Source organism: Branchiostoma belcheri, unplaced genomic scaffold (assembly GCF_001625305.1).
Source record: "Branchiostoma belcheri isolate BF01 breed outbred unplaced genomic scaffold, Haploidv18h27 scaffold64, whole genome shotgun sequence".
Taxonomy (NCBI): Eukaryota; Metazoa; Chordata; class Leptocardii; order Amphioxiformes; family Branchiostomatidae; genus Branchiostoma; species Branchiostoma belcheri.
The window spans coordinates 643,544-715,632 of NW_017804287.1; the positions used below are offsets into that span (position 1 = coordinate 643,544).

Sequence of the window (72,089 nt, forward strand, 5' to 3'; positions counted from 1 at the left end):
AGGCAACAACACCAAGACTATCTCTATCCTCCCACCATACAGTTAAGCCCACCTATTCATTTTCAACATTTACTAATAACTTTCAGGACAAGAAATCAATAGAAAAGTCAGTCAACTTTACACCGCGGGCCAATTTCCATTACACAAGTTCAACTGCAATTGGAAAGCGTTTTGTAAAGACACTGCTCCGGTCTTAAGTGGTGTGAGGGTAGGATTGGAAATCGTAGATGTCTACAATTTCCTTGGTAATATCAGCCTTTGGTGGACCAAATTAGGGGTGCTGTAGCGGAGGTAAATTGTTTCCATCGTTGAGGTGGCACGAATCAAGGTCTAAATGAAGCTGGTTATCGCTCAGTGGGATGGCTTGAAACCCTGGCCGCCCTGAGGCGGGATATAATGCCGTGGTCCGGAATAGCTAAGGCTGCGTTAGCACGGTTGCTTTGACCGGTGAGTCAACCGTAGAATTGAAAGTGCCCTAAACTTTGCCGAACATACTGGGGAAAGTAGTACCCAGGTTCGCTTTGCAGTTATACATGCACTATATATAAATGTATACGAGGGATCGGCATTGCGTCATGACCAGGGAGTGGTAGATAAAAAGCTGATTCGCCTACCGGCCACTAGTTAGCAGTGTCTTCAAATATATCTGTGTTGGTAGTTACATGTTTAAAGGTAAAAATTTTGTTCCAATTCAAAAGGGAAACGTTATCACCCACTACATTTTCCTTTTGTGTTTGAACGAAGGTTTTTCCTTGAAACATGTAACTACAAACACAGATGAAATCTTATGATACTATATAATCTGCATGTATATGATAACAAAAGAAAAAGAGATCACTCGTATATGCCAGGTTACATTTATTCTACCGAGAGATATCTCAATTGGAGTTTGTGCGTATGTATATTTTCCAACACGACAGGAGAACAAAGGAGAAAAACGATTTATAACTTTTGGAGTTATCATATTCAAAAGAAAACGTCAGTGAGATAAAAAGAAGAAGGAGAAAAGAAACACTTTTCGTCTTCTGAAAGCTATTAGGATTTTTGATTGATCGCCTTATGACAGCAGCCACATTCAATTTGATAACTGTAACAACATTTTGTAACAAGGTTGCAATTTTGAATTAATTCGACCTAAAAAAAGTCAGTGAGTTTAAAAAAAAAGAGAAAAGAAACACGCCGGAGGCAAAAGCCAGTTTCCTCTTTTAAAAGCTATTAGGACTTTGGAATGGGGTTGGGGAGACTGTAGGCTGCGGCAGGCAATACACGCGGGCAGCGGAGCGGGAAATTGGCCCGGCCCGGGCGGCGTGGTAATGAGGTGCAGAGACGGAGACAGCCGCACCGCGCAGGACAGGTTCATTCTTCAACATGGCAAGAAACGCTACTGACAGGTTACAACAAGTAGAAGACAGGGGAAAGAAGAAAGGATGGGAGAGAGAAGGGAGAAAGCATGGCAAAAGAACATAAAGATAGAATGGAATGATAGGGATGGGAGGAAGGAAGGAGAAGGAATGGAGGCGGGAAGGATGCAGAGAAAGGAGAAAGGAAGGATGGAAAAAGGGAGAAAGAGAGGGAATGAGGAGGAAAGGACGGAAGAAGGCAAAAATTGTTGGAAGGGGACAAACATGACAAAATATTAATACCCTTTCTGTGTAAAACAACGTCGAAGTCTGAAACCACAAAAAGGGTATGACCACTCCATGCATGGTTCCATGGAATGTGTTTCCTTCCGAGTCTGAGATTCGGATCCAGTAGAATTGGCACTGTGTGTTGTAAAGTTTTGTTTTAGAAACACTCAAGGGACTTGGTCAAAACTTGGAAAGCGGCCATGTTGGCGTGTTCCAACATCTGTATCTACAGGTACCTGTATCTGTATAGCCGGTATAACGGCCCCTCGGCCTAACACAACAGCTTCACAGGCACGGGGCGCGGCGGCAGCTGGCTACATTACACCTAACGACTTGTTACACCTACCTCTTGAACATCTAACTCTATACATTGTTTAAAGCTATCTAATGATAATGCCCCTAATGTACTTGGTGACAGCAAGTTCCAATCTGCGATAGATCCAGGAAAGAATGAGTTCTTGAACACCTCAATCCTTGGTTCATAACTCCAGTACTTGGAGGCATAACTATTTCTTGTTATTTTCTGGGCTGGTATTAGGTACTTAGTAGTTGGTACGTTCACCAGTTTATTAGTTATTTATTATCACTTAGGAAATACTTAGCGTTGTAGTATGACGTCAGTAATCCATGCATATCACGTGACAGCATACAGGCCCCTTAGAATCAGTGTGTCAATTTATCTGATGACAAACTAAATATCTCTAAAATATCTGGAACAAACCGAAGGGAACCAGGCTTGAGTTCAATCATCTAGAACATTGATTAACAGTTCTAATTTGATCACGATTGTCTAACTTCACCCCCTAATCGTTCTACCCCTGTTCCTACACCGTGATAAGTTCCTCACCGGTCAATGTTTCATTTTCTTGACTTCCTGCTCGGCTGGTCTCCGTAGCAGGCTTATAGAACTGTGGGTTTGGTGGTCTTCGGCTGTTTTCTGATTAGCCCTGTTCTAAAAACGGGGGTAATTCAACCAGGCCGGCTATGTTGTCTATATGCAATCAGAAAATAGTATATAAAAGATCCCAAAGACCCTGAAGACCCCCCCAAACCCCCCAGTTTTTGGCATGCTGTGGAGGCTAAGTCAGACGTTGTTGTTTTGGCACGCCCTATTGATCATCGCTGGGCCGGGAACTACTTTAATCAGCGGCGGTACCCGGATCGACCACTCCGACCTTTGGCTCGGGCCACCAAATTGTCCAACAACCTCTATCGATCAACGACCACAAGTAATAGTATCCCTCTCCCGTTATTTATCACATCTGACCTCCCTTCACTTCATGTCACAAGAGTTTTAAGGAAGTATAATTATATCCTGAGGATTAGGCTAACCTTTGGTACACGGAGAAAGAACCTTAAGTGATGGGGTTAACTCAACCTGTGGGTCTTGAATTGGAATGTTTACTTAAAGAAGATCGTGACCTTAAGACAGTTGAGGGCAGTTCGAAGATAACTTTTCTTGACCCACTTTATAACATTGCAGGAAGCTGAAATGTCACATGTGTATGAATCACATAGTTATTATAATCATCCAATGCGAGGTCAGAGCGGCAAATATTCTCGATAATTTTTCTGATTTTGGCATTTGCTGTCATTTCTTATGACATTTTCGTCCTCATTCGATACTTAAAGCTTTCAAAGAATATATATATCTTAACCACAAGTTACATGAGGACTTCCTTTTTGGTACCACCAATAAATAGCTAGAACCAACCTATACAACAGGAAACAGGTGGCCGTTTTCCGGTAGCCGACCTCGTATATTTGCCTCACATGTGCTATGGGAAGGGGTTGGCACAACTTACTACATTTTAAAGTAATGACACCAAAATTGACTTTGCGAATCCAGTTTTACAATCGCCTTGAGTGCCTGTAATATCTGCATTCTATTATGATTATTTTTTATAGGTGGTAACTTAAACTAGATTGAAGCAACATATTGGAGCCAGTTTAAAGTAGAACAGTCGTAAATTATGATTCTATAGACGCAGAGCATTCATCAAAAGTTTTTCTAGGTTAATTTTGAAAAGGCTGGAAGAGTTCTGGAACGAAAGGTGACACAGCGATCCGTCTTTTAAGATTATAGGACACTGTGCCAAGATTCGGGTCTTTCCTTCAGAGGCACATGAGCTTATATCAGAAACTTCACCATCACTCATACGTCTGTCCTTCCAATAACAACAAAATTGTGCCAACAATCACTCAGTTAAAGACAAAATAAACGTACTACTACTAGCAATAAGTTAGAACACAATTCTTCTTTTTTGTATAATCACCACGATTGTTCCAGTGGTTTAAGTATCATACAACCACTCATATTACTGTAGCATATCTGGAACATAAAATCATATATTGCAACGAATGCAGTATGAACAAAAAGGCTAAGACCAAATCTACCAAGTACACACTATTTACCAATGTGTCTTAGAAGTACCAAAAGCTATCTTAAGATATTGTATATTGCTGCGTAGTTTTATGCGAGATGAAGTTTCATGAGTATTATGTACTTTTGTTATCATATATGTATATATATATATATATATATATATATATATATATATATATATATATATATATATATATATATATACACTGACTGTGTTTTTACGAATCAATGAGGAATACAGAGCTTTTCAAGGCTAATCTAACGGATTTCTGGAAAAAACATCAAAAACCATGATATTGTTCTTCATTAAGGAGAGTCTTCGTATGAAATTCTGTGCATGTTTACAGAAGAATGACTGATGATTCATTCAGTCTTTCATTTTTCATCTTCAAACCCCTCCGGTGACCTGATTTTGTTTCTGGCTAAAGTGATCTTTTGGGTAAAAGGTTTGAGTCATTTACTGTTCATTTGCTCACTTATACAGCACACACATCGGACCATTGGTACACAATTGACGTCAAATATCAATACAACAATTCATATAAGAAGAAGAATAACAATAATACCCAAAGCAATCTAAGGAAATAATCCATTGCGTATTTTCAAGTTCAATAGTTAACGTGTCATTCTACTCGATGAAGCATATTCTCTTATCTTGCTTTGTTTCAATGGTTGGGAGTTCGAATCTCCGCTGGTGATACTCACATACTTTGTGTGTCCTTTTTGGGATGCAATTTGTCTAGTAGACAGGATAATATAGACGAATAAATGAAATGAACTTTTCATTTGTATCTGTATAGCCGGTATAACCACCCTTCGGCGCAACACACCAGCTTCACAGGCACGCGGCGCGGCGGCAGCTTGCTACAATATTACACCGAACGACTTGTCAGCCGCTATTTTCATGTCATATCTGTGGAAAGAATATCTTACCAGGTATCAAGAAAACAATAATGGCTCAAAGAAACTTTTCCATTTGCCTCTGTACACTGAATGTTTCTCCATTAGCTCTTAGCTGCCCCCGGAGGTTTTTGTCTAACCGGTGGCACTCACAGAAAATCCCTCAAAGAATTGTTTGCATAGCGAAAGGGCGTCTATGTGCCCCATATGATGTGACCCCAAAACATGTAATCCCTGAATGGATTGAACTATCTACTCATGCCTCCTTTAGACGTAAGAGTAATGACTTTGCAAACTAAAGGTGGTTTTGATTCGCCGCTGTGACCGACAAATGTCCCCCTGATCGTGTGACCTAAATTTCTCTTGGTCCCTGTTGGTGGTGAATTATAGTCCTACACCGTTACAGTGATTTCAATTAAGCTTTATTTATTTATGTCGAATTCAAAGAACATAATGGTAATGTCATGTCGCAAAACATCTTAACTAATAGATGCGTTCTGGAGAGGATATATGTTATTCGACTTAAAGAAAGTTGCTTCTATCAACCATAATTTGTACACAAGATCTTGATACCATCTTGTTATTTCTTAAGTTGTGTGTGTGTGTGTTTTCCTGGTTGACCCTCTTTGTCTCTTTGCGATGATCTAGAAACAAATTACAAACATGCAGACTGTCTTTAAACAAAAAATGCTCTTTTCTATATCATCCACTTCATTTACCTGTTCATCCAACAGTATTTTATAATAGCAAGTTGTTCTATGCTTTCGGGTACGGAGGTATTGTTTTGGGTGGTTGAGCTGCGTTTCTGTATCTGGAAAAATTGGGCTGATAGCACGTGGTTGGGGAGGATTGGCAGGAAAAATGGCAGAAGGTCAAAGGTTCCAGAATCTGACCAGGAGCCAGCAGGAATTTGAGGTGAACAAAGGAAGAATTCAGGAAGTCGAGGAGTGCAAACTGTCAGGATGCCTAAAGTATGATTTTTTGTTTGTTTTGAATTAGGTCTAGATCTAGTCCATGAATCTAAAATAACATTAGATATTTTGAACGATACAGAGCACGATGACCAAAACGTCGTTCGAAGCATGGTGTTTATTTTCCCCTGTAAGTTTTGCCACATGGTGGTAACATTACATGTCATACATCAAATCTGCCTCCACCAGAGCAACAGCCTGCCGGTACGTCTCCAGCCACAGATGCTTGTCCCCCCTAGCGTATTTGACCTGCTCTGCAGCGAAGCGGAGGTCGACAGGGCCCGGCTGAAGTCGAGCTGATCTAAGGGGACACTTACATCAGCCAGGTAGCTGTCGGGACGTGGATCAGGTGCAGCTGTAACAGCTGTTTGCGGTCCACCTGTAGCGAATAGAGGATGCAAATTATTAGAAATGTATGACGGAACGGCAAAAACTTTATATTTCAACACTAAGAAAATTGGGACTTGACCACATTTTCGGTCAACTCCGTTTTAGCCTATCTGTCATAATGTAAAACTATACAGATGAACCTTCATGTTAAGTTATCAGAAATTTGTGGTTTTTAAGTTCTTGTGTTTTGAGCATCTCTGTTCTGTATTTGTAAACACCTAGCTAAGATTGTCCGTCAGTGCGAATAGAGCTGAGTTTCCCATCAAATAAAATCTCGCGAGAATCCACGAAAACGGGGCTATGGTTAAATGTAGTAAATGTTATACTAATAAAATACATCACATATCTTCTTTCACTTATCTATTAATGTCTGATGAAAGGAACACTAACCTGGTTCCATCAGGTCCAGTTCTACCGGATAGTGGTCGCTGACAGCCAATGCCTGAAACCAAATCCAAAACCAATCACCAGTTGTAGATTATAAAATCGACACGTAAGGTGGAGTCTTTGCAATTTTATAAACCGTCGCATGCGGCGCTTTTAGCATAGAAATAACAATGACGATAGACAATGTTTCTTTTTTAACCCTAAACAGTACACCTGGGGTCCGCGCGGACCCCAGCACTATATATTCTGTAATATCTTTTTGTTTCTAAAGATTTTTTTCTGAAATTTTAAGTAATTGTTACCCACAAAGTTGTCTCTCAATACAGTGCAGAAAACTCCGTTTCTACCATTTATAAAAAAATTATATCTGATTTTCTTTTGGGGTCCGCGCGGACCCCAGCCGGCTTTCGATCATAATGGATACACTGGCGTTCTTATACATTACCTTATTTCCGTTTTTATATGTTTTTATGCACTCATCGTATGTCTACCAAGTTTTCAGAGAATGGTGTAGTAATAGAATCAAATTTTAATAACTTTGGTGTAATTATGACGTCATAGGACGTCAGAGCTAATAATATAGTCCGCCATGTTGGATTTTGACCAATGACGTCATCAAATTAGCATATTCTATGCATATTAAATGATTTAATTTATATTTAATTATGTAAGATGTTATTAATGTTGGAAAAGAAGTGTAGTTTAATATAAAACTCAGAAATATTTTATGTTTAAACCAAAATTACTTCTATTTTCAAAAAAATAGCCCGTTGCCATGGCAACACAAAAAAAACATCAACTTGCTAGTATTAAACTAATATGAACTTTTTTCCAGAGACATTTTAGGAAAGGTCTCCAAATTTGATACTTCTAGCGCAAGCCGTTTAGCCGCTATCTGAGATCAAAGTTTGGCCTCAAAAGCCCCTTCAGTCTGAAATGGGTTTAAAAATCGGGTATTTCTTCTTGTCTTCTTTTCTTCACCAAAAAATAGAAAAAGTTCAAAATGTATAATTTTTGTATGTAATGTGGACGCAGAGGTTCCCACATCAGTTTGCAAAACCATTGAGCTGGTAGCATGTTGATAATTTCTAAAAATTAGCAAAAAACTGTTCTGGGGTCCGCGCGGACCCCAGGTGTACAGATTAATCAGTCCGGGAAGGTGTACTGTTGAGGGTTAAGCAAAATCAGAGAGAAGTGAGACAAGGTCTGAGTCATAAACAGAGCAATCAAGATATGTATTAATCTGATGTTCTTGCAAATTACCATATATACAAGCATCGTGTTCAAAACATGTATGACGCCATATTTTATTTACCTCACAGGTGCAAAGCAAGCCTAGGTCCTTGGGAAAATCGTAGACGCCTGCACTGTTCAGGAGAACGCTTGCCCTTAGGGTCGGCCCAGACACTACAATCCTGTAAAAGATTACGGAAAACAATTTTCAACAAGACTTGTTTTTTTGGGAGGGGGGTGGGGTGGTCTAGTTCTGTCGTCTTGCTCTGGACACGTGACCGTCCAGTAGATCGTATTTCGCCTGCGTTTTCGTTCTGATGTCTGTTGAATTTGAATGTTTGGTAAACGTTGCATCGGAATGTTGTTCGTTGCATTAGATATCTTTTGTGACACAACATTTGAAACTTGGCAGACCTATATATAGCTACGCAAACCTACGCAATCAAGACCATGGGCGATATATGAAATTACAGTATTAAGTTATGTAAAAGTGCTATGCACAATACGTCCTGGATTTGGTACAGGCGTAGTGCGCGCACGCAACGTGCTGCATCAAATGAAAGTTGATTGGTAGTCTATGGTGGCCCAATTCGTCAAGTTGACTCGTACTAAGAATTTACATCCTCGGGTATCCTACAGAAGACCGCACCCACCTGTCATAGGCGCAGTCGGTCGACGTTATAGTCGTGTCGACGTCATCACCAATCAGCCAATCGTAGGTCCGATGCCTGGTCCAGAGGCTGATGCTGTCCCAGTGGATGGGACGCACGAAATCACAGTCACCGTTGAAGTCTCCCAAAATCATGATATCCTGGGGGAGGGGTAGGTCGTAGGTGGGCGATTGTTTGTGGACACATGATACCTCTTCTAGCATTGTACATGTTGTATATTTCTAATGAGCTTAGACAAACCCTCTATATTGAAATATATTTGTTCTTACTTTTTTGCCATTACTAAGAAACGAGAAGAAACCGAATTTACTTGATTGTAGCTACTTGACGATGTATATATGTAACGTTATCTATATTCCATCCTTTTTGTGACCTGTACTTTACCCAGTGGGTATGTGTGTACAATAAAGGTCTTCATTCCATATTGTGGTATCAGATGGAAATGTTGCAATATTATCATTAAGTTGGTATGAAAAGACTCATGCAGATGCAGTTTCATGTTATCATTAAAAGGACTCAAAGTTTGTGTGGCGTACTTCGCAAAGTAAGTATAGGACTGCATGGTACTAGTACTTAACGACATCATGCTTCCACCTCTGTATTACATCCACAACCAACTAGCAATCAAAATAACCCACACATACCGTGATTCTCCACTTCGAGACGATGCTCTCCCGGACAGTGTCTAACGATTGTAGCTCCTTGACAGCCTCGTGAGGGTCGGTGTGGATGGCCACCAGGACAAAGTCGTCAATAACTGGAGAGTTCACCCGATACGGGACGTTAGTTTTCAGGACTTTTTGTTGAAAACCGGACATTTTTGAAATGTAGAGACAACGGTGAAATGCTTTAAACAATATTGTTTCACAACGTCGGCACTATAATTGTACAACATATTTCTAAGCACACGTAGAACTATCGCAGCCAATTGAGCTGTAAAGAAGACATTTTCAAGTTGCACAAATTACTATCTAGCGTTAATAGATACGTTAATAGATACCAGATGACACAGCTATCTTTGAAGTTGCCATTTTCACTCATGGCTGGGACTTCATGCATTTGGATCTTTGTAAAATCCACTGTAACCGTATGACCTATCTGATACGTGTATATGGATAGACATTCACCCTCACCTGTTCGATCTGAGGAGAATCGGACGATAAACGGTTCCCGCTGGAACGTGTCGTTGCCCATGGATTCGTCCCCGTCGTCATAGTGATACGAGTTGGTCAGCGTCAGGCCGACATCCGTCCTGTATGGCGGGAAATTCTACATGTAAAAATGACAGTACAACTTTCAACCGATAGGGGTCACTTATTGCTTATTGCTTAACATTTGTCGTGTTCATGCATGCAGTACATTTGTACCAAGAAAAGGGAACACCTTAGCACAATGTCAGTAACACGCAGTAGTGCTAACGTAATCCGCTAGGTGTCGCTTGTATGAAAAACAGTTTGGGAAATAGGGATCACAGTTTTAGCCCGTTCCATTGAGCTATATACGCAAACCATAACTGTGTTTATGATAACTGGAACACGCCTCACCTGTAGAAGAAAGCGTACTGCTCCTTGCTTGCCGTTCTGCCCAGTCGGTCACTTATCGCCATGGCATAGTTTCCAGAACCAGCGCTGAATCGGTCAAGTACAGAAGGTTTATAATGATTTACAAATTTCTACACCAAAGACACTTTTAAACATTTGCATCATTAGTTATGGAGCAGCCTCCCAGAATAATATGTTTCAGTCAGGCATCTACATCTAAAGATAACCAATCCAAGTAAACAACAACAGTACAACAACAACGAAAAAAAACCCACAAAACATTCACCTGTTGACCCTGTTGAGTAAATCCAAAATGGCGGTCCCCTGGCTGTCACGTATCTCTTGAATCAGCAGAATGTCATACCGCAGGCAGATCTATGTAAACGGTTCAAAATATGTAAAGATGGGCATTGAAATGTTCCAAGAAAAAAGTCTGACTAGGTCTAATATTAGTAGACATAATCACTGACATAGCATCGTTTTTAGCAGTACGTATACAGCAATAAATGGAATATGGATAGAACTGTGTTAAAGGTTAGCGTCCTGGTGAGAGAGCACCATATGGCTGAATGACCCCGAGTCACCCAGCGATGTCGGGGACCCAAATATGGGCAAAAAAAAGAAATTTGTATGACTGCAGGGTATTTGCATATGGCGTCACAACATTGCCCTTGGGCCATGGCGGTCAAGGTTATAAACATGGCTACTGGTCATTAGATCGGGAGAACCATAATGTTTTCAGCAGATTGATGCTCCCTGAATTTACAAAATAAAATAATACATGAAACTTTCAGCTAAACTGAAGTCAAAATGATTAGGATATATCTTACTGCGATGCATCTTTGATCCATCAACAACGCGGACACTAACGTACGTCATATAGGCACTCATTATTTGCTATGAATGTTGATTTTTACTGCCAATCTCCCAGAAAAAGGAAGCACAGCTCCTCTTTTTGATATCTCTGTCAACAAACTATTTTCACGTACCCTGACAAGCAAGTCTGCCACCTCCGGAATCGCCATCTTGGTAGTCCCAAAAATCTGTATGTTGAATGCGCCAATCTTGAGAGCGTCAACAGTAGTTAAACTGCTAACGCTCAGGAACAGAGCAAGAAAGGCAGGAGACCGCATCTTGATTGTTGAGGCTGAAAGAAATGTGACAAATTATAGGGAGATTATAGTAGTAATTTTGTGGTATCAAAAAGGAATCTACAGTCAGTCGATACTTTTTTCAGTCCCAGTGGGCATAATTCGTAACACCATCGTCTTAGGGTTAGTATTACTGTTTGAGGCAAACGCTGTTGTTATACTATCTGGATTTCTAAAACTCCTTTCATGCTGAAGTATCTTATATTTATGGTTAAGATTACTCGAAAAGGTGGATATACATTTTCTGAGAGGCAGATATACAGCAAACAAACAGTACTTATGTTTTGTGCTTCAGTCAGACTGCAAAAAGAAGATAAAGCAGAACCAATTCAGAGATTTGAAGTGTGAGCACTTCATTTCAGAAGAGATACCATACCAAAATATTTACAATGTGTACTGAAGCCGATGACTTATAGTTTGGGAACAGAGATTTAGATAAAATAATCAGTTTTCTACCCAGCCCCCTCCGTTCAATATTCGAAATAACGAACAAAGGCTGCCATGTATTTCGGTAATACAAGCATCGAAATGTTACCATCCTCCTACATATTTTCTCAAATCTAAATTAATGACATAAGTATCAAAAGTTCTACTCCATAATTTAAATATAATCGAGTATTGCCATACCTGGGTGTCTTACGCCGTGGGTTCAATGACGCAGAATGAAGTGGAGCAACCCTCAACCTCCAGTAGACTGGGCTGAGGTGGAACAGTCCATTAACGTGTTTAAAAAGGGGCCAGGTCAAACAAGATTATTGACAGAAAACAAACATCCGCGGTCTGTTTATATTACAATTATAGTCTCCTGTCGCGGTGATACCAGCAACTCACAACCGGCGAGTCTACAACAGTCTTAGTTTAAAGCTTTAGTAAAACAAAACAAAGACACAAACTAATCTGAAGTTAAAGTTACCAAAGTCTTTCGAATTCTTCATATTCAATCAAATGAAATTTTGTTTTAAAATGCTGTTTTAAAATCGTTGCATTAGGAAATTTATAGAACGAAATGTGTACAGCAAAGGAAGAAAAAATGATAGAATTTCTAATGTTCTCCCCAACACAAGATTATTAGGCTAAACGACTTAACTGTACTGATCCCTTGATTTTCTTTCATATCTTGTTATAATCAAAGTCTGAAATGTGACCTCACTGAAGCACGTAGGTGACCTCAGATGTGGGTCAAAGGTAACCGGAATGTTAACCTCCAAAAAAATTGTTCAGTGACAAGTTTCACGAGTCATCCATTCAGAATTCCATTATACTTCATTATCATTTAATCTTTCCCTTTATTGACTGAAAAAAATTTCACAAAAAGTTTTTGTTAATCCGGTGCTTACGTGCTGCAAACAATGCCGCAACTGTTTACTATTGATAGCGTTATCGGTGAATGTAAATATGTGTTAGACGTTCTAAAAGTACAAAATCTAAACATAGGCAGTTAACAGATTAATTGTTCTGTCGTATACTCGTACTCGCTGCAAACTCTACAACAAAAGTTGTATGATGAACGTTTTGACTTAACATCAGTTTTTTTTTTCTTGGCTTGACGCTTTTGCGAAATGTGTGGACATTTCTTGAAAATCAAGCTCGAAGTTTGATAATGCATGGTATGCCTGATAGTTTGGCAAATTTTGGGACTTTATTTGCTAGTGGAAAATGTTGTCTACTTTTTAAAATTGTCTATTTTGAAAGATAAGGCAATACTATGAAAAGGTTTAAAAGTTTTGACACAATTAAATGCAGATTTGAAAAACAATACAATGATAACAGGCTATGGTAGTGTTTGTTTTGTTGATTAATTACTTTCACAGTTCACAAACTGTTTTGTTAAGTCGCAAACGTTGTCCGGAACTGTAAATACAAACGGATCTAATATTCATTAACATTTATCATATAGTTGAATACAAAATATGTATGTATATTTGTTATTAGTGGTGATTAGACATATAATGTATGTTGGCAAAGCTGGTACTGATACTGTCTTCATTTCATGAATTAACATTTTTATTCTTATGTTTGACAGATTTGTTATGCTGAAATGTGAAAATAGGTTTTACTCAATCAAGTTTTTGCAACAATAATTCACAGATCTGTTGAGGCAATACTTTGATCACAGATTAGTCCTATCGGTCATTTTAGCGAATAAACAGTGCAAGTTCTGATTTTCTTCTCTGTTACATCTTGAATATCTTCACAGAATTAGAGTCACAAACAGCCAAATGTCCGTCGTGAGTCAGCGTTAGTCCCTTTGGAAAGTCCAGTCCGTGTTCCTCCCGTGTCAGTACGTGCCTGATAAACCTGCCGTCCTGACTGAACAGGGAAACACGATGGTTCCTAAAGTCAGCCACGATGATGTTGTCCTCGCTGTCCGTGATGACACAGCGGGGCCCAACCAGCTGACCAGGTCCCGAGCCACATGACCCGCACGTGAAGAGATGACGACCGGTGGGGTCGAATATCTTCAGGTTGTCGTTGCCAAAGTCACTGATGATGATTTGGTTGCTGCTGTTGACGGTCACACGGATGCCGGAACGCAACTTCTGCTGACTTTGACCTTTGACCCTGAACTTTAGCATAACGTCACCACTGGGACTGAGTACAAACACTTGGTACCCGATAGTGACGATGATACGTCCCAAACCGTCAACAGCGATGCCTCGTGTAGTTTCATCTTTCTCTTCAGCACCCGTCACCTGGATGACACGTGACTTCCTCCCCTGTCTGTCCAGTACGTGAATCCTGTGTCCGTCTCCTGTCACCAACAGATCACCGTTTGGCAGAACCGCCACACACCATGGCGAGAACCTTAAATCTGCCTTCTTTTTGAAGAAGCCATCTTTGTCAAGAAATTGCAGATGTTTGTTATAACGATCAGTCACTACAATGTCTCCCTCTGCAGTGACAGCGAGTGATGTTGGGTGGTTAAACTGTCCATCTCCACTGCCTTCCTCTCCAACGGTTTTCCTCAGTTTAGGTGTCCCGCTGTAAGTACCGATCGACAAGTTAGTCCGAACTGGTGACAGTGTGTTTGACAAGGACACAGTTGTTTGTTTTATCCCACCCAACAGTTTTGAAACTTCCTGCTCTAGGGCAACAGACGGTGTATCAAAGGTCAGGTTCATGAAATCCTTGGTCAGTTCAGCCCTCTCTGTGACCTTCTTGTCTGCGGTTTGCTCCATCCGTGCGATCAGTTCTCCGGCCACCGACATGACCTCCGCCGGACTCCCGTACTCCAACACATTGTCCGTGAACTGGACACAGCTCCTGGCTGAGGCCAGGTCCATCTCAGCTGCCTCCATGGCGGCGTCCATCTGTTTCTCCCGAGCAGCATTCATGGCGCGAAGCTGGCGGATTTTGTCGTTTTTCACCTTCTGAACGGCCTCCATGATTGCCTCTGCCTGTTTTTCCAGCTGTTCTTCTGTACGCTGTACCTGTAAGGGCCAGTCGTCCTTTACTGACTGCAGCTCTTCTATCCACTTCTCATGCAGGCCTGCTGTGGTCTGGACTGTTGGCAGTTTGTCCTTGAACTTTGCTCTCTCCCTCTCGGCCGCCTTCTCTATCTCCACATACTGGTGATCTTTGTGCGCCGTTACCACACAGTGCAGACAGATGACCCGATGACAGGTGTCACAGTAGAACTTGTTCAGTTCATTGTGAGCCTCACACTTGGAGGTCTCCCTTGCCCGGAGCTCGGCGGCAAGTCGGCCAGATTGCAGGTCTTGAATGGTTACAGCTTTGTGTGACCTGGTGACCTTGAGCCCACGGTGCGTGTCGTTACATACGTGACACAGGTAGTCGGTACACTCCATACAGTAGAACTCGGCAGGGCCGTACAGGGGACTCCCTCCTCCCGTGGCTCCGATGTTTCCCCTTTTCCTTTCGGCTGTTTCTGCAGAATGTCGTGCAGTTTGCCGACGAGGAAGTTGGACTTGAGTCCTTGGACGCCATTTTGTGGGAGGGGCACGTCCTGTCGGCAGGTCGGACAGGAGAGTTTTCCCACTCTGGCCAGGAGCCTCTCCAAACACGGCTGGCAGAAGGTGTGAAGACACGGCAGCACCTTAGGCTGCTTGAAGTCCTCCAAACAGATCTGACAGACGAGAAATTCCTCGGTAATCTCGCTGAATGCGTTGGTCGCCATTTCTACACGTACACGGAAGTGTTTGCACCCACCGAAACCGAGAGAACAAAAGATCTACCTGCGTCATTGGGGCGTTCCATTAAGGGCGTAGAGGGGGATGGTCAAATAATATATTTTTTTTAACTAGATGCAGATATTTGCTGCTCGGTGAAAAATATTTAATGTACGATGTATGTTCAATACTTCCCTATAACTACTATGTATTGATTATGATTGCTTTTGACTGTGATGTTTTTTAATAGATTTTAGAACAAATGACATGACAAAGCAAATACAAACAACACTTATACGTACGATTGTAATTCCAGACATAGAAACACGCACAATAAAGAACTAGCAAAACAAAATACGGGATAGGTTTGTAGTCAAGGTCACCCATCTGTACACTAGATATTTTAACTAAGCTACAACGTCTCCTGTCGATTACTTTGAAAACTGCAATGACAGTAACTTGTGATATTATTGTTATACTTTGTTTTATAGAGGCGCGAACAAATTCAGAAATATAATGTTGGGCAGTGAACAGTACAGAATAAATTGACATACAGATTTTCAGGAATATACTAGTAGCAAAGACGACAATATATTACTAACTGGATTGTTGTAAAATGTAACATTAATTGATATGTATGTTTTGTACAGTATCGATGCTCACACAAAGAGCTTACTACAATGTACAGTGTTGTAAAATTGGGAAGTACTCTTTCAAGATTTGTCACATAACACATACGTCTCACAATAGTTGATGTTATATTTTTCTGGCCCACAATGAAGATAAAGTTATTATATACACATACCCATTTAAACATGAAACTTGGACCTCCTATACACATCTAACATTATGTATACAATCCACGTAATACTATCTAAATATTCATATGATATCTCTTATTTCGTTAATACTATGTTATCACCATTTTCAACTTATTCATATAATATTATATTATCTATTGGTGCAAGAATAGCTAACGTTACCTGTTCACGTTTACGTTATGTCATAAAGACCACCCAAATAATTTTCTTTGCCTTTGTTTAATTGTAAAAGTAACATACATGTACATCGAATGTACATCAACCCAGTAAATACATATCTTTTTTTGTTGTTTGGATCTTTTAAATGATTGTACAGTGATACTATGAATGAGGTCTTCATTAAGGTCGCAGACTGGCTAATATATATCTATTTTTGTTTGATGTTTTGCTTTCATTGACCTAATATTTTGTCCCAACTCATGCATTGTGCTATTCAAAATAAGTTCCACCCCAAAACAAGCAAAAACCATCATGTACAGCAGATTGGCTTACACGTAGAATCCGGGATGCTACACTGCAACACGGAGAGTGAACTAAGATATCTAATTTACGATTTATCAGTAGTTGTACAATGCTGCTTGTTATCTGAATGATACAATCCCTTTTAGTCACCGTTCCTGTTTCAAGTAACTGGGCATCTTACAAAAATGTTGCTTATCAGTGTAGAGACTCCGATCTGGTAGAATCGGCCGTTCCACGAGTAGAGATCCCGTTCGGAGTCTGTCGGTCTTTGCGAACAAGAGTCATAGTTCAGGTGAAGATGATAAGAAAGTGGAATTTTGTGAAAATAAGACTCCCAAAGGATGAAGTCTTCGAAGACGTCTTCAAAGTAATCTTCGAAAGTGTGCATGCGTCTTCTGGAGGTCTTCTTGTAACGTGTGCTCGGATGCTTGGTTAACTATTTCCGGATATCTGAAGAAAGAAGACGCACAAGCAGAACTTTTACAAAAGGCTTGAAATATAATTAAAAGACATTTTGCATCAATTCATTTGTATCGTATTGGTCAGATTTAAGATCATCATGGATTACATAGGCACATTAATGTACGAAATACAACATTGTTATTTCAACATAGTACATTGACAAAAAAACGTTACGACAATGTACAATTTGATAAACAGTGATAAGATTTCATTAAATTATGATTACAACTGAGACTATTTGGATGAAAATTGTTACTTACGCTGACGTCACAATAGTACCCGGCGTCCTGGTGGTACAAGCATCTGAGTGGAGGGGTGCAGTAATTGTCGCCGTAGCAAGGGGGCGGTTTTCTGCAGTCGTGGTACAGGCACAGCCTCCCTCTGCCGCAGTCGCTGTCACGCTGGCAGTACAGCGGACCCTAAAACAAACAAATAAATCAACCAACAAACAATGAAAAGAACAAACAAACACTCGTACGAGTTATTTGATACAGTCCTTTGTTCAAAGAGACAGGAGTGGGATTACAGGTTTCTGGACTCAATTTTAGTTCAACATTTTGTGTCTCATTTTCTCTTTGAAAGTCTTCTTGCAAAGTTTATTTTTCAATGAAAAAGAAATGCTCCGCCCCTGGGGCGTCAGCAAAAACGCCTACCCTGCAGAAGGAGAACTTGTAGTCGCTGTGGTAGACACACTTCTGCCCAGTCCCGCAGTCGTCCGTACTGAGGCAGGGTGGCGGGCGGAACATCTGCTCCAGCCAGCTCACGGCACTGCGCACCACCGGCACCGGCCCAACGGGCTGCTCGTGGGGCTTGGCCGGATCTATGCCGATGGTGTTCAAATCCTTCTGTATAAAATTGAATAAAAAAATCAACATATATAGTAATATAGTAAAATATAGTGAAGACGCCGCCATGTTGGTGGCTTATGGCGTAGGAGGGATCAAAGATGAATGCTTCACTTGGAACGATATCAATTATACAGTAAAATGATACCATCAATTTGAAATTTAAATGCTTATGTTGTTGTCAAATAAAACAGTTATTTATTCATGCGTAATGGTAGGAGAGAAGCAGGTTTAAGAGATGGTGAGATACCAATTGTTTAGAGCGATTTCCACACGAAATGCGTCTTCGAAACGTCCGCCATATTGAAGGGTTGACTATGTAAATGTCACGTGGGTGCAAGCAGCTAATAGGGCCATGCCTTCTATCCTGGCAACGCTAGAGGAGAAATTACACTACGTCGCTTGGTAAATCAAAATGCTTGACACAAAAACGTTTTAAAGAAACATCAAAAGATGTGATTTCGCTTTGATTATTCTTTTTCGTCCTCCTCTTCTTCGGAGCAGTAGTTTGCAATGCTAGACCACGTGAAGGTAAACAATGTGCATTAGCTTTGCAGATGTTACCTTTAAGTTTGATAAACTTACCAGTCTGTCGCAGTAGTATCCCCCCTCCATGTGGAACACACACTGGTCCGGCTTGTCACAGTCCCGGTCTGACCTGCAGGGTGTGGGCTGTACGCACTGGTTACACATACACCGCATGCAGCCGCTACACTGGTAGTCATACTCACACCAGTCTGTGTCCTGCAGAAATACACAGTGGGCATTTTCAAACGTTAAAATAGTACCTTGTATTAAGTAAAGAGACTCTTTTTACACAACCAAGTCTTTTATTCAGCTGACGTTTCTGTGACCGTCTGTCACCTTCCTCAGAGCCTTTCTGACTGGTTCACTTTGCACAGCACAGGTGTACATATGTCGTGTGTAGAAAGAGTCTATTTACTCAGTGTCTTACCAACCTGATGAAACTATTCACGGATCGATGAAGTACCTTGTATTATTTGAAAATATTGCGAAGACTGGAGGCATAAAAGGGGAAAATGGTAAGCTCTTATGTGATCGTTACGGCATGACTTATAGAGTTTGGCATCTCAATACACGGGAAATATGCCAAAGAAAGTAGTTGGTAAAAAGTTTTCATCTGCCATCTACCTATCAGTGAGTTTTACACCATGAAAAACAGATCAGACATTGGCAGGATACTACTTAAAACCTCTAAAAGCTCAATTTAGTCCATAACTAGAAAATTGTGTACGGCAGAAAGTATCGTGGATATGATCCAGAAATACACAAGTGACCTCTGACCTCTCAAGACCACATTCAGACCTATATGTAAATTAACGAACCGGACAACCCAAACATGGATAAAAAGTCTCACTTTTTAAAGAAAAATTTAACACCCTGTAAAATAACATTTCCAAACAAAAATAGTTCCGTATATCTCAAAAGCTAGCCCCACTGCGCTTGCGCGGATTACTCCTTTTTGCCCAGCAGGCTCCTGTGTCGGCCAAAACTTCAGTTATCGCCTTTTTCCTTCTTTGTATCAAAATTTAAAGTCCCGCCAAGTTGCGAAGATATTATTCAACTTGCTTTATCTTTACATCACATCATAGTTGAAGTAGCGCCAAGTAAGCAGAAACTCGCTGCATACGTTAGCGCGTGCTTTATCGGAAAACTGCACACTAACTGATTCGGGTTCGAAATTGGACGTTTCATCAACTTCACTGTATCCGTTCCCCAGTGGGCATACGCAATGTCTTTCCTAACAGGTTTCTGGTGCAAGTTCTCCATCATGATATGGTTAAAGTTTCTTCGTAAATATCTTATAGCCTTCCTCCTCCAGTGTCAATTTCGGCAATTAAGTCGATACCATTTTTTTTTACAGCAATGGCATTTTATTTGAAGTTCCTAAACGCTAGAATTTGTGAAATTGATCAAATGCATAAAGCATGAAAAGTTTTAAGCTAAAAAGAAAAGATTTTTGCATAGAAAATGAATTAGGGTAGTAGAATACATTTAATACATACCAGTACTTACTGGTCTATCCAATCCAGAAAACATCAAACCAGTAAACACGGTTACAAACATTTGCTCAATTATCATTTTAGGTAAAAAAAAACACGTCTAATATAAACTTGATTAAAACAAACGACTGAAAACGACGTTACAATGTGTACAAATGCCATCTGGAATGCATATAAAGAACTGGAGATGTGATGGGTTCATCTCTTGATAAATGACGCCTGTCTCATTGTACCTAAAACTTATAAATCCGGTGCCAGAGTTGATTGTAATTGATGTGGCGAGGCGCCCGGTGGTCGCACCAAGCCAGCTGTGATACGGGCAACGGAAATACCACATAATCTGGTGTATCAGACTAAGGCCGAGCTGATTTCATTTTATGGAAGACAAGTGCGGGCATTGATTTTCGCCTGTTCTCAAAAAATAAAGAAAAAAAAATCACCCCCTTCGAGGCTCTGGCCTGGGTGCCATTCTCCATAGTCCCTAGTAGCTGCTGCAGGGGAATGGCACCCATGTTTTTTTTCTTTCCTGAGACCAGGCCAAAATCAATGCCGAAGCTCCACGAAACTCAAGAACTCAGCACAGTGCCGACTCATAAATGTCCAAAAGGCCAGCACGATACCAGCTTTATATTCCTGTGGTTTGCTGTATTTTTTTTCAGCTGGGATCTTTTATTCGCCCGCGCACTAGTTTGGGGATCTTCTGAGGATGCCATCCATAAAATTAAGTAAAATTGATATTAAAGACTGGCAGTGCATACGGGCACGCGTCAGCGACAAATCCCTCAGATGACTATAATCATCAGACGAAAGTGTCAAGGGGATATTGTCGCATATAACAACTGAGAGGCCAGGTGTCATAGATACAACGATAACGGTTTGCCAAATTTTACTGCAATCTTACAATGGTCGGTAATATTACATGCAGATATGATGTAAAGTTTTTTTTTTTCTAATCGAAAAGTACAAGCAGTGCCAAAGTAATAGTAGGAAATAAGTATAAGTTAGAATATGAAAAACAATGGACGACAAGAGGATTTCTGTCTACCTTTGTATATCTGTTAGAAAAACATTTTTAACAGTTCCAAAATTTTAGTTTTTGTAGTACGTATCAAAGGCTTAGCTACTAAACCCGTCCGGTATAACCAATTGAAAGGGATTTCTTGTACACTAATATTACCAATTACAGAAAGGAAAATCCGCAATTACTGTCAGTGCCAACAAAGGGAGGTACAGAGATTTAGCCAGATTTCCTTTCAAATGAGAAAAACACACCAGCATGTATGTAATACAAGAGTGGGACAAAACAGGCTGTTAGAGTAATACCAGCAACCTGTACAGATAACCTCATCTATGAGAGACTCGATCAGGCCATAGCAAGAAGCATGCCAAGAAACATGGGCAATACATCTCGACTTAAACGTGGAAACGTCTGTTCCAGTACTGAAAAAATTGGGTCGGAAGGTTGAAATTATCTTACCGAGAACGCCAACAAAGGAGGCTATCTACAGACCTTTCTCTACCCCTTATAAAAGTTTTTTGTTGGTACTTTTCTAGGTCTTCTCAGTCTGTCTCAGACGTATAAGGGGACGAGGGGGATACAGACACTAGTCACGTGTGGGGCGGACGGCGTCCTTGACAAAGCGCCACCTTGCGCCAACATAATCCAATGACAACAAATAGCATTTTACACTTTTTTATAAACCGATGCGTTCTTCAAACAGCATCGATGTATGTAGATAAAGGTTGAACCTTACCATACAGAAGGAGTATCCGCAGGTACTGTGGTATTTGCACCTCATTCCTGGGACACATTCCTCGGTCGAACGGCATGCTGGCAGACCTGGGTACAAGATGAAAAAAATCCGGGTATAAGATGAAAAAAAAAACACAAAGTGTTATGTTGTATATGTAGACATAAAAGGAAGACCATAGTTTATACTTTTGCACCTTCAAAGCCATAAATATGCATGGCAAAAGTTGTTTTGGACAACGATTTATATTTGTTTGTTTGGTTTCTTAATATTATTTTATGTAATTATTAACTATCTACTTTCTTGAGTTACTGTATATTCCTTTGACATGACCTCCAATTATCATGTGTATCACAAGACATGATTTACTTATGATTTACCTATCTATGTTACTTTGATTTATGTTATCATTTGTTATTTATTATTTGTATTCTTCTGGGCTCCCATGGATTCCCGTCTAAATACTAATGAGACAACCCACTTGTTCCTAAGAAGAAGAAGAAGAAATAAATTGAATATATAAAAAAGCATATAATGATAAAAGCAAACCTTGAACAGATGATATCTTTACAAATCGTACAAAGCAAAATATTGACGTTAAAGTTACGCCAATCAATGTCTGCCTAATGTTCCTGCGTCTATATTTTCAGTAACGACATTTCCCGTCCGTTAATGTGATTTCTGGCTGGATGTAATGTTATCTGACAGCAGCTGATACCGTTTGATTTAACCCACAGGATGATGGGAGCTTTCAAATGTCTCCGGAAATTGTCAACGACAAAGTTACACAACTTCGTTTTAACGACCGCACGGTGAACAGTACCGGTTATTTGGATGATTGCCCACAAAGCTAACGGAAATAATTCAATCTTTATCCATCCCCGAGGTCACGTAACTACGCCAGTGCAGTATTTTGCAGCCTAATTGCACTATTTTGTCTCCCATGCGCTCGGTTAATTGTAAATTACATACCCATGCGGAGACGAGTAATCGCGGACATTTGAGCTTGAAGAATGGAAAAACATTTCGTCCTTGTCAATGTCAGTACAAGGACGTTACATTAGCAGTGTCTTACAGAGCTCGAGGATATTTCAACTTGTAAATAATCGACGTTCTAAAACAAGTACAGCTTTGCCCTCAAACCATGGCCCTAGCTATTGGCCCCCATTCCTTGTTCTTTAGTACACCCCAGGCTATTTCATCGCAATTCCCAAAGAAGACATTGTCAGCAAAATTATACAAGACTATAACATCAATCACTTTTAAATAATCGACATTCTAAAAAAAAGTACAGTGTTTTGCCTCCCCAAAACGATATCCTCCTTTCTGCCCCCTCCCCCTTTCTACGCACTCATTTCATTAAATTCACAAAGAGGACGTTCAGTTTATATGTGTAAAATGTATTAAAGACTGTTATAACGTTATACCAATCACGTGCAAATAATCGACACTCTACAAAAAGCACTACTTTACCTCACTAAAACAACATTTCGTCCTGCCCCCCTCCCCGTAACTTAACCTTGGTGCACTCCGGCATATTTCATTACAATTTCCCAAGAACATATTCAGCCTATATGTGTCCAATGTATTCAAGACTGCTACGGTGTTATATCAATCACTTGTAAATAATCGACATTCTAACACAAGTACTGCTTTGCCTCACCAAAACGATTGCCCTCCCTCTTGCCCCCCTCCCCCTTTCTTAACCTCGGTGCACTCCGGGCTATTTCATCACAATTCCCAAAGAAGACGTAGTGAGATGGGATTGCTGCCCAAGCGCCCGTTGTGATCAGCCTGTATCCATCAATCCCTTTCATACTAGAGGGTGCATTTATTTGCCCTGTCCAGACGTGGCCGTTAAAGCCAATCAATACCGTCGGTACTCCCTGCCAGTTCAGCATTAAATCCCCATCACTGTTCTGCCGTGCAGACGTCTGGATGTACGTGCCGGGACGTGATAGTCCCCGGTTAACATTCACAAGTTTGGAAAACCGAGAGAAGAATATTGACCGCGAAACGTGACTGTGAATACAATGCATTGTTCTGTATGGGAGAAAATATCAATGTCTCTCTTTCTTACCATTGTTACGTTTGCCTAATCACAGAGGGAACTGGTACTGTAGCAGACACCATGTGGTGTTGGGTTACATTATGTAGCAGGACAGATTTGGAAGGGCTGGTCACCATATATATACAAGGTGATCAACCCCGCCAAATATATGGATGTGTTTGAGCAGCACAAAACAGGGCAGTAGTGCAAAACCTGGGGGAGGTGGGTCAATGATTCAACTTAATTAGTTAAAATGACTAGATTTTAGGATCATAGTGAGTTATTATCGTTATATAAATAGCTGCACATTCGACAACCTCGTGTGTTGTAAAGATTAATATACGCTTTGAGGAAAATGGAACCTTGTTTATCGTTTTATATTTACATTTAACAAATCGTAAGTTATTGTTTTACTTACTGGTAAATAAATGCTTGGTAAAATGTTTATGAAACCAGCCTGTCTGAGTGTGTGTGTGTTTTTTTTTCAAATCTCTTCCAACTATCATATAGTTATATATATATACATGTATCACCAGATTATTCATTTACTTGCAGGAGAAGATATATCTATAAGCTGACATTGTTATACATATATCCCGATTCGTAACATCGATTTTGTCTGCCTTTATAGCTTTCATAGCTACATATCAAATCTCATATCAGCCTAGAGGTGACATGCCAAGTTCAGACATCGATAAACACTCTTCCGTTGTTCTATAAGAAGTCAGACTGATGGAAACATCGCCTCGTCACGGCCTGTGGCCGCCATCTTGTTAAAAGATAGCCACGGTCTATATTAAGAGTTATAACTCCACAACATTCATTGAATTTGACGGAAACACATTGACTTATTGGGTGGAAAAGGGAGGAAAGGCCAAAACAGAACTTTGTTAAAGGGCAGGGAAGGGATTAATGTTGCCGTTTGTGACCCCTGACGACCTGAGGTGTTAGTCTGCAGGCTCTTGCCAGGTTTCCGGCCACCATAGTCATCCATTTCTGTGCCTTTGGGCCTTTCTAAAGTGCGGTATTACGGCATTAACACGAGGAATGATTGCGCTAATGTATATAAAGGTTAGAAAGCGAAAGTGAAGGACACAGGCAAACTATGAAGGGACCACCATAGTTCTAAAAAAATAACTGGAAAGATTTATTAAAATATGTTTTTCTAATTTGCATCATTTTTGTAACTTTTAAAACTAAGATTTTCCGGGCTACGAGGTTTAAACAGTTTATTGTAACCTTTACTTAAGGGCACGGAAGTATTGTTTAGGGTGGCTCAGGTCGGACCGAGTAGGTTGACAGCATGTGGATGGGGACAGACAGGCAGAGTGGCAGAAGGTCAAAAGGTCGGGCACAGGAAATGTTTCTGGCCGGAAGGCAGCAGGAAATAGGGGTCGACATGGGGGAATTCAGGAAGCCGAAGATTGCAAGAGGGGCCCTTCAATACACTCCGGAAGTCTGAAAAGTTCGGTGTCTTGTTTTACATGGACCAACTTTGCTGTTGCACGACTTGAACCAAATATATGTGTACCCACGTATTGAGGATATCACTAAATTTCCTTAAGGGGTTACAGGCGAAGTCAATGCATACCGATTTTCTCAGTAAGGAAAGCCTGTTCAAAGATTTACCCCTGTTCAACACATTAAAGCACAAGGTCAAATAGAGAAAATTATTGGAGTTTGCCCTTCAATATTTCCTGTACGTAAGTAAAGCTTTTAAGAATAAGACCTCCAGCAAAATGACCCATCTTTGGCAATTACTCGGTGGGTGCATTTCCTGTAACCGGGTCCGTAATGTAAAACGTTTCCTCTTGTTTCCGCCGAAAGGCGGGTTCAAATGGCTGAAAAGCGCCGCTATCCTGTAACTAAAGACTGCTATAGATAAAAGGGACCCACGTGGCTTGAAAGGTTAAAACGAACAACATTATGCCTGCAGAGAAGATTTCAAAATAACGGACAACAGCAGACCATAATTTAACTAAATGCTGGGCCCACGACAATAATATGAAGTTTGTACTATAGAACGCATAAGAGTAAGGATGTATAATTCGCTACATTTCTTGAGCTACGAAAACAGTGAATAGATAATAAAAGTAATATTGAAATATGACAAATGTTCATAATCCAATTGCCCGAAATGACCGTAGACGACCCATTTATGGCTAAGTTTTATGCCGCCCTCTGCCTCCAACCACTTTCCTAATGCCATGCCATTCGACATCATTATCCAATCCGTATTTTATCCTTAGGTATAGCGGTAAGCTATATAAATAAATATACGATGAAACACTTGGCTCAGACCTTTCGGAGCCGTTTCGGTAGAAAGACTTACTCAATGTCATAACATAATGCAAATGCAGCCGTCCTTTGAGTGACCTTTATGATTTCAAAGTGTAATATCATAAGAGCACCGCAAATATGTAGGGGATGCCAAGACCAATATGTCGACCAGGCAATTGGACCGCCACCCAGTCGTCAAATGGATATTAGCCTTACCTATATGTATCAGCTGTCATACTTGAAAAGTGAAGATGGGGGGGGGGGGGCACTATACATTGCCATCATAGGATGCTACATATATACAACGTACTTTTTCCGTAGCCTTTGATGTTGATTTTTAACCTCCTTAATTGGTCTCTTGATGTTTAAATGCCAATTGGAATATGCGAATATGGAATAACTTTTCTACGTTAATCTTTTTTAAGAAAAATATATCAACTAATGCGTGCATACTCTACACATACATCGCAAATGTTACAAAAATATGACACTCTGTGTCGTTTAGATTTAGGTCTTGCTTTCATTTTAGTCTGAAAATAGCAACGATTTCCTCCCCTCATGGCGCATAAGGACGCAGCAGACAGACAGAATGGATACAGTACCTCGGATGGCGCCGGTAATGACGACAGAGGCCAGCAGAACTGCCACGGAAAGGGCAACACGATTCCTCATCTTGTTCTCAGGATCTTCCGGGACCGTCTGTCAATACCTGGGGACGAGAGGTAATTAAGTGACCTCTTGTACTCAAGGACGGTTGTTACAGCAGTATAGTTGCAAGAACGACGGAACTAATATAGAAAAGTGTCAATTAAAGACGAAAGAAGACGAATGTGCTAATAAAAAGCAATTTGTAAAACACACGTATTAGCGATAACAACGCAATTACATACAGCAATGGGTGACATACAGCATTATATTTTGTGAATGGACGTCATTAAAACTTTCCTACTATATTTTTATATATAATTTATTCACAATAAAACTGTTCCAAAACTTTGAAAAATGGACCGAGACGGTGGTTGATACCGACTTCCTGTAACCTTTGACCCAATGGTTGCGTCACGTGTTATGAACAATTGGCCGGCTAAGAACGCTGAAAAGGACTGATTTATAACTCCGATGAGTCCAATATTTCAGTTGAAGAACGGATTAATTTTTCCATAATGCCATTTACCAATAAACCTAACTCCGATATATGGTAATATATAATTCACATTGTTCATTATCTACTGAATACAGCATTTATCTATATTTGACGTTCAGTCTACCTGACGTCTGGAGATTATGAAATATGATTCTTTGCTGCGTTTTGACAGTCAATAAGTACGGATTGCCGCGCGTTTATTAAACCTGTCTCGTCAAAACAGACTCGTGATAGGGACTACTTTTACTAGCCAGAGTGTTCTCTTTTTAGAACCTATTGAATACACATCCACGTGTTGGTGACTGTTGTCATCTATCAATTTCACACGTGCACTTAAGATTGAAGCACTTTGCGTCAGTCCTACTACTATCTATCTTATCTCCTATTCTTATCAATAATAACCCGACTGCGCACGAGACAGGGGGACTTTCAGGCGACAGCGCCACAATTGGAAAAGCTCTTAAGAAGCTTTGATCGAGGCGATGTCTTGTCGTGTGAGATCCCTCTTCTTCAGTCCTTCTAAAGGCGCTAAGATTAACCGAAAATTGGCGCCTTATACCTACTACAAAGTTCGCGCATGACATGACTAGAAGCTAATACTTTAGTGGGAGGGTAGGGAGGGTTGTTTACGATTTGTCATTACATGGTAACGGTTAGCGGCGATGGCCAATGAAAGAATTTTATAGCAGCCCAGGGTATTCCGGATCATGGCGGGTTGAGATTGGATTTTCCCATGAACAAATGGGAAAAAAGTAACTAGTCTACTCTCGTAACTTTCTTCCTATTTTCGTTCTTCCTTCCTTTCGTTCGCTCGTTCTTTCTTCCTTCCTTCCTTTCTTTTTCTCTTTATCATTTCTCTTTCTTCCTTTCCTTTCCTTTCTTCCTTCTTTCTTTTCTTTTTTCTTTCTCTGTTCCTTCCTTTCTTCTTTCTTTATAATACAATTATTCTATACGTGAACATGATGCATACATTGTTGTGCAACTCATTTTACTTCATCCTCTCTTCAGTTTAATAAATAACGCATAGTCATATTTCCAACACGTTTCTCGTCTTCACCATTCATACCACGTACCAGGAAATAGGTTTTACAATCGCAAACGGTAGATATAATGAGGGAATCGACGAGGTCTAGAATTCCAATAAAACGGTTGCTGGTTTAACGACCAGACAATATCAAGAAAGGAAAGGTACTTTGCCAGCTTACTAAAAAGTTCGCGGCCTCATTTGCTTCCAAGTAGCAACTTGTTGGACCCATTGAACTGGAAATAAAAGGTACAGGAAAATCGATACTTGTATTTACGAGCAATGGCTTCCGCTCAATACTGTACAAAATAAGTCATCTAAAGGGTTACGAAATGTTTGCTAGGTTTAGATACCTCACGTTTTCTTTTATTATTTTGTCATAACAAAATCTTCCGTCTTTCAAAAGCGAGGTATTTAGAATGTATAATGCATAATAATCTATAAAAAAATAAGAAAATTCAGACTTCCGGGGAGTAGTTTTATGACCTTCAAGTTCAGCCCAATTTCCTGTGCCTGACCTTTGATCTCCTGTCACTCTGTCTGTCAAGCTTCCTCACCCACGTGCCGTCAACCTTCTTGTCGTGACAGACGCACAACCCACACCCCATGTACCCAAAACAGCGCTTTCTTGCCCGTGAGTAATGAATAAAAAGAAAATTTGAAAAAGTCCCAAACACTCTCTCTTTATTTATATTCCACAGAGATGAAATCTAAGAGTCATCGAATATTGAGATCTAAAAGTGTTGTCTCACAAACAACTGTCTTGTTGTCAATTCTGTGCAGCAATACAATCATGCTCCCTGTGCTGTGAATTTTCGTCCATTTTGATAAAAATTATATATTATTTTAAAAAGAGTCAAACTTTCCCAGCATGGGTTTAACACAACGCTGGTGACATGAATTTGCTTCCTAACAATAGTTGGTAGCAGCAGGACAAGGATTCTAAGATTGATATTGAATTTCTAAATCCTCTGCTTCCCTTCGACCAGCGCATCTTAACTTGATCTGCCACAGTTCCACTGCGGTTGCGCGAGCATAAACTCGTTAGATACACATAATTGCCGGCGTGCCTCCATGAAATGAGTTCATGAAATTCCGCAGTAACAAAATGATTGTCAATGTAACTCATCCCCAGTCGATAAAAGATAACGACCCGTGTGTATAATAACATTTCACCACAGACCTGTCGGCGATGAACATTAAATCATCAACAGTTTCATCGCGCGCATTTGGATTATGAGTTAGGTTTCTGCGATGATTTTTAATCAGTAAAATCAATGTAAAGAGGCACCAGAGAGTTGGAAAACATAATTATGGACATATAATGTTCATCTGTAACCATAATCCAACGCGATGATGTATGGGTTTTATATAGTCAATATTTGAGATATAATCATAAGTTATATTTGTAATGAATAGCTATAGGAATACCTACTATGTGCATTTACTATATACTTGCTCGGTTTTACGAACTAAAACTGATTATCACACCCAGGAAGTAATCTAAACATTATTACTTTAACCGCAGCTAAACTTGATATACATGTGTCCGGGTATGTCCAACTAGCATGGGGCTATCGTAAAGTCGTATGTATACATGTACGCTGTAGATTACTTCAGTGTCAGAAATGGCTGACTGGTTGGATGTAGTGTTACTAGTGCAAACTTACATCCGAATATTGCAATGCAGTGCAAGTGCAATGTTTGTATATCACTTAACTGACACTTTCGAATCAAGGCAAAGGAGGATATCTTAATCTTTCTTAAAAATATTACCTCCTTAATCATACGCCTATTGGGATCGGGTGACTTTTACATGAACTCCTTTTCGTGCTACACTTATGGGTGATAATACCACTAGGCTATCTGTTGTATTACTTGAATGTCTTTTCTGTGTACATCTTGTCTGTAGTCTTTTAATATGTATTCTTTTATAGGTTCATATCTCTTAAATGAAGAATAGATGATTTAATTATTTAATTGCGGAAAGTCAAAACTCTTCAAGTCTACGCCTGTATTTTAGACAAACTGGCCAGAACCGACCAAGAAGAAAGATCTATTGAGACATTGGCCACAAAATGGTCCTGTTGTCCTTGAATCCGCTTGTTGTTACTTCTATAGCCCAAACTGGATTACACCTGTATAGCCCTGGAGCACGCAGAATGGCCGTGGTTTATCTGTTATTGATGTACACTGTAGATGCTGAAAGCACTGTCAGAAAATGCTGGCAACGCAATTATCAAGAAGATATAGGAGATTTTAGACTTTCTGGAAGTATTTTTGGTTGCCGTGATCTTTAAATTCACAGACTTTCGGGAAATTTGTGTTTTTGTAAACTGTATTGGAACTGTGAAATGGGTTTGATTGGGTAACATCACTTCCTATAAATCCCTCCACATACCGCCCACTTGCTCCCACCCCGTGCGTGCTGGGTAATCTTCAGGCGTGACCACAATATCTATCAACTGTCAAAATCATCTCCCACCACTAGCCATTCTAGCGAAGTTATTAGGACAAGCAGAGGCACAAGGTAACAACTCGGCCACCCAAAAACAATACTTCCATGCCTAGTAGTAATAATATAACAATTGTCTACCCTGCTCATTTCAGAGTTCACTACTTATCAATCAAACTTCTGTTATCTTCTTTGTGCGTGCCTATATGACCATTATGTAGCAATAATAATAACAAGAATAAGAATCCAAAGTAGTAAAGAAAAAATTACTTCCATACTACATGTACTTACATACTACATGTACTTACATAGTAGGAAAATGATCAAAGTAACTGAAGAGGAAAATGAACATAGTTTCTAACCCGCCCAAGTCCACGTACTACATGTAAGTTTTCCCAATACACATGACCCTACATGTACGTACATTGACGTCTGCGCACACTGCATTTTACATCCTGGTCGTATAATCGTCTCAACTTGATTGAACCCAGCTCATAAGCTTTCCCAGTAAGAAGACTTTCATCAAGAAGAAAATTGTTGTCATATAAATGATAGGCAGGGACCGGCGCCCGTAACTATGGCAGACCGCCCTATAACTGCTGACTAGCATTTGCAGCCGCAAAAGCTATACCTAACTTCCGCCGCGTGTTATAATGAGAGGGATACGTGCTATGTTTATCACTCTGAAAATGCTGCGGTGTAAGTAACTTTTCTGGGACGATTTTTATCTCACAGAGTGCCAGCCGACAGTATATGACAATTACAATCATCTTTATTCGCACGTTCATGTCGACTAAATGCAGCACATTATAGTTTTACATGAGACAGTCACAGAAACACTACACCTATAAAGAAGTGCTCCACGTCTATTGTGACTAGTCTCACTGAGTCAGTCGACTGAGTCGTTGAGTTGGATCAAATGTCTTAACATGTAACTACCAACATAGATAAACTTTCTTGATAATAAAAAATGATTTACGATACGCTTGGAGACTTGGAGTCACAAAGTATCACCCGTACTGGTGGGTGGGGGCTGGTGGGCAGATCTGACGGCCATGACTTTTCTGCTGACCCGAAAACGATCCTAGATCTCGAGGGAGATATTTCTCGCCACATCCTATTTTCCAGCCGCCACCCTTCATGGCTAGACTGTCAATAAAACCTGCATGATGCGGGACAGTGTCCCGACATCTGACTTCCAGGGAGCCATATCAACATGCCGCCAACCCCGTGCTATTACCATAAATATCGACCGCTCGGTTCCCAGTATTCCGGACAGCAAAGAGTTTAAGACACGGCGGATGTTTGGGGCGACCACCGGCATGGTGAGAGATAATAAAGAAAGCGATGTGATAGGGAAAACCTGGTTGGGCTGATCAAGTAATTGGTACTGAGGATCAACTGGGAGGTTTGCACCGTTTGCTAATAAAGACGTGCTTTTTGTTTTATTGCAATAATTATTTTATCTCCATAGCTATCGACCATCACCAGTAGATCACACTTTTAGGTCTGTGTCCTGTTTTTCACGTGTTCTTGGGTACATAAAAAGAACGCATACCTACATACATACTCAAGCAATGAAACAAATTAATTACTTTGACATAAGAAAAAAATAACGCAAAGCATATATTGGGTACGTATACATACACGGAAGAAAGAAAAAAATGTAAACGTTCCCGTCCTGGGAATTCTACATAGATAGAACTTTTTTTTTGTTTTTCTTTGGAGAATTTTTTGGCCGCCATCTTTGTTTTCCCACAAAGCGTTCCCGTCATGCACCGTTCTCTAATAGTGTTCTTCAAAAACTAAACACGCCATAAAGGTCAAGGGTATAATAATAAATGCATTTACTGAATGTACGGTATTCAAGTCATGTAAAGACACGGTTAAGAGGAAGCTTTCTTGCCGCCACAACGTCTAAGCACAAACGTAGCGTTCACAAAAGGGTTTAGTCGGGGATTCGAACTCAATATCTACGCGAAGCAGCATTTCCAAAGATGACTTTGGGTGGCCTTAGAAAGAGTCTCTCCAAATCCCATTGCTCTTGTAGGTTGACTGAACTTCGAGGTCACACGCAAGGTGGCTTATGGAGTTATACTGGAAGTCAGCTCAACTCAAGCGTGAATGTTAATCGTGCTATAGGAAAGCATGTATCTCGCTGTTGTGTAGCATGACATGTGGACATGTATTGCATCATATACTACAGCTAGTACAGTATGGTAGATGGATTACAGTTCACATATAGGGAATGATTCTATTGCTTCTTCAATGTTGTACAGGACAAGCCCCTCCTCAAGGCATAACGTCAGGGTAAGAAGGGCAATACCCTAGTGCGACCGATAGTGGCTGTGCAAACATTACAACAAGGTTTATAGTCTAATATACATGGTTTATATATATAAGTAACTAATGTTATGTCGTCAACTTTCAACTTACACTTGACCCTCTGTAAGTCTTTTATGTTTGACTAAGTGCAATTTTAATGCGTTGGTTTTTATAGAATAGCATTTTGTACACGTAACGCACATATACTGCCTTGTCGTAGGGCACACATTTGAATATGTCAAATGAATGGTAAATGACCTATCGTAAAGTGTAACTTTATCTGTATCGGTAAATCTTAAATCTGCATGAAGTGTAACGAATCTCGCATGTAGTGATGGGTAGGTCGAGCTAGAACGAACCACATTAAACTTTGCGTGACTGAGGTCTGTAGAAAATAATGGCTTTCGCAAATAATGATGGGGTTCACATTCCGCTTCCAATACATAATGTATAACAGTCTTCATCTGATATCACCTTTACCTGCCTTACGCTGCCTGATGTCAATCACTCAACATACAGCTATCGATTTTTGAAGGGGCAAGTTTAAAACAAGAGCTTTTGAAAAAGCTATCGTTTGCCGATGTGGTGTACTAATCTATGAGGCATTTTGTGCAAGCAACCAAATCACATGCAACAAATGTACTATAAAATTAATAGGGAATAAAACCATTCAAACTAAACAAAGAAAATAGCAGCAACTTAAGAATAAAAGCATGAGTAAAGGGATAATAAATTCATGGTGTACAAAGAAATTCCCATTTTCCAAAAGCGTTTTTATGAATGATTAATAATGTGATCATACATGTAATATTTTTGTACTTTTATTAAAATCTACCTACCCCGTACTGCATACCTTGTGAGTGTTTGTGAGATGGTATGAATGGATTTTCACTATTAACATGTAGATAGCTTAGGAAAAGATCACCAGAACCATAAGCAGCTACGTATACATGTATAGTATTTTTCTCTAGTAAAGAAAATACTTTTTGGACATTTCAACTCTCATGTGGGAGCTTAAATTAAGTCAAAGCCAAAGTCCTGGTGAGAAAAATCGGGACACAAGCCAACCAATGGGCGGCAAGATAAATCTGGAAACCATTGCAATGCTTTATCATCAGTACTTTATAATGAACCATTAAAAACTGACACATTAATGATTTTGTCGTAAAACACGGAGCAAGCAAAAGTCCAATCAAAATCGCATTTATGGTGTAGTGGAAGACCTATGTCTTAATGGTACATTCAGTAATAAAAGCTCTTTAGAATTTTACGACGTTATGTGCTGAAGGTCACTACAGTTATACCGACACGTGCACTTTTTATTGTTATTTTACGCACAGCACTTAAATCTATATTCTATCCGATTTTTAGTCAGCATGATCATCAGTTCGCACAATGCCAGCTTTACGCGTTCCCCAATGCTCGTTAATTTCTTAGCCCCTTCTAAATCTATAATAATAGGACTCTACTAGCTTAATAGAGATTTTACGTTTGGCATTCAATGTGCTAACACGAGTTATACAGATGTGAATATATTGATTTGTAACTACAGCATTGGTCATGAACCTTTGATAATAGGGGTGCCTAGTTCCTTCTAAATTGTGATATTAGGACCATGCAAGCTAAAGCTTTTCACGTTTAGCGTTCATGGTGTTAAATGCTCTTTACACCTGTTATAAAGATGTAAATATCTCGATTTATACCTGTAATATTAGTCATAAACGTTCTATAATAAACGGGCTACAAGTCAAGTAGAGCAATTTCACGACTAGTATTTTAATATGGCGTAATATTTATGGTGTAGAATTTATGTCTATTGTGTTTTTTTACACACTAAAGCTCTTAAATATTGTATCTTTTAAGAAAAGTATGATTAGTCATGTAATAAGGTAGATATCATTATCTTTTGTCAACGTAATTGTAATCTGGACCATTTTACTTACGACTCTTTTAAAAAAGAATAAGTCTTGGCAAAATATTAACGATCTCCCCAAAATATGTGAGCTCCGGATTCTTTATCACCATAAAAATCAGTCAATAGGAGCTCAGAATTCTCTGTCAGTAAGAAAACAATTCATTGCGGCCTCCAACACGTACTATGGTTATAGAAAATGTTGACTATGACAATGATAAACATATTTCCAAAGTCTACTGACTTAGCCCGAGGTGTTGGCCATCTAGCTTCTAGTGGTCTGACCAGCGGAAGGGCTGCTAGAGGCATGATATAGGAAGGGTAAGCTTAAAGGTGGTCTGTGTATGCATGATACAGAACAAAGCAGCCGCCGTGCTTACTGTGGGTTCTTCCTCGTTACGCGAGCTTGAAGATATCTTCTCGTCTCAAACACACCGCGCTGCCGTAAGGCTATGCTATCTTATCGTCTTACCTGTACTCACTCAGATAGCAAAGTCAGGGATGACGTCAAACCACCGTATTCTCATCCGAAGAAAGTTAATTTTCCACAGAGTGATGAACAGAAAAAAAGAGTTATTCGCGATTATTAGCGTTTAAGCAAACTAAAACATTACGATACACGGTGATAGGCGCATACTGGTAACAGGATGCCGCAATGGGACACTTCGTCAAATTACCGCAAAACGAGGTAACGTGTAATTGTCGTAAAACTGTCAAACCTGAGTGACAGTGTCGTAAACGAGCCAGGTGAAATGACACGCTAGGACCATAAAGTATTTTGTCAAATCGAGATGAAGTGGCGTTCTAGCGTGATACAACCCAGCTGTTAGTCTGTCACACTGTTTTAATGTATAATTTATCAATTATATAACACTATACAAAAAGGTTATCAAAAATGGCTGTTCAAACAATAATCAACATTCTTCAATGTTGCACGTGTGGATCAATTTCTTAACAAAATAATTCAATAATCGTACCAGAAAGCATAGTAATAAAAAGCTATTTTTAAAGTAAGTCGTCATTTACAAAGTATCAAAAATCCATCGATAGTGATAAAACTGGACGTGAATATATTTCGACTGCGTTTCGAGAATTTTTGGTCGTTTTCTACGGCCGATTCAAGCTGAGGCGAAGTGATATCTAGATCGTGTGATATGATAAATAAACATCACCCTTCTGTGGGGTTGTAAGCCATAAAGACAGTCTGAACGTATACAAATGTGTGTGCAATTTAGAACTGTTCATTTTTTTAAGCAGCTAAGAGTATTGAAGTATAGCCTTCGGTTACAAAACCCAAGGTTTAGATAAAAACATATAGCCTAAACACTGTTGATAACACTGTTCTCCCAATCTCCAAGCAGATCTTTTGGTGGGTACAAGACAGTATCAACAGGCCAGTATCCAGTACGCCACAGGGCTTTCGAAAAAAAGATGCCGGTACAAAAGAGAGAATTAGGACTAAAAGCATCTAAAAACACGTCAAAATTAAGCCAAAGTCTACATGCAAACCTCTGCGTCAACGTTATAATAGACCTTCGTTGGAGAGTAAGCTACGACCTTTTTATCAAATTATTTCTCTTCAATAAGTACATGTATAGTAACACAGTTATACTGTGGTTCTGAAATGTATCGTAAAAATCTAAGTCCGGATGATAGTTTTTGTTCCTAGAGATATGGAAAAACAGAAACAGTTGGTTTGTAGATACAGATACAGAACGCAAGGGAGCTACGATAGTAAGTACTACGTTAGGAATTACTACAGAACTTTGTAAAACCGGCTCCAACAAACGTACTACATGTATCACAGAGAACACAATATAGAAAGCAATATGCTTCGGGCATCGGATGACACTTCAATTGTGTTAATCAATAGCAAAACGTCCCGAATATCGGTCACTTGGTTATCTGATTTATTCTCCCAATATTTGACCATCTGCGACGAAAATTGCCCTGCGGCTACTTTCAATTGACCGCCACCTCTTTGACCCCGTTTTGCCGAGTTGATAACACTTGCCAACCGATTTCCCATCCAGGCATATGCCCAAATCAATTACTAGTTTAAAAATTGCCCCAAAAGGCCAGTACAGTGTTGTAACAATCGTTTTTCTTTCTGTCCTACTTTTCTATTAGATACCTAATACGTTTTGTGAAGATTTCGCCCTTTCTTAAGGCTAATTATGATGCTAAAACAACTGGTGCACTTCATGAAGCTGGGTGTCACTGCTTCGCTGTGCAGTGAAGCTAGGTGTTACTGCTAACAACATAGTCCCAAAGGTTAAGTAAATTTGACATACATATATATATATCGTTACAACAATAGTGAGAGGTTGGGAAATTTCCTTCGTGTAGCCTCACCCTTTTCACGAAATTGCCAAGATGATGTAGCCTCTACCAGGCTTCGTGAGGCGGCTGCCAAACCTCACTCTCTAGTTGACCAACTCCTCCGGCTAGTTATCTCTCTATTTTGCCAATTTTCAACTCTTTTCTGCTGCCACGAAGCCTGATAGAGGTTAAAGATACTGTTACATACTATTAGAAAGATAGGGAACATTTATATCACTTTTTCTTCACGCACTTCTGACTGATTTGTCCTTGCTTGAAAGCCCGGCTGGAGAGATCGGCTGGCCGGGTGTAATGAGGCAAGATAACACGAGACGGGATTAATATCGCTCCTGGATGAAGATCAATGTCACAAATGAGGGATCAAGGGCAGGTAGACAAGGGGAGATCACCCCCGGACTGGGATTTGGAACAGCGAGCATTCGTCATAAGTGCAAGCCCTAAGAAAATTAAAAACGGTTAGGTTGGTTACCATGTGATTTTTTTTTAAATTCTGGCTAAACTGATACAACAAACACAGTTTTGAAATGTAGAACCAAAATTCATCATGTCCAGGGCTGTCTCCAGGACCCGGCCGTCAGGTTGATTTCTTGTGTATGTAAGGAAGGGACAAAAGTTTCACCCTATTTGCAAAGAAAAAAAAACAGCATGAAATAACGTCGGAGAGGGTTTAAAATTAAAATGTCAGACCAATACTTTTCTTGCATTGTCAGCTGTTGACCCTAAACAGGGAAGGGTCGCGATCGGCTTTTTTTCTAGGGTCGGTCGAGAAACCAGAAACACAATATTTGTTTTTCCTTGACCCAACAAATGAGTGGTAATTTTGACGTAGATGGCACTAACTATGCCTTGCGTCTCGTTAAAGATTTACCGGGTAGAGTTACGGTAGCGCCTTCAAAATATTGAAGTCAGACAGGGGTCGCAACACGCAATATTACCGGAGATAATAACAAATGGTGGAGAAGGCAACACTCGCCTTGTCCAATTTAGGTAGAGAACGTAGATCTTTTACAAAGATCCGTATCCAGTTACTTACCCCTACATTGCTACATGTCCATATCATACCACTCCCCACTGTGACTCTACTGTATTTAAATAACTACGGAAAAGCAGACAAACATACACGAAAGCAGTCTCCGTAAAAAGTGTTAAAATGTCAGTCAAAGAGTAGGGCATATGACGACTACTAACTTCTAACCTCTTCTGGTCTACAGCCTATAGCCTCTATACAGGTCTCCTGGCAGGACTTTCTCCAAGTGCCTCCAAAAAGCCTGCTATGTAGGCTACTACAAGCGCCTTGCTTGATTATTCATGTAATTATTTTCTTACTTATTATTTTACGTAATTATTTACTAATCATTTCATTAACAATTACTAAATATTCCTCAGACATGATCCCCAATAATCACTTTGTTTTATTTTTATTATTTGTGATCATTATTTGTTTTTTTGTGGGCTCCCATGGAAACCAGTTTAAATACTGGTGGGACAACCCACTTGTTCCTAAGACGAATAGATAAAAGAGTCGCTTTTAATAATTGAACCCCATCAAAGGCAACTCGTGAATTTCAATACCTTCAGCAAAGGGGGTCAAAAAGAGCAACAGTCTACATTGATTATACATAAGGAATCCTATAGCTATAGGGACCCAGTAAGCAGGATGTGTTGTTACGGGACGGCTGTTTAGTTGTGGGTCATACAGAAGTCTCACTGTTGTTTTATCGATGTCGATAAAGTTCTTTTATAGTTATGGATTTTACGAACGGATTGAGTAATTTTCAAGCAGACTATGCATCCTTTTTGTTCTTAAACACGTCTTTTAGGTGCGCATGTGTAAACGGTTTAACGTGAATTGTTTTTTTCATTTTTGGGAATGATATATTTTTTCGTTGCAAGTATAGTTCTTTTTTATCATCTTCATAGCATACTTGCCCACCCTCCAAACAAATAAACGCAAACCCCTCCACCGCACTCTTTGACTGCAAACGTGTCCAACATCGTCCAACGGACAGTCCCCTTTCTGTGTGGTCTGGTTAAAATATAGGGCATCACAATACAGCATATCTCATTGGTCATCTGATGACCCAGCTGCTGATGTCATTACGTTACAGGATCTATCATTGGCTAGTTATGAAAGATAACATGGCTGACAGTTTGCCGTTTCCCGCCTGACGTTGACATGTAACCTCCGGCACGTAGCTATCAAACTTTCATGTGGAATTCTCGGCCCCAGGCCAGGGGAGAATGGAGTTGCCAAGTCGATAAGGTTTTCACACTGATTTTCTTGGTGGGTAGCAGTTTATCATTTTATGTACTTGAAGTACTAGGATAGCCCGGAGGCAGTTTATATTGTTGGCATTAATTTTGATAAGATATGGACAGACAGTCTTTTTGTGAAGTCTACTATGGGTCTACGTCTTCATTTTCTTGCACTTCAAAAGTTTCATTTTACTATTTTTAAAGAAAACAAGGGGTTGACCAGAGCAAACTCCAACAACAGCTAAAACGGTAAAAAGAACTCCTACTTTTGATCTGATTTTCTCACGTATCCATCCGCTCTGGGTAGGCAAGACCTCATCACTCATCATTAGGCCCACTAAAATGGTTAAAGAAACAAAACTTATGACCAAGATAGAAAATTTAAGATCCTATCTGTTCCGTCTAGCGCAAAAGTATCCAAACTGGACCAAACGTTTAGAGAGAGAAAAAAAAAGATTTCCAAAGGTACTACATAGGGACTACTTGGACAGTACACTGCAACGCAATAGTGGCGTCGGCCATGAACCACCTTATTGCAAGCACCTTCAAACTATGCCTGCTTACCGCTACCTCCCTACAGATACAGCTCAGGCGATTTTTCCCTCCATTTCCTTCAAGCCTAATACTTACGCCCTATCTCTCTCTACACCAGATTACACATTATGGAATTCTATCACCATTCCCATTCCCCTATAGGGGAGCACATTTCCCATATGGAACGTGAATTGACCGAAACTCGAAGCTCCAAACGCGGGAATAGAACTTCGCAGAGTACCTAATGGAAACATCCATCACTGAAATAACTTGCACGTATCGATTTTTCTCTAGGAAAGAAATCTCGCGCACACTTTGCTCAGAGTGCAGAGGGAATACGCTGTGAGTAAGAAATACTTGCAGATGGTGGCTTGGACGTAAAGATGGTTTATAGACACATTCGTTTTACTTCTGTCACGTTCACAAGTTTAATATTGAAGTTGCTATACATTTATTTTGATTCACCCCCCAGCCCCATTTCGTTATAAAGTTAGATATTGGTACACACAAAATCTACTCACAAATTCCTTCTATCGTACGTATATATACATTTTAAGCCGTTGGACTTAAATGAAATCAGATCCCTTGCAATTCAACACATACAACAGCCAGTAACATTTGAGCAGCATTTTTGAGAGATATCTTATATATTTACTACTATATCCTTATAATGTGAATGATTGTCATAAAGTTTTAATTGCAAAGCTATGAGTTGTAATCTTTAATGGTAAGTCTTTTAGTAATGTAACACATAAATCCACGTAATACAGGTTTCAGTTTCAGGAAATCACTTAATAAATCTTTTCTTTCTTTTCATATATTAGTATCAGTTCTGTTAATGAATTGTCAACGGGCATCTCCACCCAAAACCTTTAACATTAACCCAGCATCGGTGACCTAAATTCCTACCCTTTCCCTGACGAAAACCAGAGAGTTGTCATTTCTGACCTGTTCTCGGTCCGGTCATTTCTCTCTGTCGCTACACCTCTAATGTTACAGCGCGGGTTCTGTTACAAACGTATTTCATGTCAGCTGTGATGTTGACAAACACATCACAGGCCAGTAATGGGGACTCTTATCAGGCTTTGAACATTTTCGGCGGAGGTGTTGAAGTATTTTCTCTCAAGCGTTAAGAAAATGGCACAAGATTGCCTAAGGCTTCAAACGAGTTTGTTAAACATTAGCTCCCGTACCTACGACGGCCTAAGATGAAAACCCAAGTGTTTTTGTTATTTATTTACTTGTTTGTTTGTTTGATTTTTATAGATCGAGGCTATTACAGAACCAAACGCCGAATGATGTATACGACAATCCACTGAACAACCGCAAAGTAAAGATGAAAGATTTAACTTTACTACTTAAACTTAACATATACCACTTAGACCGGGTAATTTATTAAACACAGGGCATCAGATAAAGTTAATGGCTATGCACAGAAGTATATGGTTTGCCGCATTCTTGTGTAAATGTCTCCTTGTTACCGAAGGCTTTCAATTTCCGTCTCTTTTAACGCGCGGAGAAAACTCTTCATGACAGAAAAGTCCTCCGTAACCCAGCTAAACACCCCTTTGACAGACAATCAAGATAAAGAGCATTTCCCTGCATGGGGGATTAGGGAATGAATACCCCCCTCTAAGCACATATCAACCTTCGATCTGCCGACTCAACCATTAATATCCCAGGGGGAACAGGGTTATTATACATGCGCGACCACGTAGCAGGGTTCATCAGATATTTCTACACTCCAATGGCCAGAATACGTTAAATTCAAACTACATGAGGACTTTTTTTGAAACCATGGTTCACAAGATATGTAGGAAGCGCACACGAACTAGTAAAATCACGTCATAAAAACACTCCATTTGTAATGAAATTCAAACCATAAATCACAATGAATTATGTGATCTGTAGTAAATATTAGAGAATCACATAAGTGTAAAATTGGATCCCATTGCGCACCATTTGTTAAAGACTTGTCCCTCCTACAAATTAGGAAGGTTTGGCTGTAATCATGTGCGTGCTAGACAAAATCTATTCCAACAACACTTCTTCTATGTACAAGTATTTGTACTTTTAACACATACGAATGATTTTGATGATAACTTCAATATCACATTTAAATTGTAACTTTTTTAGAATTATTGATATGTACATTAGACATATACTTGTTGTTTTATCATTAAAAAGGCATAGTTTAGGTACTTGTCTGCCAACCGTACCTTAAATAAACTTAATGTACTGAATACTCATTAAAGTCAGGTAGCCACAACTACGTATGATCACTTATGGTGTCTTTCTACTCGTCTACTTTGTTCGTAAAAATAAATTTTAAAAGTTTGTGTTAAAACGAAAGACAAAAGATTCCTTTTTATCCTCTTCGACTGATACATGTATAACAGACTCCGAAATTCCACCAGCCTCACAGCTAACACGCAAGAAAAGTCACTCTTGTTAACGTCGGCAGATTACAGCCCAGTGAACCGAGTCTGAAGTCTCTTCTGTCTGATTACCGTTCTCGTCATAGGTGTTACTGTCACGTATAATACATGACGGCCTCTGCAGACAATGTGTTGGTTCTTGCCAAAGGAAGCGTAAGGGAACACAACATACATCGACACGATATAAACGCAACACTACACGTGTAAGATACAGTGCCGTTCGACAACACGACACGAGACAAACTAAACGCGACGCTTGCACGATACAACACGAATGCAACACGACAAAATCGCAACGCGACGAGCATGATACGACCCAATGCACCATGGCATGACAGAAACGCAACGTGACATGACAATGACAATGCATCACAGCACAAACCGTAACTCAGAGCGACACGGCACTTGTACGATCACGATACAATACAATACAACAAGGCACGACATGTACACGTCGCGCTGAGATATGTGCACGACATGACACAAACGCAACTTGACAAAACCACGACATGACAACATACACATCACAACACGATATAGTGACTGACACTTCCCCACAAGTCAAATGAATGATGCTGTTTCACAAACCATGGAGTATCCTGACACCATATATTTATCTATCCATTTATCTATTTATTTACATAACACCATTATCGCCTTTCTAAACTTGTTCACACGAAAACAAAAATTGAACCATGTAAATCCGAATCAGCGATGCGTTCAAAACCAATAATTTTTGGCGGGTGAAAATGCCTTCCTTAAGCCTTCTGTAAGCTTAAAATGACGCGTCACAGCTGAGTCTTTCCGTTTTAGAAACGCCCAAGGTGAGTCAGACAGTTAATTGGACCGACTGTCGCTGTGCAGACTTGGAATTGGCCTGTAATTTTCTACCACGGTCTCCATGATCTTAGAGCTGTTAGAATGTTAGAAGGAGGAGGGGGTCGGTCAGAAAAAAAGGGCAGTTAGAAATATTTTGATGGTTGGTTCTGTGACTTCTATCACTGTCTGCTTGATAATTCCGCTGGGTTAAATGCATTTCAGGGTGGCAAAATAGAAATATTCTGGATGAGGAAATGTCAGTTATTGACATTTACTGTCACTTCTTAGCCATTTTCTTCATCATTTTACACTGTAAGCATTTGAAATAGCCACGCAACAAGCTACGCGAGGAATCCCTTGTTTGCGTACCACCCATGAACAGCTAGAACCAGCCTACGATACAAAACTAGCAACCGTTTTCCGTCAGCGACATCGCATTTTTGACTCACAGATATCGGTAAGCTATGAGATAGGATTTATCAGATTACTTGATGAAGAAAGACTAAATAATTAACTGTGAAAATCCCTCTAAAATTGCAATGGATGCTTTTAAGTACTAGCAAACCACGAGAAGTCTGAAATAGACAAAATGTTGACACAGAAAACTAGGTCAGTCTTATTATACGTTTTATGCAGATATCGAAAGATATCGAAAGAGACAATGGTAATCTTTTAAATCCCTTAAGTCGGAGCATGAATGAGCACTTTTCCACCCACTGTGCTATTATTGTGCCATCTGGACACACACGACTGAAATGCCTTCAGACGGTTCTCATGAATTATGTGAAAGAAGTACAGAAATTCATTCAGTAAAGTTGATGCATAACGGCGTGGTCACATTCGTCATAGGTCGTCGTACAATTTTTGGTATCGTAGAATTTTCAAGCAGACCGCGACAGGACCAATCGCCGACAAGCTAGGATCTATATAAGACAGCATTTTCAATAGCAAGACAGCTGGATTTTGTGTCCATGTACGGCACAAAGACGACTGTCGCGATAAGGTCCTTCGTACCAATCGCGCGACAATCGTACGTCGTTTGTGACCAAGTCGTAGGTGTGACGGTCTTTCTACCTCACTAGTAGTTACAGATATTTGCGAACCTTTCGTAACTTAAGGATTATTTCAAATCAATTATAAGCATCGTTTCTCGTAGTGGCAACCTTTTCTTCTACTTATTTTGAATTTATTTTTTTTTACGGTAAGTAGAAACAATGTGTAGAGCGGTACAGGGCGAAAAGAAGGTCACAGAGTCACGCCCAACAGAGGGGATATTTACTGGTTAACGATGACAATAACGCTAACAATGGGCGGACAGACAGGATGTCCCCGTACGTGTTGTCTGGATCATTGTTTTTGTCCCAGATGTGCCGTCAGGTGTGGTCTCATCTTATCAGGCACATACCGACCCACCTAGGTCATCATCGCCACCGCTGTTAGCAGTGATATCACATGTCCTAGCCTCCTTAGCAGACTTGGGTAGCCTCCTGTGCAGGCCTCCGAGCGGCTGGGAGTTTTGATACTGTGGTAAACGCGTCGTTTTGCCAGACAACGTTATACCGTCACGGCAAAATGGCGTAACTTTCTCTGGCGGTTGAACGTTCTTTGGCACAGTATCGAAACTCCCACCCGCTCTGGAGCCTGCACAGGAGGCTACTCGTGCCGGCCGGCTATTTTTTTTTTTTGGGGGGGGGGGGGGGATAAACGCTATCCACTGATGGATACTAGCCTCTACCAGGCTTCGGGAGGCAGCTGGAAGGACTTGGAAATTGGCTAGAAAGATAAATAACATACCAGGGGACTGGAAGCTGGAATGCACCAGAAACCAATTTTTTGGGACGTATTTTCATACAGCAACTTTCCCTGATCTTATTTGATACGTACTAAATTTTAACTCAATTCAAAAGGCCGACTTTTAAAACATAGCCGTCAGGAATTTCACTACAGTGGTCAAGCAGAAAATCGTATAAACAATTGCCCATTAAAATGCCCTTCGCAAAGCCTGATACTGAGACTAAAGTGTTTAAAAAGGTCTTTTGCAAAGTATATTGTGTTATATTCTAGACCACTTTGTTTGTAAATACTAGTATGCGACAGAGTTCCACCAATCTATATATTCTGTTACCCCAACACGTACACGTACCTTACGGACGTAAAATACTAAATGCCACTAAGCTTAATTGTCCTAGTCTCAATAGAACGTCATTCAATTAGAAAACCATTTTGTCTCGCGTTGACTAAAATTTGTTGCCCTGTGTGGCACTAAGACACGCTCCTTATACTTCAATTACCGGTAAAGACGTATTTGTGAACGTCCTGTGGGAAAGAGCGTCTATTCGGGTGGTGTAATTGAGTTTTAGTAATAATTACTGTTAGCGCGTTGTTATTCTCCTGTCGTTGTTTGGTATGTCAATGGTACGTGACAGAATGCCATGTTTGGGAGGGGTGCACGTGAGGGTGTGGAAGTTATAGTGAGGGAGGGGGGACAGAAAGAGGGGTCTCTCATAAAGTACTTCACTTAAAGTGGGCTCTAACAGTCTAATTCGAACGTCTAGATTTCGTACAGAAAGAATTAAACAGGTTGGTACAAGCAAGGAGCCTAGGAATAAGGGGGAACACGGAGAAAGGGGATCATCCATAAGTTTACACTGTCACACTGTCACGTGAAATGGGCTCGAACAGTCTAATTCTAACGTCTAGATTACTTAGAGAAAGGTAGAAGCAAGGCGCCTTGTAAGAGAAGGGAGAGAACACAGAGAGGGGGTCGTCCATAAACATATCACATGTATCACGTAAAATTTGCTCTTACAGTTCAATTCTAACGTCTAGATTACGTAGAAAAAGGCAAACCATGTTGGTAGAAGCAAGGCGCCTTGGCATAAGACGCTACGGTCTACTTTAAGACACTGGGTACGCCCTGTATTCAAAGACGACAGACTGAGAGACAGAGCGAGCCCAGGGGAGAGAGTTTCGTACCGTAATTGAGATCTCCTTAACTCAATCACTTTCTCATCGATTTTTCTTGCCCAAACGCCGAACGATCTATGTGTGCCCTGAAAGCGCCTGCATTTCGCTAAGTGCTTTATCTTTTGTTGCGTTTTATACTCCAATACCTAATAATATCCTTTCCTCAAAACACAGCTAGACCTGGCAATCGCAGTAAGATAAAAACAAATCGAAATTGTTGTACCGGTTGTAAGAAGAAGTATGTTGTTCTCCCTAAGCCGTCACGCCGCCAGATATTTTGTGTAAACTACCGAGAGGGCAAGAGTGCATATCCGTGTAAGCCTGGGCGAGAGTGTAACAGTATTATGCATACCACCCTCTACCCTCGTTCCACTTACCTGCGCTTAAAGAAAGCCAACCGGTCGGCGCGTTTGGGACCCCCGCTTGTAAAACGACGTTGTCAACTCTTGCTTAGTCCTCGTTGTACGTTCTTGAGACAATCTGTTCCTTAAGATTTCCCTTTCTTGAGAGTACACAGGCTAAGAAAGTTTCCAACTCAGTCCTAATTTTACCAGACGTACCAAAGCCTCCCCAATACCAGGTGACAAACTCCTGCTAGATCAGACCGGATGGATGTCTGGAGCGGTAACCACTAAGCAGAATGATTGACACTTCAGTCTGACGACACGTCCGCAGGTAACAGGGCGGAGGGACAAAACCGTTCTCTCATCACCGACTCACCGCCCAAACTTGGGTATAATAACCGGCAGTTTTAAGCCGCCAGCTCGCTCGGTAACCGCAAATCGGCGCAGCCCGCGCTCCAGCGCACACCAATGCGAACAATGCCCGAGGCGGGCGCACAGAGACCGGCTGATGAATATCGAAATGGGCGGTAATGTGATTTGAACATGCGTGGAGGACGGGGGCAAAACAACGACTGGGGGAGAACGATATCACACGCACGGGCAACGACGAGGAGTAGACTGTTTCCCGTCAAACTTTAGAAGATTTTTCTAGTCTGCAAAGCAGAGATGACAATACATTGTCACTGTGCTTTCGACTTCGCATTGTGATAAAATGAGACGAGGAAGTAGCAACGGTAGAATAAAAAAAAGGAGATTTTGACCTTTCAGCAAGTGTTGGAGTCCCTCATGCAATCCTCGGCGTCCTGAATTCCCCATATCCCGACCCCGGCCAGAACCATTTCCTGGGTCTGACCCTGTAAACCTCCTAACGGCCAGTATGCCTGTCAATCTCGAAAGTCCCACGTGCTGTCAACCTACTCTGTCTGGGTACATAAGCATACGAACCCACTGCTTAGCCACCCAAAACAATACTTCCATACCCAGAAGGAATAGATGGAATACATTTTTTTAAATATCCAGAACCATGCTCAGGCACGGTCCTGGATAGCCCATGCGTATCCAGAACACTGCCTGGGGCAAATCTACGTTCTTAGACTATCCAGAACCGTCACTGCTCATAACCTTAATCCGACAAGTCATAGATCTAGATACTAGTAGACACGGTTCTAGATACAACAAACCTTAAAGCTTCATTTCCAATGCTTTGGAAAAAGAGGACAGCAACACCCCCGTATCGTTAAACAAATGGATTGGTCCATTATCCCAAGGACACCCTCACCAGATACCGGTTATTAGTAGTCAGGATGTCACAGGTGGATTGGTGAGTTTACAGGATATAGAATTACGGTCGTCTTCAGAAGTTCCGCTCTTTGAGAATCATCGCGGCTTTGACTTGTTAATCTGCGGATTCCGTCACACGCTTATAAACGCCTACACAATCTGTTTATGCAGTGTTTCCGTGGCCTAGGGAGAACTTAGGCCTCGAATACGTAAGTACTAAAAAAAAACTAACTGTGGGATTTGAACCCACAACCTTGCGGTCCGAACCGGATTCATTTTTTTCACACGCTTAAAAATTCCACTAGAGTCACACACTTATAACGTGCGCCTAGTATTTAGCCTTTATAAACTAAATTCGAGACAGCCACTATGACTTTTTAAGAAAATTTAGTAAAAATACAAAATGTAGTAACATCACACATTTACAAGCTATGTATATGTTGACCCCGAAAACAAAATCACCAACATTTTTTTTCCCAAATCCTCCCCCCCCCATATCCTTCCTGGCCCGCCCCCTAGCGGTAATTCAATGCCGTGGCATATCGTGCCCTCTATGTAATTATCATACCTCTACACTTCCGTAGCTACAAAGTTACCACTTAAGAGTTGGTGTGAACAAAATAGACAAGACAACACGGCATTGAATACCTCAGTTCAGGTCAAAGGCTCAGAGTTAAGAGGATTTTTCCCGCCATATTGGCTGACCTTCAAGCAGATTGAACTTGTTCCATTTTGTTTAACGTAAAAACGTCCAATGTCTATGAACATTAGACTTTTGAGTATTTAGGAGAATAATAACTAACTGCCAAGTTTTTACTGTTATTTTCTCACAGAAGAAGTATTTCAGGGACAGTAGTGTTAAAGAGCGTCAGAAATTTTCCTGTGGAAATAGTTTGTTTTGGCTTCTTCTTTAGTCTAAGCACAGACTTTCGGGTTCATTTCTCAAGACCCCAATAAACTTTCTAGACAAAGAGTAGTAAACGACTGTTTAAAGTAATGACAAGTACCAATTTCCTGTTTAACATTTAAAACCACACCTGCTATCCAACTAAAATTTCAAAGGACCTCCACCCCCACTCCAAAGTAGTAGTGATTCTCCCCTTCTTCAGTGGCGGCCCACTAATGATTGTACGGACTGTAACGTCGTTACTCGTGCTATTACGAGTCTTATCGATCAAAATCACTGTACAACGTCATGGTCCAGCACTGTCAAAAAGGAACAATGTTGTCTAATGTTGTGTTTAGTCTTCTGAGTCGTTGTTATTTTGCCCTTAAAGGTCACAGAAAGACACACCCAGGGTAAGGCTCAAATAAAGCCTTTCCTGCATGGCCTTTGCGCTTGACTAACGACAGGGATGATATATTGTCACGTCGTTGTCTAAACCAGCCAGGCAAGTTAGTACCCACTCAGGCTGCAATCTTGCCTCGGGGCACTTATGTTGGCTGCTGCATCTTGGCGTATTTGAGATATCAAGTTGTTGTTATTGTCTGGCTCAGAAAAAAAATGTTTCTTGTTTCACGACTCCATGAACTAATGCATATGCCAACAGCCATTCTAATATGATGGTATAGAGTCAAAGAAAAAAAACAGGATTTCAGGTTTTATACCAAGGTATATTCAGATATGCTAACAAAGCCAGGAAATATTAAGTTAGCTATTTACATTGAACTGTTACTCGCTATAGCATTAATGTTTAAATCGTACATTATTACCCAAGCAAAGTTAATGGCACTTTCTACCTTATTTTTGGCACAGCTATTTATAACTTTCTGATTATCTTAAAACTTCTAACAGGAAATGTTTATTAGGAAAACCATACAACAGTACGTATATGCATAAAATATATATTCTTTAAAACTGTAGTGGTACATTTTCATATGATAATATAGATATTTTTTGTATCTGCATCTGTTCTGTATAGCCAGTTTAACTGCCATTTGGTGTAACACACCTTCTAAGACTACGACTCTTAGTAAGAGATTAAAAACACAAATACAACTTATGCTTCTGAAGCAATTTATGATATAATAAGCCTTCTCTATATCTATTACTAGTATTACCTTTACCAAGAAGGTTAAGTAGTCCCGGTACGTGTGTGTTTGTTAACACAATAACTTGAGAAGACTTAAGATGCATTGTCCTGATATTTGGTAGGTGGGTATGTATAATATTTGGAAATGATTATGACTCACTTACTCACTCTCACTCACTCACTCACTCACTCACTCACTCACTCACTCACTCACTCACTCACTCACTCACTCACTCACTCACTCACTCACTCACTCACTCATTTTTCTTGCTCAAAAAGTTATAAACACAGAGTCACAGACTCTAAAATTTAACAAGGACAAATATGGTTCCATCCCAGCATCACTTGCAATACACACTCCACAATGCACAGTCCAGGTGGCTAACTGTAAGCAACAAGCATATAAACTTGTTATGAATATGATGCATTTGAGAATACAGCACCTGAGGCATTTGGAATGTGTATTGCGGAATGTGTATTGACGGAATGCTGGGATGGGTCCACCATATTCCTCCTTCGATATCTACATTACGTTTAGTCATTTTTGGTTTGTCTCCTGTTAAGTAAGGCCTCCTCTGGTTTGTAGGGATCCACGTCTTCTGAGAGAGGGAAGATGATTGGTAGATGGTTGGTGCCTTCCTGAGCAAGGGGGGTGAGAAGCTGTGCCAGGAACTGGCTACCCTCCCTGGAAAGGTGCAAGCCATCCTCCAAAAACTTCTGCCAGTCCTATTACATTAGAGTTAGAAAGAGGGAGGAAGGTAAGGAACATATAACATTTTGATGACTATCTGAATTCTTTAACATTTATTCAAGAAAAAAGCTGAAAAGTTTATCTCCTAAACACTGCATCCACCTGTAGTGCCATGTAGCAGCACCTTCTAGCAGAAAGGTGGAATACTGCAGCTTGTTTTGGGGAGGCTGATTACATGCAAACATGAAAAAGCAATGCAACAGCCTTCATAATTAGATCAATCAGTTATTATAATTCACAAAAGAAACAAGTTTAACAGATTAAGAATCAGAAGATCTCTGACCTTTTCCTTTTGCATGGCCGTCCAGAGGTCAACACAGGTCACTTTTCTCTCTGCGGCCACTTCGCAGCAGGCCTTGGCATACTGACCAGTCACGTCATTACCCTCCATGTAAATGGGGGGTATTGTTTTTACTCCGTTTCATGTTTGGTCTGATATCTGAAGATCGGTGAGAAGGAACTGTATGATATTTGGCAGATTGATGGATGGGGCCTTGGAGATTGTGTAGGTTGACTTTGAGCACCTGGTGATTGACCTTGGTACTGCAGTTTAATTTTTTTATTCTGTTGTTGGCACGTTATGGTCTGTGTGTGCGATGCTAAGGTAGCATGTAGTTGTGGTTACAATGGTTTACTGATGTAAATTTGGGCCCCCTAGCTGTTTGCTTTGAACCGGAATTGCTATCTCAATGTCAGATTGTTTGCGTTGAATGATCTCAGAACCCGGTGGATGGTTGGCGATCATTTTTGGTATGTGGGTAGATGCTGATTGTCTTTGCGTTTTAGCGTGCATTAGCAGGTTGTCGTAGATTTGCATTGCTTATTTAAAAGGATTTTCACATTTTCACCCCTATTTCATAATAGGATGGTCTGTTTGACCCCAAATTGGCACAGAGTGTTTTTGTTTATACCTCCAGCTGGCAGGTCAGGCCAATCTATTTTTACCCTCCTAGACCATGTCTGCAGGAAATATATCTTATCTTTAATCGGTCATTCAGCAGGGAACTGGGTCATCTGTGGTTTGTTAATATGTTGTGCTTGAGATGTCATTGACCTCAAACAAACCATGGTAACAAGACACTAAACAATTGCACATGACAGCTTGGGCAACCCCTTCCAATACGAAGTGCCACAACAAAATTCTTAAAGGATAGACATCTATAGACATCTATCATTCTGCTGATAAAAACAAAGTTTGACTCATAATATCTCTATTAAAATACACCAAAAGATTACAAAATAACAAGCTATTTCATGGAGGGACGATGTCTACGACTTCTCCTTGTTTAACCTGTTAATACTGGATCCTACAGTGTACAAAAACATTTAACAAAATAACACTTTTTGCGCTTGCTATGGCATTTCTTAGTTGTTAACAACACTTTCCTTTATAGCTTATGAAAAGTACTAAATTACAACATCAATATTACAAATGGAGTATAATAATATAGCTTTTTTATAATAATATAGCTTTTAAGATGCTTATGTTTGTCAGCTGCACGTGTATTTCATAAAAATGTACTTCAAACTTTGAGGTTTTTAACATACTCCATTGCTATCAGAGTCTGCGAAAATTTTGTTATTCATTCTGAAACTACTAGTATCATACGTTTCAATAATGCTGATATTGTGAAAAGTGCTTATCTACTCTGATGTCCCGATTAAACGTACCGGTACGTTTATTTTTTTCGGCCCGAACGTCCACCCGGTACATTCTTATTAGGGACGGTACGTTTATTAATTTTTGGGGAAAAAATTGTCCGTACGTACCGCACCATCAGCAAGTGGCCGGCGGCCGCAAAATTCGGCAACACGTGACAGATAAATATTTGGTCCATGATAGCGGCATTTCCCATGAATATAATGTATATTATTTATTTTTCGCCTGCTGTCCATTTTTAAGTCCCAAAACGTCTGAAAAAGCAAAAATTTGCCCACAAAACCGAAGGGGAAGGCGAGTAGCTAAACGACGTATATTTAGCACATGGCGGCCGCAAGTCCTTGTCAAAATCGGCAACGCGGCAGAAAAATGCCTGGTCCATTTTAGCGATATTTACCATGAAAAAAACGTATGTGGTTTATTTTCCCTCTGGTGTTAGTTTTTAGGTCCCGAAACCCCTAAAAAAGTAGAAATTTGCCCACAAGACGGACGGCCGACGTGGGGAGGGCGCCTAGCGCCTGAGCAGCATGACCCGTAAAAAGTCAAAGGTCATAGGGCACCCATATTGCGCAATCACCGTAAAAGCGCCGATTTAGCTCATTTTAGGGCGTTTAAAATTGATACAATCACATTAACGATTTTTAAAAAAACAATGAGATGGAAACCAATCAAAATTTTATGCTGAATAATATTTTTTTCTTCTAAAAGTTTTTTTACTTTCTAGTAAGTTTTTCTTCTTCAGAATGCAGACTTTGACCAGACTAGACAATGTACCATACCAAATAATTATTATGTTGAAATGGATTTTGTTGTAGATATACTCATTAAACCCCTATATTTGTACTTAATTGGGCTTGATTTTCTATCTCTTAAGTTAGTCAGATTTTCAACTCAAGTTGCAGGAGAAGGCTTAGCAAAGTGCATTTCAGAAGTGTAAAATGCAATAGCTTCTCCTACGGATTTTGTATTTCCCCAAAACAAGTACAATATATATATACTCATTAATTAAAGTGATATATACTCACTAATTAAATGTAACAGTGAAAGATTTGCCAATATATTGGTATTGAAATAAAGAGCACATTTTAGTATCAAAGACACACAGTTCACCTGTCAATTTGGTCATTTTCCGGGGGGTACGTTTATTCCGGAGGGTATGTTTATTAGATTTTGACTATTTGTCCGGGGGGTATGTTTATTCCGGGGGGTATGTTTATTAGGGACATGAGAGTACTTTTACAGGAAATGTTAACTTCACCTTTAGATGTCAAAAAAGCTTTCATTTGTTGTCATTTCCATCATTCCAGTTGCTATAGTTACATCACCATGGCAACAGGACCTACCCATCTCCTGACAGTGTTTCTGCCAGGCCAGTTCGTCCAGTGCAGGAGGTGTGATGATGATGACCTGGTCTGACCCCAGTCCTGACTGTTGTAGATACTCCAGCATGTCTGTCAGGTTTGTCTTGTACACATCGAGTGGGACGTGCTTAGGACTCATTTCTGTGGGATAGAATAAAACCAAAACAAACTTATATAAGGAAAAATTGACTGATCATCTATAAACATATATCAATTTTCATCTCTTTTCCCAAAGAATGTTTTACTTCTGTACAAATATATATTACTCAGAAAGGTGAAGCAAGAAATAAAGAAAAACTGATACAAAGGGGCAAGTACAAAAAGGCTTGGTTGTTTGATTTCTGCAGTCTACTTGACAAAGTTTTTCTCAAGGATGTTCTTCTTCTCTCCCTGTTGCTTCTCTATATGCATGCTACAATAGTATCATAACTGTTTAATATACTACTGATGTGACACTATGTGAAATAACTTTTGAAAGATATCTTACCTTTGAGTGAAGCATCGTTGGCACCGAAGAATATCGTGACCAGCACGACATCCCTGGCGTTGTGTTTGTTGATGATCTGCGGTAGAACCAGCTTCCCCCACGCCGTGGTGTACCCTGACAGTCCCCGACATACCACATCACACTGCCTGTAGCAGTGCAGGTCAAAGGACACAAAAAACAACTGTAACTGGTATGTATGGCAAAGGAGAAACAACAGGGGTAGATACATGAACTATAAAATATAATTCTAACAGAACTAGTCTATAATGATATTAAAGCTAATCTATTACATTCTACATGATTCAGGAGATGTATTAGTTATTTACAATATGGTGTTGCCTTTGTAGTGATTCGGATATGAATTTTCCAACGTACACTGATATCTGACTCTATACACTGAGTTTTTTTACACAATGTCAAAGATAATGGATTGGGCAAATTTTTTGAGTCAGGAGTGGCAAAATTCCACCAAATGACTGAAAGATGCACACATGAGACTACAAAGACATGCATAAAATTACAGCAGAACAGCCTCTGTTACCACATACAGTGTCACTCACAACCATCAAAAAGTCACTCCTTTGAAATAAATCAAATTAAGTTATTAACTTAAAAAGTATAGTGCTGACCTTTGCAGGACATTCTGTAATGCCGCTCCCCACCCCCCATCACAAAATGCCAACTGCGCAAATTAAAAGATATAAAAGAAATATTACTGGTGAAAACAAAAAGAAATGGTGTTAAAATATCTTAAATGTGATCTCAATATATAGCTTAATCTTAAAATCATTACTTCTTTTTTTTTTATTTAGAGAACTTGACAATTGCTGCTTCTGTTTTTCACTACAATTTTGCAGCTTTTGCAATTTCGTATCATTTTAAATGCCCTGCATATAACCTTCTTTCTGTGACATATATAACGTTACTAGTACTAGACTTCCCCGATGAATCAAAACACATGCCCCCCTCCCCACTCACCGTCGCAAGTAGGAAATCGGGCCAAATTGTGACAAAATGAGTTGAAATGCCAGTGACAGCTCTTCAAATAGCGTTCTAATATATTACCCCATCTTTTAGCCCCTTACCTGAGTTATGGAATCGCCAAACAGCACAAATTTCGGCCAAGTTTGCAGTTCGTCGGAATTTTCTTCCAAGGAGGCCGCCATCTTTGTTTTGACCGGAAGTGATGGAGTTATGTGACCTTTCGTTGACCTTTCTTTGAGTTTGTTACTCGCAAAAAATATGATAAAAAGTATGAAATAGTACTCACCTATCCAAGAAACGCCAAAGTCTCAGAAATCGAGTAAACAATATCTAAAACTGAGGTTTATAATGTACTGTATCCTGGTTCTAATCGCGCTCCTAGCGGCCAACCCGACTAACTCCATCCCGGGTCCAACTAGCTCCTGGTTGCAACAGGTTGGCTGTTCAGCTTAATATACAAATCATAGAACACAGTTTATCCAAATTGTATAACACTGATCATGATGCTATAAACCTGTATAACACAGGCTCCATCATGATATCGATGCCGATTTCGCCAGAAAAAAGTAAGAAGCTTCATTATACTCTGACGCGCCGCATTTGTAAATGCACATGCAATTGTAGACGCAAGGTGTCAGAAGAACAGAGGGGATATCCGTACGTAGCAAAAATAGTCTGCTGAGAGAGAACACGTTTGGAATATTCTAAGAAGTTTGTAAAATGGGACAGGTATGAGAAGACATTGGGTATGGTACATGAAATGTACGGTATACAGTATATAGTTACTGTATATGCTAAGCAAGCTTACACATTGGTAACGTTAATTTTCTTAAACCTAAAGCTTACACATTGGTAATTATCTTAAACATAAAACACAGTTATTATTCAGTAACAGTCCAAAGTAAAACACTTTTTGTGAATAGTGTGAATTTTGTGAACACTACGAGTATAGCCGGCGCACGCTTACCTCCTTCTGTTGTTACTTGAACCGTTTTCTCTATGTCTGTTGGAGTAGTGATGGGTGGAGGTGAACTTGTTTCCACAGTCGTTACAGGAGAAGACGTTGTTGTAGCCTCAGATGTTGTAGCAACCACCTCGGTGCTCTTCTGTGTTGTAACGTTAGTATACGTTGTTGTACTCATGGTTGTCGAAGGTTCCGATGAAGAGGGTACTAGCTTCGTTGACCTGTCTTGTGTGGATGCTTCTCGTGCAGTTGTTGCCGGTAGAGTTGTTGCATCAGTTGAAGTAGTCATTTCATTTGTTGTTTCAATAGTCGGTCTTGTTGTAGTCTGGGCTGATGTACCTACTTTTGCTGTGGTAGCTACACTGGCTCCTGTTACAAAAAAGGAGTATTTTAAGGTAATATTAAGCATCAATACTAACTACCTTTGAATGTGTGATTCAATGCTCCTTCCATTGTACCAAACCAAACCAATTGTTGTACTTGGGATTGTTGATGGTAACGCTGTTGCTGTGGTGTTTAGAATGGTTTCTGACGAGTAAGAAAAGGCAATCCTGAAGTGATATTGCAAGGTATAGAGATACACGAATGTTTGTATTTAGATAATTTGTTTTCAAGACCCAAATAACATTTTTTCAATATGCAAATTGGCCCCTATCAACACACAATGTTTTACAACCATTTTTATACGCAAAGGATAGGGCCTACCATCACATAGTGTTGTTCTGATGCTGACATCATCTATGGCCAAGTCACCCCGCACACTAGACCCTCGTATACCTTCAAATACGACCTAGTATAGTGGAGAGTAGAATCTGATGAATTATACATTCTAATGAATCTACCTTGCTAAACTAACTGACCACCGGGCAACCTCACACTGATATCAATGTAGGAAGCATTGAGCTTTTTCGTTAGATAATACTGCAATGCAGGTTCATCTTGGCACACTAGTCGTGTACACTACTCGTCTATACTTAATGTAGTCAAATAGAAATATCGTTCTAGTGATAGTTACCCAAACTCAATTCTCATGACAGACCTTATGCACTTTACGTTCATGTTTGAGAACGCTCACTTACATAGGAGTTGCTAGCAGCTAACAGGTTCACTGTAGCATTGTGCCAGACATTCCCCTGGTCTTCTTCTAGAGACCATATCGGTGTGCCCAGCTGAGAGCTGCCTGTTGAGCTTTGGTAGACTCTGAGTTCTCCTGTATCACTACCGTACATGTGGTACCAGAACTCCAGACATCTGGTGTCTGGTGACAGTACAGGACTGATCAGACGTGCGATGTCTCCCGGCTGCCTGGGAGTGGACGTCTCAATGAACATGTAGGTACCTGTAGCTAATATTAAAAATTTTCGACGTAATTGGCTCACTTGTCCGATTATAAGTGTTTGTGTTCCCTTAGAATTATTTCAAACCGGCTCAAAATGGCATCATTGTCTAATTAAGGAGTATGATAAGGGTTTTACGATAGGAATAATAATAAATCCAAAGAACAGAAAAACTATAATTAACATAATCACCCGATCCAGTAGTGTGGTCCGATGAAGGCCCAGTGCCTGCAGTCCCTGTAGAGCCACGCTGACGTGTCCAGTCAAAGTCATCTGTGTTGTCTTGTTGGTAACCGCACAGAGAAGTTTCAAAATCACAGTCCCCTGAAAGAAAGAAGAAAGAAACTATATATAGAGAAAGATTTTACGGGAAACGATTTTTGAAGAGGACTGTTTGACACCTTACGGGTATTACACCTCTGTCTCATCTTTTGGGAAGATTCTTCTATCATTTCTTGACGTGAGCTTGTTCATCCATACATTAAAGCCTTAGCAAACCAACAGAACGCACCACCACATGATGTTGTTCTAAAACTGACGTCATCTATGGCGATGTCACCCCGGTAACTTGAACCTCGCACGCCTTCAAACACGACCTAAGGAAGAAGTAACAGATGCTCAGTATGAAGCACATAGCGTAGAACATTAAGCTTATTAATAATTAATGCAGATCAACTCTTTTGTTTAATTCATGAATTTTTACTCTTATTAATAGGCTTAAAGTCTATTCTTTATTTTGTCTGTTCAATTATTTACACAACAAAAGCAATGTATTGTATTAGTACATAATAATATAACTAAAACGTGCAGCAGAAGGACGAAACCTATGAAACAATGATACAACATGAATAATTGAATAATTATTAAGGAAAGCCGTTACGGGTATTGCAGGGGAATAAGATAGCCTAAGGGTCTATGAGTCTATAGCCTTTGAGTTTTTTTTTCTATTTTTTAACATTCTGACTGTTTGTTTTACTTACATTGAAGTCGCTCCCTTCTTCAAGATGTACTCTAGCCCGCCGCCAGACGTCTCCTTTGTCCCCAGTTTGTGACCATGTCAGACTGCCTGGCAAAGGGCGGCCTGTCTGTCGGATGTAAACGTTTAGGTCTTCTGTAGAATCCCCGTACATGTGGTACCAGAACTCCAGACATTTAGTGTCTGGTGACAGTACAGGGCTGAGCAGACGTGCGACGTCTCCGCTCACTTGTGGGTCGGAAGTCTCAATGAACATATAGTATCCTGCAAACGACAACGGACCTGGTGATTCACTTACAAAAACCGCACGCGCATATTTGGCTTAACCCCATCTCACAAAAAAAGAAGAAAGCATATTTTGTTCGCCGACTCTGACTCTTTATGGCTCTCATTTGAGCATGATGACCAGAGTCTTAATTCAAACCAAACCATGAGGGTAGTTTGCACTGTCTTCAACATTATTCCATTTATTCCAAAGTTCAAAGCTAGTGGGCAAAAGATTGACGGACACAAGTAATAGATGCACGATTATAATTTTAATTATATATTTAAAATATTATAGACAGGTACTGGTAAATGGGGGCTTATCACCCGGTCTCAACTGCCATATTCAAAAAGAATATTATAGGTACAATATTATAATCTTTTCATGCTGATAACATTCCTCAAATTAGCAAAGAAGTCTATGAAAACACATTGTGAGTGGTGTAAATATGACGAAGAACAAAAGGTAGCTTGACCTTGAGGATGTTTAAGAGAATGGATTAATAATGTCAACTCAATAATGTTCACGTACCCGTTCCAGTAGTGTGATCTGCTGAGGGTCCAGTGTTTGTAGTCCCTGTTGAACCCTGCTGACGTGTCCAGTCAAAGTTATCTGTGTTGTCCTGTTGGAAACCACACATATTCGTGTCGAAATCGCAGCCCCCTGAAATAGCAAGAAAAGCTTCAAGGACAATAAGACATGGACATACAATCACATACAAACACGTAGGCATATGCACAGAAGCGCGCGCGTACACACTCACACAAACTCACACACACACAGACACACATACGCACACATGCTGTTACACACACACACACACACACACACACACACACACACACACACACACACACACACACACACATACACAGACACACACACACACACACAATGATTTGACTGAATGCCAATTTTTTGCATCAATTTACAGGGGGCACCTTACCTTGTTGCAATGATGAAGTCCATAGAAGAGCAAACGTCAATCCTAACAATGACCAACTAAAAATCTTCTGAGACTTTAGCCGGCACATCTCAGTGGTTTCCGATCCTTACTCTTACACCATAAGCTCGAGCTCAATTCAGGAATTAATATTCAGTGCTACAAATGTAGTACGTGCCAGACACGCCAGCAATGCACTTTGTGCACATGGCTAGCTTACTTTTAAACATGCCAGTCACTTATTGGTCTAGTAGATACGTCTGAAAAGCCTGGCTTTCAAGACTTCTCTGTGTTTGCGTAGCTTTAATGATAGGTTGTCAGCTATAAAGGATTTTAACAAGAGATCTAGATATAGTATCTAAAAGATATAACAGATGAAATCGGTTAGAATTCGCTAATATACGTTAATGTATATTACAGGACAAATACAGAAAAGTCTTGATTTCGTGGTTATATACGTCAATGCAAACATTGAAGACCCCTGGACTTTGTACAAAGGTAGCACATACTGGTGCTAATAGTATAGCAAACAATACGTGCTACCTGTACATAGTAACGTTGCTATTAGGCTTGAAACACATACACATTACGTTTTATTTTTACTATTGGCAAACGTTTTCGTCAAACACGCGTGCGCTTTGATGATCTCCATTTATATAACACTCTATTCCAATCAAAGACAAATTATTTAACTGTTTGTACTGATTTATTGTGTATATTCCTTAAAACCTTAAGCACCATAACTGACCAGGTCATCTGCTGACGATAATGCACAATATGATAAATGATATGTAAACGTAATCCGCCCTGACATCAACAATTAAAGTTTCATTCGAATGCCATGTCTTCTAACAAATGTTGTATGGTTTAGGAATACTATATTACAAGTGTATGTTCGACGATACGTATAAGTAGAAGAACAACGTTCAAGCTTAAAAAAATGGTATCATGACGAATGCAACGTATGGGTGCAACGTTCCGAATACACAAGTATGTGTATAATATGTAATGGTAAATTCACTCGACAATGACAATGGGAAAAGCTTGATTTCACTACGATACTGAACAACTCATGATTTCTAGATAAGATGACAAATACGGTATACTAGACGTAGTACGCCCATTGGTACTACTCTGTAGACTCATACCGCCATTTACACATGACTTGTGTCCATTCTGAAAGAAATAATGAACAATGGTAATGACATTTATTCAAACAATGGTGATAAAAAAATTAATAAATCTCAGAGAACGGCCTTCAAATCTACAACGACGCTCTTACCTGAATACTTGCAAATCGTCTTCTGTTTTCTTTCTGAAAAATATAAAAACGATCATTAGTTGTATGAAAATGGTATCTATCATCAATCCAAATTGAACTTTAGTTTTGTAGGTAAAAAGATGTTATTCCACACACAGACACAGAAACACACACGCGCGCGCGCGCATTCTTAGTGTTGAACTTACCCTCCATTCTTCATTGTCCCCATAACAACGTCGTACGTAGGATTTGCTGCTTCCACGTGCGTATTCGTTTGTCCCATACTGAAAAAGGTACACAAAGCTTAAAAAAAGTATATTAGAAAAATTACACTTTCATGCAATATATAACATTTCTATTACGATATATATACTCATCGCCCTCGTCAACGTGAATACATGTGGTATCATTTGTCATTTCATGTTTCATCTAACCCACTGTTTTTGCGTTTTGTCATAAAATTTTGTATTTTGTTGGATAAGAATATCCATAATAAAGTTACCCGGAAAATGAATCAGATGGAAGTGTACTAACCTTTTTCTCAATATGGTGCCAATAACGATTATGATCGTCAGTAGAACGACCACCCCTCCGCCCGCTACCGATCCGATGATCACCCCCGTGGAGACACCGCCCTGTGCATTTGCCTCCGGTTTGCTCGTCGCCTTCCAGTCAGTTTCTGTCGTACAATATTTTCCGCAAGACGGCGCTTTCTCCGTCGTTACACCTTCTGTTGATGGTTTTGTTGGTACCAATTTTAAAGTAGATTGAGGCGCCGAGGACGTTGTTGTCGGAGATTCCTTGTCAGGTACCGTTGTGTCAGGTGCCATTGTATCAGGTAGCGTTGTGTCAGGTCCCGTTGTGTCAGGTGCCGTTGTATCAGGTGCCGTTGTATCTGGTAGCGTTGTGTCAGGTGCCGTTGTATCAGGTACCGTTGTGTCAGGTGCCGTTGTATCAGGTACTGTTGTGTCAGGTACCGTTGTGTCAGGTACCGTTGTGTCAGGTACCGTTGTGTCAGGAACCGTTGTGTCAGGTACCGTTGTGTCGGGTACCGTTGTGTCGGGTACCGCTGTGTCAGGTGCCGCAGTGTCAGGAACCGTTGTGTCAGGCACCGTTGTGTCAGGTACCGTTGAGTCAGGTACCGTTGTGTAGGGTACCGTTGTGTAGGGTACCGCTGTGTCGGGTGCCGCAGTGTCAGGAACCGTTGTGTCAGGAACCGTTGTGTCAGGTACCGTTGTGTCAGGTACCGTTGTGTCAGGTACCGCTGTGTCAGGTACCGTTGTGTCGGGTACCATTGTGTCGGGTACCATTGTGTCAGGAACCGTTGTTGTTTCTAACGTCGTTGTTGTCGTTGTTACAATGGGCGCTGTCACGAAAGAGGTACATTAAGATATAAGATCGTATTGATACCAATTAATGTCTTGATGATCCAAATTTCTGATGTAATGGCGAAGTTTCTCCATATTTCCTTTGTAACATATCATTCAAGATTGGAAAAGAACTCAATTTCTTTGCTGTCCTATTTCCCCTAATATATATTCAAAGCATGAAATGTGCATCTTACTTGTAGGGTAAATCGTGGTGTAACTTGCAGAAAATCCTGGGAATGATTGGGAATCATCCGACCTGAACGTCACGTAGAGAGAGTTACTGCTACTGGTGAAGGGACCTGGTATCACTGTACCACAGAACCGTCCCAATCTTCAGGAACAGATAAAAATAAGAAAAAGAAAACATTCCGTTGTAAATAACTGTACAATAATCTTTCCATTTATATGTTGCTCTTTAATTTCTTTACAAGTAGATATTTATCATCATCATATGTTGTCGTGCCGGAACTGCAACAAGTAAAATCAGTTCCAAGTGTTTGCTGAAAACAAACAACCCTGAGTGTATCACTCTTAATTTAATTTGATTTCAATTTGAGAGAGAAAGAGAGAGAGAGAGAGAGAGAGAGAGAGAGAGAGAGAGAGATGTACAGTAAGAAAATGCAATTTTCGGCATTAATATATATTTGACAATCATGTAATTAGTGCCTTCAGTATATGTTGTTATTAGTAGGAGTGTAACGTTGTCATCATAAACGGAAAAACTTTGAGTAAAGGATGTAGTTTACATTTTTTAGGGCTAGATAAGGACAAGGATCATGTAGAGTAGATGTAAACTATTGAAATAATCAGAATTGTAACCTCGACGAACTGTTTTGACCACAAGTGTATGATACGTACGCAGCGCTTGATTCACTGTCACCATCATAAACAACGACGTAGTCGTATCTGCAGTTTGTGGTGACGATCTCTAGATTAAAAGATGAAAACGAAAGGACGATCCTGGTGCCGACTGGGCTGATGATCCTCCAGCTGCAAGAGCTTTCATCCGGGTAGTTGGAGATGCCGTAATTCGGGCTTGTAAAGATGGCGGCGTCTGTCGTGAGGTCGGTCGGGTTGCCGCATGTATCCGGTGACATCGAAGGCGTTTCTGGAAATGTGCCATGAATACATATTGGTTTATTGCCAATAGGACATTCACTCTGATCGATAACAATATCTTTTACGTATTTTCATAAATATTTTTTTGTATGGCAAAACCAACTGACTACCCTACGTTAGGTTAAGCCTTAATAGTATGTGCTTGTACGATAGCACCGAACTATCCGTTAGAATCATTTAAAGCACCTACCGCCACACGGCGTTGTCCTGAAACTGACGTCATCTATGGCAATGTCACCTCGGTAATCATTTCCTCGCACGCCTTCAAACACGACCTGGTAGAGAGCATGATTTAGTATGCAAATGTACATTGTATTTTCCATTTAGTAAGGAAGACATTTTCAAGCGTTGCCAGGACTGTAACAGGGGGAAAATGTATGGCTGTTTGCAATATGCAAATGAATATAAAGATAGGTGCCATATTAAAAATTTTTAACTCGAGACAAGATACTGTAGTTACAAATATAACATTTTAATAATATTTTAACAAACAAACAAACCAAAGCTGATTATATACAATTAAAGATAACCCCAACATCAACATGTTTTTTGCTTTTTTATTTACATTTTTACATTATTTACACTTATACGTACATTGAAGTTGCTGACAGCCACAAGGTTCGCTCTAGCGTGTTGCCAGACGTCCCCCTGGTCCCCTGTTTCAGACCACACAAGAGTTCCCTGCTGGACACTCTCTGATGGTCTGAGATAAATGTTCAGGTCCTTTGTATCACTACCGTACATGTGGTACCAGAACTCCAGACATCTGGTGTCGCTGAACAGGACAGGACTGATCAGACGTGCGATGTCTCCTCGCTGTTGGGGGCTGGACGCCTCGATGTACATGTAGTACCCTGAAATGAATTATTTTTTTCCGTGCCCTGTGCTTCATGCACCCAGCCTGTGTGCTAATATAAGACTCAAAAAGATTATACAAAATACGTATATGACACGTAAATTAAGATAACAAAGGTACAGATAATTATCCAAACCTAAACTGTGTATGTACGTGTTTGCGTAAGTGTTTGTACATTCGAGTGATGGCACATGGGTGGGGGAATTCTATAACCACAGACCACAAAAGTTATGACACAGAAAGTTACGTCCAAGAAGATGACCGAAAGCTTCTCTTAAAGTTTGCATAATTTGTAAAAAAAAGATATAATTTGTGTAATATGATTTTAAGTAATATTGTTTGTATTAGTCACCAGTGCCGGTTGTGTGGTCCGAAGAAGGGCCGGTGCTGGGGGACTGCGTGTTTCCCTGCTGACGTGTCCAGTCATAGTCATCTGTGCTGTCCTGTTGGTAACTGCACACTGTCGTGTCGAAATCACAGTCTCCTCCTCCTAAATCAACTAGTTAGAAAAAAAGAATGACAAACTCACATGCATGTAGCTTATGTGGATACAATAAGGTACGCGAACAAAAAAAGACGAAACATAGACGTATGGGTAATTGCTTGATGCTGATTTTTTATGAATTGTCCATTATGACTAGCCTACATGTTGGTAACTTTTGAAAGTCTTGATTTCAATATTAGGCACTTGATCCATGGTGGTAGATTTTTGAACTTCGCTGAAATGTACTTTATAATAGATCCGTTTTTAAACCAAAATTCAAAAACATCTAGACAGTTGACAACTGTCTTACAATTATGTTTGGAAATAGTTTTTCATCAGTATCATTTACTTGAATACATTCATACAATGTTTTTACTCGATGAACAAAAGAACACTCACCAACACATGGCGTTGAACTAAATGTAACATCATCTATTGCAATGTCACCTCGGTAACTAGTCCCTCGCACGCCTTCAAATACGACCTAATAGCGAAATGAAGATAGCAGTTAGAATAACATTAATGTCGATTTCAGAAAAAAAAGCAAATTTGTTCCATGCCCCAGAGCTTGATATTGTGTACGTACATAGAAACTGCTGGTAGCTGTCAAAGTCACTCTAGCCTGTTTCCATACGTCCCCTTGGTCTCCTGTTTGAGACCATATCGGAGTTCCTAGTTGAGAGCTGAATGTAGGCCTTTGGTAGACTCTGAGTTCTTCTGCATGGTCCCCGTACATGTGGTACCAGAACCCCAGACATATGATGTCTGTTGACAGTACAGGGCTGATCAGACGTGCGACGTCTCCTCTTACTTGTGGACTGGACGTCTCAATGTACATATAGTATCCTGGAAAAAATTTAACCATATGTTTATACGTGGCCATGGACGTGTGCTGCTTTTTTTTATTCCGTTTGTTTCATACTACGTTACTTGCCATCTACAAATACTGAGAAGAAATACGGATACACAATGCAGGAGAACGACTGCATGTAGTTTGGTCGTCTGGGTGGTCAAATTTCTCAAAGGCAAAAATAAAAGAACCCATCAACATTTGAAGATACTTCTGCAATAAGTGTGTAATTTTATATGATTCTCGTATCATGGTGCGCACCTCTAGATCTGTGGTACCCACATATCGTATTTTTCTTCAATTATATTTTAAGGTTACCAGACTACAATACCAGTGTAGATTAGTGTACTTAAAATTTGATACAAAAGATAAGTATGTATGATATGACATACCAGAACCAGTGGTGTGATCTGACGAAGGCCCAGTGTTTCCCGTCCCTGTGGACCCCTGCTCACGTGTCCAGTCAAAGTCATCTGTGTTGTCTTGCTCATAACCACACAGGGTCGTGTCGAAATCACAGTTTGCAGCCCCTAAAATGCAAATAAACGTCAATAACCCGAATATGTGCATATATATAAGATTTTGAAGACCTGTGCTTACAGATGCAGAAAATGATATTATTACTTGAGAGGTAACATGCATAATGTTTATCTTCACACGGTCTAGCCTAATAAAACACTGCTCTGTTTATTCTTACTCAAACACATACATAGATACGGTGACCAGCCCCTCCAACTTGCTACATAATGTAGCCCAATGCCACAGAGGGTCTTCTACAACACTGTTGACTGAACCAGGTCATCGATGTTATGTTCGGAGAAGAAGAAACAGAGAGGAAAGAGGAACAATCTTTACTATGCGAAAGTAAAGTAAATACTGTCTTGTGGTGACAATTAATTATAGACATCGGATACTAATGCAAATGGCATCATTGTAACATCGGGACTGATGGAATTACACACCGCCACCGCCACACGGCGTTGTCCTAAAACTGACGTCATCTATCGCAATGTCACCCCGGTAACTGGTCCCTCGTAAGCCTTCAAACACGACCTGGTAAAGAGATAATGTTCAGATGCCATACCGAGTACAACGTACAAGATGGTTGATATTAAGATCAATTATTATACCTCTTTTTATTCAATACCAATGGACGAAATTTATTTGAAAAATTATACATTTACATGTGTATGTTTGCTTTGCTTTGCTTTCACATACATTTCGATTTTATCAGGGTACATGTAGGTACATACATTAAAGCTGCTGGCTGCTGCCAAATTCAATGTAGCCTGTTTCCATACGTCTCCTTGTTCCCCTGTTTGAGACCATATCGGAGTTCCTAGTTGAGAGCTGAATGTAGGTCTTTGGTAGACTCTGAGTTCCTCTGCATGGTCCCCGTACATGTGGTACCAGAACTCCAGACATCTGGTGTTTGTTGACAGGACAGGACTGATCAGACGTGCGATGTCTCTTACCTGTTGACCGGACGTCTCGATATACATGTAGTATCCTGCAATACGTTTTGCAATATTTTTAGCCGTGTGGTCATTTTCTCGTGCTTCAAATTGTTTTCTTTTGGTCATACTTATTATTGATATTTCTCTATCTTTTTAATCGAAATGGAACTGTAGAACATATACAATTTTTACGGAAAAAAGATAGATGGATTAACATCTTATCTGTTTTGTTAATGAATTCATTGCAAAACAATAAACTGTTCGGAAAGTGTTTTCCTTGAATCGTTTCGTATGATGTAATTTAATCGGGTATTTCACGCAATCAACCGCTTCCTGAATTTCTCCACGCACCAATCGCTTATTGTTACCTGGAGGGCTTAACTTCTCTGTAATTCAACGAACCAAGTATCTCCCACTTGCTATAACAGTCTCTACTGGACACGTGTACACACAAATCCGCAGATAACATACCAAAATCAACACCTCCTCAGTCGGAGGTACCAATATTTGTAATGGTTCCTACCAGAGCCAGACGTGTGGTCTGAAGATGGCCCGGTGCCTGGAGTCCCGGTAGAACCATACTTCCTTGTCCAGTCAAAGTCATCTGTATTGTCCTGTTGGTACCCGCACACATCCCTATCGAAGTTACAGTCTCCTAATTCATAAGAAGAGAATTTAGATAATTGGCAAGCATGCAAATTTTGTATTCATCTATAATGTAGAACACAGATTGTAAATAGATTCAAATACTGTACTTGGTTAGATTTTCGCTGACTGTTCCGGAGTATGGCTTTAAAAGCAAGCATGAAATATTAAACCAATATATAGCCGTACCGAAATGATAAAGCCAACGAAGTTAATAATTCAGGTGTCGACTTAAGGCGAAATGACTTCGCAGTTTTGTCCAAAGGTTATTTGTGCCATGTGTGATTTCTTGCTTTTGTCTTGTGCGCCTGAAAAGTACCCACCATTATCAACACAGCAATTGTAAATTGTGATACAGCTGTATTGTGTTATTTTGAGCACTCAGCAGAAATATTATCTGTTTACAGACAAATACAGAAATCAGAAATTACAGCGAAAGTATTTCGTATTTCGCATCAATGGTTTGTTTTTCTGATGATTGTGAAATGGTGCAATGGTTAGCTACGAGAGGCACGAGAAGGCCAGCAACAGATCAACATTTCAAACTATGATAATAACAAAGGCATGTTTTACCTTGTTGCATAGATAAAGTCCAAAGACAGGCAAAAGCTAATCCTAACAGCCAACAGTTTACGTTCATCGTGACGCTGAGCCTGCACATATCCTAGATGATAATGAGATGTAACGTCTCAGCTACATTATGTATATAATTGATCAGATCAAAGGTTAGTATGTCCCAGATACTGTTATAATGATTATTTACTTTGGCAATGGCGTATTTATAATCATCAGCAGACTTTTTTATTAATTACACAAGGGCTACATCCCTTATCATTGCATGATTACCTGTATTTTCCTTGCTTTTCATGTTTTTTGTCTGTGGCTACAAATGAAAGAATTTATATGCCATTGGACAAAAGAATTCTAAAGGTTCGTACGCGCAGCGCATTTTTTACAATGGTGTCCTGATCTTTGTCACGATTTAGTGCCCTTTTTTCGAATACCGAGGGATTTTGTTAATCACACCTATTGTCGGAATTCAGGACTAACCAATCGTTGTCATTTTGATAGTATAAAGCATGCATACGGTCAAAGGTCCACTACTTATTAGCGGAGACCTTTAGACCTCTTTGCTAATAATAAGATGACCCTACAAATATACATACACACTAAGCTGTAGGCATGTAAACACAGCCTAATACCTTATCATAAAGCCTGGTAATAAAAATCCTGATACGGACATATGTTTCATGTAAGACATCACCATATTGCCGGGGCGCGCATCCAGGCGCGCAGAGCTATCCGCGCTCACTTCCCGATCGATCGTCCTTGGTTGCGCGCCCCAATTTTTTTATGTCTTACATGAAACATGTGCGACTATCCTAGTATCCCGCCATTTCTGACCTGCTGTGACATGACTCTCTGTATAGTTTGCACTGTACATGCTATGCAACTTTACAATCTAACAGCTTTCTTGTCGTTTTTATGATTCATTCACAAATGGATTGGATGGTCAACTGTGTTGTGTTCTTTTTCTGGGACCAGAGCAGCTATATACTGACTTTGCTCTGTGGTTTGCAGGGTATATGACCAGGGCAGTTGTTTGAAAAAGTTGTTTATCAGTCTTGATAATCTTTGACAGAATGTACACATGACCTGCCCTGATATTACATATCATGCTGCACATAATGTACTCTAGCTACCTCCCACTGACCAAAGGTATCTAAGACAAACAATTAACTAGTGTTAGGCTGATCATTAACTTCCACTTAACTAACTTACCTGTCATCTCAGGGACAGATGTTAGTCATAACAGATCAAATGAGTCCAGTTCTTATCATTATACATCTTACTAGCTCTAGCTAGTCTTAATCGCTTTTCAGTATCTCGCACTTACCCACCGTAACAATTACATGCCTGTCATTTCCTGACCGTTTGAGAGGATTTCAAAGAAAAACAAATTAGACATAACTTTTCATTTAGTGACAAAGTGAGCAGTTTTTTTAATGATTCCAGTCCCGCTGGTGATACAAATCAGTCCATCTTCTAAGGAAAAATCTTGGACCTTTAGATGAAAAGTGGATCTTTTAGCCGCATGCCCCCACCCCCTGGCTACGGGCATGACTTAAGATTTAAATGCAGACTAATGACGGGGTGATGATACGATACAAGCACTAATTACCACACCCCACATTCTGGACGGACCGGTTTGTGGGTCCTAACCCTGTTCTAGATCGCGTTTGTCTTTAGATACTCGCCACACGAGCCTTCTGATCCACAGCTAATCCTTATTAACCACCAGGATTTACTCTGTCCATTGATGCGCAGATATTAAACTTCATTCCTCGGACTCCGTTCGATATTACCGGTATGTGGTTTGATCTAGTACGAGATTTCCCACATTTAGTGCTGAGGTCACATTTCAAAACCGGGGCCCGGCCGGGCAGTCATGTGGAACGAAAAGTATGATATGAAAGACGACAACAAAGCACAAAATATCGAAAAAAAAATTTATGATGGGAACTATTTGCGTATATTCTTGATATAAATTGTTGATTTTTCGGCCCCGGTTTGGAAATGTGACCTCATCATAAATCCTCTAGGGAATTTATTCTATAAGTCTTAATGGGGTGTTTATTTCAGTGATTACTCGTCGCAATTGTTTTTATATCGCTAAATGAGGCAAACCCCTATGTGCTATTGTACTGTCTAAACAATTCCATGCATGTTTTAAGATAAATAAAAACTTGACAAAGCTCATACAAACGCTATGGTGAGCTGTAATATCCAGGGCTTGTTAGTGTCATCCATATAATGTAATCAACATGGCCTAATCCAAATCTAAATACAGGTTCTTGGATATGGGATTGACTAATCCTGATGCCTGCGGCTTGATGTTGAATCCTCTGTCAACAATCACCCAACGTGCGGCAATCAAATAAGCATTAGGACATAGAACACCCGATTTACATAATCTACCAATAGCACGGCGTATTTCATAATTCAAATGATGATGTTTCAATGATCCTATGAAGCTATGGACGGATAGCAAATAATATTTAGTAGTATTCAGAAAGACACAAAGTTCCATTTTTGGTCTCCTGGTGTCTTTCCTTGTTCTTTCATCGGTTCAGCCGCCATTGTGCTACGCATGACCTACTGATACCTGACATCTTAATTAAACTCCGACAGCCTTAGGGAAGGAATTTGCTGTGGTGCGATGTTGCCATGACAGCATCGGTTTGTTTACCAAACACAGAGATCGCCATCGGCCATTTGATAACTGTGATATCCGACAGATACATGCAGAAGTCGTTACATAACTAAGGCGATAAATAAAGCCAACGACAGTTAATAACTCCCTAGGGACTTCGTGTAATATATGCGTCTGCTACATTCACAGTAGTAGTGTTAGTAGTACAGCTTACTGTCCACTTCCAAAAACACACTCAGGTTATTCACTGTATAACTATAGCCATTATGCATAATCATGAGCATGTGATAGCCAGTGGGTATCACTGTAAGACTAGATAGGGTTAAGTCAACTTAGGTGCAAGTTAATTTGCGTTTTCCGTAAGGGTGATATTAATGATGTTCTACAATATTTCTCTTTTAAAGGCATCATACGTATTGTCATTTCGCCCAATTGTAAATAGTACGTAATTCAGCTTATGGCTGCAATGTGCATTTGTATAATAATCCACTCATTCATTCATTCGTTCATTCAACTGTAGGAGTGTCATCAGAAGCACCATGTCCAGCCGCTTCACCGCTGCGATGGTCCTGTGGCTCCTGCTCTTCTGCATGGAGTCCATTCATGGAGGTAGTATTCATCTCTAAGGCCACATTGACTTAATTTTATTGATGACATCCGCGCGCGCATTGATTTTCGCCTGTTCTCCAAAGAAAAAAAAAAGATAACGTCCTACCATGGTACCCAGGCTGGCAAAACTCCACGGAACTCAAGAACTCAGAACAGTGCCGATTCATACATTCCGCAAAAGGCCAGCATGTGCCAGCCTGTCCTAAATGTCGCTATGTACTACCAGAAACTTAAATAAAAGATTAAATTTTGTATTTCTGTGGCTAAGCAGCATTTTAAATTTTTGACCGGATTTTTAAAAATTGCCCACGCGCACTAGTTTGGGGGTCTTTAGCAAATGTCATCCAGAAAATTAAGGCAGTTTGGCCTACTATGGTATCCAATCTTTTGGTGGCTACAAGATGGGCAAGACAGTATCAAACATGGGTAGGAGTTACATTGCTTTAGGTACGGTTTTGTCCTCCTATTACGCGTATTTAAATTGCGCCTATTACGCCTATTTGCACGTATTTGATTTGCAGGTTTTAGAAATGCCAAT

At 40.1% G+C, this 72,089-nt stretch overlaps 2 protein-coding genes and 2 pseudogenes across 2 annotated transcripts; all 4 read right to left on the minus strand.

The window, feature by feature from the left end:
* Positions 1 to 5,988: 5,988 nt before the first annotated feature.
* On the minus strand, positions 5,989 to 11,935 carry LOC109483374 (annotated as a pseudogene).
* Positions 11,936 to 13,353: 1,418 nt separating this feature from the next.
* LOC109483352 lies at positions 13,354 to 15,453 on the minus strand (annotated as a pseudogene).
* Positions 15,454 to 15,799: 346 nt separating this feature from the next.
* Positions 15,800 to 47,194, minus strand: LOC109483397. Its single transcript, XM_019786404.1, has 7 exons — positions 46,678 to 47,194; positions 26,686 to 26,792; positions 21,757 to 21,842; positions 18,564 to 18,722; positions 17,787 to 17,978; positions 17,394 to 17,552; positions 15,800 to 17,121 (listed from the first exon to the last, which is right to left on the minus strand). Exons 2-7 carry the CDS (start codon positions 26,753 to 26,755, stop codon positions 17,104 to 17,106), a joined length of 684 nt encoding a protein of 227 aa, XP_019641963.1. The 5' UTR covers positions 26,756 to 26,792; positions 46,678 to 47,194; the 3' UTR covers positions 15,800 to 17,103.
* A 3,188-nt stretch (positions 47,195 to 50,382) lies between these two features.
* On the minus strand, positions 50,383 to 55,391 carry LOC109483395 (isoamyl acetate-hydrolyzing esterase 1 homolog). Its single transcript, XM_019786402.1, has 7 exons — positions 55,303 to 55,391; positions 54,847 to 54,899; positions 54,218 to 54,363; positions 53,713 to 53,871; positions 51,997 to 52,016; positions 50,993 to 51,091; positions 50,383 to 50,684 (listed from the first exon to the last, which is right to left on the minus strand). Exons 1-7 carry the CDS (start codon positions 55,381 to 55,383, stop codon positions 50,493 to 50,495), a joined length of 750 nt encoding a protein of 249 aa, XP_019641961.1. The 5' UTR covers positions 55,384 to 55,391; the 3' UTR covers positions 50,383 to 50,492.
* Positions 55,392 to 72,089: the final 16,698 nt, after the last annotated feature.

Bases quoted from the DNA above. Each gene is read 5' to 3' on its own strand.
- LOC109483397 (XM_019786404.1), bottom strand. From the start codon at position 26,755: ATGAGGAATCGTGTTGCCCTTTCCGTGGCAGTTCTGCTGGCCTCTGTC. The intron at 17,979-18,563 runs GTAAGTTTATCA...AATTTTATACAG, and splicing joins GATACTACTGCGACAGACTG to AAGGATTTGAACACCATCGG. The intron at 17,553-17,786 runs GTAGGCGTTTTT...TGTTTGTTTTAG, and splicing joins ACAAGTTCTCCTTCTGCAGG to GGTCCGCTGTACTGCCAGCG.
- LOC109483395 (XM_019786402.1), bottom strand. From the start codon at position 55,383: ATGGCGGCCTCCTTGGAAGAAAATTCCGACGAACTGCAAACTTGGCCG. The intron at 54,364-54,846 runs GTCAGCACTATA...GCACTGCTACAG, and splicing joins TTACAGAATGTCCTGCAAAG to GCAGTGTGATGTGGTATGTC. The intron at 50,685-50,992 runs GTCAGAGATCTT...CTAATGTAATAG, and splicing joins CGGCCATGCAAAAGGAAAAG to GACTGGCAGAAGTTTTTGGA.